Source organism: Sprattus sprattus (assembly GCF_963457725.1).
Source record: "Sprattus sprattus genome assembly, chromosome: 1".
Lineage (NCBI taxonomy): Eukaryota > Metazoa > Chordata > Actinopteri > Clupeiformes > Clupeidae > Sprattus > Sprattus sprattus.
In genome coordinates, this window is record NC_137920.1 from 33,445,133 (window position 1) to 33,501,450 (window position 56,318).

The window sequence follows — 56,318 nt, forward strand, 5'->3', positions numbered from 1 at the left end:
CATTAAAAATGCCCAAATTGAAAATGCCAAAGTTTAGCCCTCCAGGACTGAAGGGCCCAGATGTTGACATAGATGGAGATTGTGATCTATCAGGAGATCTGAATCTGTCACCACCTAAAATAGGAGGTTTGGATGGTCCAGATGTTGGTGGTGGAATTACCATACCTGACATGGATCTTTCTATTCCCAGTATTAAAGGAGACCAAAACCCAAATGCCTACAATGGCAACATCACTGAACCAAACTTAAAACTTTCTCCAAAAGTAAATGGGAAGATGCCAGAGGGCCAAGTACAGGTTTCAGGTACTTTAAAAGAACCCAGAATTCCAGATCTTGACATTGATGCCACCTTGGGTAAATATAAGAGTCACAAGAAGTTGAGAAATGATGCCCTTGATTTAGATGCCGATGTGAAATTCTCAAATAATGTTCGCCCCTCCAGGAAGACTAAAGGCAGAGCAAGCTATCCAGTCAGTAAGGAGAATGTCATGGCCAGTGCACTAGACACGAAGGTTCCACTCCCTGAATTTCCACCTCCGCGAGATAGAGTAATGACCCTGCCAGAATCTAGTATACATGTTAGCAAGACTGACATGGCAGGCTTTGCCAAAGCACAGAAGCCTGGAGATGGTGATGTACAGAAAAAGAAGCGCCCCAAATCAATGGAGTTTTTAGACTCAGTTGGCGTGGATATAGAAGAAAGATCAAAAACTAAAAGAGAACTCTATAATGGAAAATTAAACTCTCTCAAAAGTCTGGATGTAAGTACGTCAAATGTTGACCTTGATGTCCCAGACGCAACATTGAAAGGGTCTCGATTTAATCTTCTTGGACTGATATGAAGAATATCAATCTGCATATTATTGTATAGAGAGTCACTGTGACAGAAATGGATTGACAGAACAACCAAAACCACTCACTTGAAAAATGAAAGGCCATACACTGTGAAACATCATCCATGAAGGAAATTATATTCTCTACAAAATTGTTTAAAAGTCTGCACTTACAGATTTATGTGTTAAATTGCCATTGTATGGGTGTCTAACTTAGCTTTTGAACAGTTTCATATAGAACTTTTCATCACAATAATTTTGCTATTCCATGTACATGTTGTAAAAAAACATTATGTATAAAGTCATGTATAAAGACTCAAATATTATATTTTTGTTTTAATTGTGTATTTTTTTATTTCAATATGTTGTGAGGTTTTAAGAAGTCTAACAATGATGGAATGTATTAAAATTCTATATTTCACCAGCGGCCAAGAAAATGTTTTGTCAGTTGTGATTTGAGCATAAACTGTAGGTCTGTGAGATGGCTCTGCTTACAATATTCACAATTAATTGAATTTAAATATTGCCATGTTGTCTAAAAGTAACAGACCCCTCAGATAGATACTAGGCTCATTGGGGAGAAACTCTCAATGAAGAAGCGCTTGTCTGGACTAAATGTATCTGACTGCCACTCTGAGAAACTATAGGGAGGTTTAGTGGTGTGAGTGTTTCTTTGTCATGTAGGACAATGACAGAATTTGCACTACAAATCAGAACTGTTCAAAAGACAATACTGTCCTTACATCATCTTGCAGCAAGCTGGGCCCACCAACAGTCTGTGAGCAATGAGGCCTTCAAAGATATGCATTAACGTCTAGCCTATGCTCCAGTTTACCTAAGGCCAAACCAGGCCAACTCATGCACAGAAGAAAAAAAGTGCCTCTCCCATTGTAACCAATCTGTGTAGCCTATCATAAAACACACACCATGCACACTGACTATAACCATTGAAACAGAATTTTACTTTTTCTTCATGCCAAAGTGCTTATGTAAACTTTCAAGTGTGGTAATGTGGCAGGCTCCTGCTATTCGTTGGTTTTGGACACAACATTATGAGATACATTTGAGTTTGACAAGATCCATAGAGCAAACATACTGAATAGACGTAACCTGTGGTATAGGTGAGCGTGGGCAAAGGATGTCGCTGTTTTTCTCATTATTTTTCCCCCGGCGACTCTCGGGATTATTCGGCAGTCTGCCTCCATTTTGAACAGACTTCCAATTTCCGGGTTTCTGGGAACCGACGTCGGAGGAGCCACGAAGTGCGCGAGACGTAGTGGCAAGTAGCCCTAAACTTTACACTGCCACAGATTTGGAACTCACTTCGGCCTGAAACTGAACGCCGATTCCATACATCCATTGCTGTTCATCACCATGACGGTCAGTAACACTTACAGTCTTCGCATACACGCGGCAATGTGATGAGGAACATTATCGGTGGGTGACAATAACAATTGTTGCCAGCTAGCTTGTTATTTTGTCTCGAGTTTGGGAACTTGCTCGTCTGACTGACAGCCATATGTTTCTTGAATAGTTGTTACATGCTATCTTTTCGCCTTAGTTGTTTTGCCTTGTGTTGTTATGACAAGACTCGAAAAAAGCCATGCTAGCTAATGTAACACTGGGTGCGTCGTTGACAGCATGTTGGTATCGATATAGCAGATGGTTAATAACAGACTATTAGGTAGGCTATTGTGTATGTTTGTTCGCAGGTAACGGCTAGAGATAGTGCACCTTTTTGCGCACCTTTCAATACCTTTGACAATCTGAAACGGTATTTCAGATGGTTTGAACAAACTCTACGTAACCCACTTGCCATGATTGCATAGCAGCCGTCGGTAGAATCTTAAAAGCTTCAAGTGAGAAGATTTTGTAGACCATGGAATGAACGTTAGAAGTCTACCTCAAACGCTGTCTTTCCATTATCAGTAGGCTACTTTATTTTAGTTTTTACAAGGGCGTACATTGACATTTAGCCTAATGGTTGTTTTGATGTGTGGCCTTATTTGTCAGACGTGTCTTATTATGTCAGGAAAATATCTTATCAGTTTGACCTGCTTTCTGTTTAATAATTACGATTTCAGATTGCGCAACATATATTTCTTCACAAATTGTATGATAGTCGGGTTTTCCATAAATTGCCAATAATGTCATACCTGGACCTGAATGCTAAGCTCGTCGTTTTCCTTGTTCGCAATATTTTGTGTTTGTAGTTTATGCAAAGCATAGGGTGCCAAGTAACCTAGCCTAGAGTAAAAGTTAAAATCCTGACATTTCAACTGTCTACGATATATTTGAGACACCGCTGTTTTAGGATTGTGGAAAGAACTAATACCACTGTTAGAACAGTTGGGATCTATCTTGTTGCGCTCTGTAGAAAACCTGGACCTTGCACCGTGCGTGTACATACTTGCGCTGAGACTGAATGAAGAATCTCTCCCCCCGACATGACTAAACCGGTTTTCTGAACACTGTGTAGGCCGACTCAACTGTGTTTATGTCATTTAAAAAAGACTGCAATGGTAATTTATCATCCCCCCAAAATCTGGAAAATTCTGTTCATATGCTGAAAAGACAATAATTAGACTTTTTTCAGTTGGCCAATCACAGTCACGTTTGCAGTATTTAAGTAATGCCACACACCTGCTGAAAAGCAAGCTGGCCTGGTGACATTCCACCAGGTATTGATGGTTGTGGGCAGGTATCATTTCTTCTGAGAAACCTGCTCTGACAGTCGGCCCAATGAGCAGCCCTGGAGTCTTTTGTTCCGCTTGGAAGGGGCAGGAGGATAATGGGTGTGAAAAGCAGAAGTTTGACTCATTGAAAGAACAGACAAGGCCAACAGACAGAACTGGTTTGGGCACCGTTGAGAAGGATTCAGGTGAAGAGGGTGGGAGTCACAACCGCTCTTGTGAGCGGACTTTCTCACTTTGTGTTGTGAGAAAAATTAAGTTTCTCCTCTACGTAAGGACTAAGGCCTAAAACCTGTTGACAATTGTGCTCCGGGAGATGTATGTTGTGTATGTAGGTCAAATATGTTGTGTTGGTGTGTGAGTGAGTAAATGGGTGTGTTGAGTTTTTTTGTTCCAAATTGCTGCTTGTTTGTGGTTCATATTTTAGTTTTTGACTGTGCTTGCTGGTTGTATGTACTCCTGTTGTTGTTGGGTGTGTTGCCCACGCACAGCCCTTTTTAAGATGCTCAACCCTGTCTCTTCTCTTTCTGCAGTTGTGGCCCAAGTGTATGTGAGTGGCGAGAACGCAAGCGCAGAAGTTTGGAGTCTCCGGCCTGAGCGCTGCCTAGTGAGGGCACTGGGACGGCAGGATGCCCCCTCCACCACCCCCTCCCCCTCCGGGACCCCCACCACCCCCCACGTTCAACCAGGTCAGTGCATGCCAATCAACGAGGTCATGACCCTCCCATGTGTTAACATGGCGATTTTTTTTGCTGAGGTTTTTCAACAAAGTTTAGGGTTATACCTAGAACCTTTTTTCATGCTTACTTAGGGTGTAGACTTTGTTTACAGCTGCTGAAGAATGATATTTTTTGAGTGTAATCATAAGAAGTAAATACTTGTCATAATTACGTATGATGTAGGTATGTTGTGGAGACAAAATTAAATATGTGTAGTTCTCAGTTACAGTTACAATGAGCAGTTTTCTTGGTTTCATAGTCAGGCTCTCATGCCAATTTGAAGGCCTTTGTTACACTATGCAGACATTTTATTTCATTCGTAACAAAATATCAGAACTGGGGTGTATATGAAGAAGGTACAGAAATGTTGGGAAATGGGATAATATTATATGAGTGTCTTTTGACCACAGAGTTTCTTGTAAGATCTGTCTATGACTTAATTGCCAACTGCCAAACTACTTTGCACGTTTATGATCTCCCAGTATAAACCTTTTAAACAAACAAACAGACGTACATTTTCCAATGATGGTGTTGGAATGCACAATCCAAACTTGACGCATAATGCTTAATGCATATCGCAATAACTGCAATAAAAAATGTTGTGATCTCCTATTTTTGTACCTTCTGAGCTTCCCAGCTGCAGAGGTGTGTAAATGTTTCTCATCTGTGTCTCGTAGGCAAACATTGTTCCGCCCAAACTCAACAGGGACGAAGCCAAAGGCAGAGGGGCGCTGCTTAACGACATATGCAATGGGGCCAGACTCAAGAAGGTGGCCGCAGTCAATGACAGGAGTGCACCCATCATAGAGAGTAAGTCACACTGGAATACAAATACAGTTTTAATATACACACTCTCAAACAGCTGTAAAACAAGAAATATTGAAAACAATATTTCAAACTTTGATTGTTTATTCTTTTACTAGACATGCTCATCCAAGAAAAAAGCTCTGAGGGTAACATGAGCTCTGGTGGCTCAGTGGTATAATGGTTGATGCTATTGCACAAGGTTGCAGGTTCTGTGCTTTTAGAGTAGGACGCTCTGGTAGTGTCACAGCACTCCTCTGCACAACCCCTCAGCTGCTTTACATCTAAAGCATTAAGCACAGCTGGTAGCACTTGCCCTCTCTCTGGTTGACTTGCGCTACTGTACCATGTCACCAACCAGTGGTTGACACCCAGCGTTTCTCTGGCTAATGATTGACCAACCCGCAGGGCACAAGCTGCCCGGACTGCATTACAAGTACATGGGTTTTCCCTTTCCTCGCCCTTGCATTGCCTCTAAATGTATGATCCGAATGACCTACGAACTGTGAACTCTCCGTTTCCTCTTGATAACACCCTGTTTGCTTTACATCTGTCTGTTAGTGTTCACGCTACCATTCCTATTTTCAACTGAAACACTGTAAATGGTGAACAATAATGGACATTAAGGGGATGTTCAGCATGTCTGTGTCTAATGTTTCTTCAGAATCTGGAGGGGGTGGAGGTGGATCGTCAGGAGGAGGAGGAGGAGGAGGAGGAGGTGGTGGTGGACCCATGCCAATGGGAGGCCTCTTTGCAGGAGGCGTGCCCAAGCTTCGGCCAGTCGGAGGCAAGTATTTCCCAGTTGGGGTTTCCCCCTTGTAATCTACCTGTGCAGTCACATTGTCAATTTGACAAATGATTAGCCTTTATTGTAGGCTTATGAGCCAACTACCTTCTTAAAGGCAGAGTCCTCTAGTTGTCTGTTCAGTGTGTGTGCTAAAAAAAACTCCAGTGTTTTGTACACATTCCTGGCTCTGTAAATAAAATGGGAAACAAACATGGTGGCCTGCACTGAACCATAAACAATTCCAGCCAATCAACACTTTGGTCAAGAGAATGGAAGGGAGGGGGTAATTCTTTTGGCTGTTGAGCTGAAGTATCAAGAACCTTTTGGCTGAAATGTGGACAGCAAAAGAGTGTCAAAAAAATTACAAATGTAGAAAACTCTTCTCTTCTGTGTTCTTGTGCCATATAGTGTTTCTTATTGTCGTAGTGTAATGTGCTGGTGTGCTGAGTGATGTTCATCCGTTGTGTTATTTTCCTGTGTTCCCATGCAGATGGCACAGTGGGCAGATCTGCTCTCCGCCCCCCCGGCTCTCGCCCCTCTGCTCCTCGCCCACCTGGTCGGGCCGCGTCCCCCGCAGGTCGTCACGGCGACAGTGACCGCTCCTCACCCCCACCCCAGCCTCGCTCCCAGCGCCCCTCTCTCCCCGACATCTCCCGGCCCTCAAACGGAGGCAGCTACCTCTCATCTTCCTCTTCCTCTTCCTCTGTTGGAGGCGTGAAGCCCAGCTCCTCCGCCCCTCCTCCTCCGCCTCCCTTCAATCGCCGTGGAAACCCTTCACCCAATCCGACGCCCGGGCCCAAGCCTCCTCCTAGTAGTTCGTCCCATAGCCGGGACAAACCCCTCCCACGCACTCCGCACCATTCCTCCAACAACTCGAGGAACCCTCCCATGACGCGCTCGTCTTCCTCATCATCGTCCTCCATCTCTTCTTCCGCTCCTCCGCCGCCTCCGCCTTACCGGCAGTCCCCCTCGGCCGCCAACGGCGACCCGGCCCCCATGCTACCACAGAGGAGGAACTCGCTGCACAAGGGCAGCCACGCCCGGACCCAGGCACCACCCCCTCCGCCAGCGTTTAACCCATCAGGCCAGGGAGGACGGCCGCCACCTCCTGCTCGCGATCCACCAGGACGGAGATCAGGTACAGTCACGAGTTTGTGTGAAACACCCTTACGTAGCACAGCAGACCAGCTCTCCATCTCGGAGTCTAAAACGGCTAAACTCGCTGACATTTGAAAAGTGTATGTGTGCATATTAGACATACCAGCTTACTGTTCAAGCATCATGTAGGTGTCATCACCAGTTGTCTTCATTTTAGCATAAAAATCATAAGTCATTCAGTCATTACTTTTATCATCACTTATCCTTTTGATAGGAATTGAACAGAATGGCAAAGTAGAATAACTGTCCAAAAGGTGCTAACTTGTGATTGTACTTGTAACTCAGTTACCCTCATCACTGACAGTACTGTCTGTGTATACTATGAGTGAAGGAATGAAGCTTTTGACCTCAAACAGCAGGGCACTTGTTTATCAGGGAAGAGAAAAGGATTGGTTTAGTGGATGGATGTATTTGACGGCAAGGCCGCCTGGTTCCTCTGCATTCCGCAGGCCTCTGGAATATTCCGACATACCTTTGTTCTGTCATGGCGGGCAATGCCAGCTGTCACTTGCCCTTATTCTTTTCTCCCTCTGCCTTTTCTGTCACACTCTGACATCCTTCATGTGTGCGGTTGAGCTGTACCTTCTCTGTTGAGAATGGCTGAAGTATTTCTGCATATCATGAAATTGCATGTACAGTATGTGTACTTGGCAAGTGGTTCACTTTTGGAACAGTTCCTCTGAAATAGTACCAGTTTAGTCTGACCTTCCAATCATCTTCGCAGACTAGCTACCAAGGCTCAAGTAGAATTTAGCACCTGGACCCTCTTGCAATAGCAGTTGGTCTAGATTGGGTGCAGTCTGCAGCAGATATTGCAGTTAATATCAAAAAGGTTTAATTTTAGTCTACAGGGTGTTTTTGTTGAGGATGCTCTGTCCTGTCAGGACAGGAAGGAGCAGAATTGTGCTGAGTGATTTTTATTGCCATTTACCTTTCCAAACAAAATACAGAGTTTGCCTGTATTGTACTCAAACCAGATGAAAACAATTCAAGGCATTTCAATTATTTTGATTGCCAGTATGCCCAGTTTGTGCAACTCGGGGTGTGAAAAAATGTGATGTGAAATGTGTTGCTGGTATAATGTGACTGCGTCAGTGGTAGGAAGGAGGAGAAGGCTTAAGCGTAGGAGCATCCAAGCCTCCAGGAAATGCCAGGATGCCAGCTGGAGTCGGGTACTGGAAAAGAGGGTTTCCATTGAGGACTTGCCCTACATAAATGTCACTGAGCCGTGATTAAGATGAAGTATGCGTCACCATACTGTGTGTGGTTGTGATGATGTACAAACTGCTTAGAATTCTAATCTGGTGGAGTCTATACTTTATTTATTTAATACTTCATTCATGGGTGAGATTTATGATTAGGATTATTTATGATTAGGATTGACCCTTCCCATTTTTTATGTGGCCTAGTATGGTGACTGTGTCATGGTAATATATTTATTTGGATGTGTTTTTTTTTTTTTTTTATCCCCCCACCTCCAAATGTAGCTCCTCAGCTTCCACCATCCAGCTCTCGAAATGGCAGCCGTGACGCACCTCCTCTCCCGCCCCCTTACCGGGTGCACGGCTCCACCGCCGAGCCTCCAGCCCGTGCCGAGCTTCCTGTCCGCGCCGAGCCTCCTGCCCGCAACGAGCCACCTGCCCGCGCCAAGCCTGCACCACCCCTCTCCTCTCGGACCCCAGCCCAACCCCCGCCTCCCCCTCCACCCCTCCGGAATGGCCACTCCACCCCTGTGAACCACTCCAGGGGCTCTGCGGGTGAGTCCCTTCTCCGGTCACTTGGTGTGATTTAGGCCTACTGGGCTTCACTTAATGGATCGTTTTTACCTAGAAGAGCTTCTCTGTGTGTTCACTCATGATTCTCATGTTTGGATGCATATTTATATAAAAATGCTTGTGTGAGGATTTTGTGGGGGTGTTGGAAAATACTTTCTTCAAGGGCATGGGTCAGCATATTGGTCCCCATGAATATGTATTGCAGTGTAATAGTCTTTTTAAATAATAATTTCTATTTTCTATACATATGGTCAAATATAAACTATCCTGTTCATTTCAATAGCCCCAGATATATGAACCTCTTCAGAACTTCGCCATCCCTGAACACCTGAACACTGTGTGTGTGTGTGTGTGTGTGTGTGTGTGTGTGTGTGTGTGTGTGTGTGTGGAACAATAGAGGTTCCACTCCAGTGTGTTTTACCCCTTCACGGTCGCAAGGCACTCCGAGGTTACAAAAATAACACTAGGCAAAATAACTCCTCAGGAATTCAAATGTCATGCCTGTTCACTTCCTCATCATTCTGAGAGCTAAGAGATGGTGAGCTCAGATAATTGTTTCTAGGCAGCACAGGACTCCATACTATATTGTCCCGCACAGTAGTCCGTCACTAGTTTGACTTTGGGTTTTCCGAGACATCTGCTGAGCTGGTACTTGTAGACTTGAACAGCCACCCAGTTGTAGCATAAAGCTCCCTTTATTTGAGGAGGCTGTGGCCAGTAGCAATGGGTGACCAGATGCCCATGGCAGAGGATGAGATGCTCTCACACAGCAAATGACAAATGGAGGATCACACTTCGTATTCAGCACAAGAAAAAGCAATGGAGCATTAATCCTTGTTGTTAAAGAAGCAAAGGAAACATGAAGCAAAACAATATCGGCATAGACGACGGCAGAAAGCAAGGCTAAATTCGGGCGGGGCTTTTCCCAGATGGAAATTGGGGGAATATGAGGGACGTCAGAGTGACGCAGAAGTTACCTGTTTTCTGCTGGATACGTAATTAAGCTTTAGCTAGAACATGGCCGTGGGCATAGTTCACAACACAAGTAACCTTTTGCCCCATGTGAATGTTGAAATCTAATTGCTACCAGGATTGTAATTTTACATTTATGTGCCAAAACTAGAATTTATCTTAGTTATTTGGACCCGATCGTGGACGTTACTGAGCTCCTCCCACAGCTGCTGAAAATGATTGCCAATAAAAGTGTAACGTCAAACAAAAAGGCTTTGGGGCTCATATCAGCCAACTCGTAACATAGTCAGATTTCACAATTTACAGTCCATTAAAGCCATGACCCGTAGTTTTACAGACTAAAACAACTAAATAGAACACATGTGAACGACCTCACACTCATGACTTCACTCTTGTTTGCTAAATTGTTTTGAACCCAATGTATCAGTTTAGACCATCAGGGAAATTATACCCTCTGCATATCCTGTGATCTTTTTTCTTCCCCCCCCCATTCACCCTCTGTCTCTTACCCACATGCAAAACACCCCACCCCCATCCACAGTCAAACAGTCAACCACTTCCTTCTGATAAGCACCCACTGCACGCTACCTAGGAATACTCCACCTGGCCTGCAGTTTTTTTCTCATTGCCTTTTCTCTCCTAACAGATGACTTTGAGTCCAAGTTCAATTTCCATTCCATTGAAGACCTCCCACCTCCAGAAGAGTATGTGCACTTCAGCAAGAGCTACCCAAGCAAACTGAACAGAGGTAAAGACTCTTGTCCCGCACCGTCAGAGTTCACAAGGATACGTATGGTTTTGAAAAACGAGCTAGTCGTTTAGCCAGGCATTGTTACTAACCAAGAGGGCGGCGAGTAATGTAATAGCAATTTACAGGACGTTGGGCCTTGTGCCCGTAAGAATGAACAGAATTGGTGGTTGTGTATAAATGAGACGATGTTTGATATGTTGCTGGCAAAAAAAATGAGAGGATGTTCTAAAACAAAGCTTTGTTTCGTCACTTCCTGTAGGAATTTCCAGGGGCGCGCCTCCAGCCCCTCCCATTTTCAGGTGAACAACTTAAGACTCGGGACGAGGACTCCACCAGATAAACCAATGCACCGCTCCCTCTGTCTTTAAAGGAAGAACAGTCTCTCCGAGTCAATCTGACTTGCATGCTTTCTCTCTCTCTCTCTCCCTCTCTCTCTCTCTCTCTCTCTCTTCCTCTCTTCCTATTCCTACCTCTGTGTCACTTGTTTTCTCTCACTACACAGACTGTTTAACCAGAGAAAACACTCATGACCACCAGCCAGAGCCCAAGACAATCATTTTCTGACCCTCTTTTTTTTTCCGACTCGTCTTTGAAAAAACGGTGCTCTTGAACTGCGCCAACTGCACACTACACTTGAAGATTACAAAGCAAAAACAGACTTTGCCCTGTGACGTTAAATAATCATGTCTGGCCCCCCCTGTAGTTGTATGGACTGGTACAGTCAACTACTTGGCCATGAAAATATACTTATTTATGATTGGAAGCACTTATTAACTAAATCTTCATGTGCTTCCCAAGAAAATAGAAAGGGGCTGATCCTAGGGAACTTGGAGATGGAAAATGTGGAACTTATCTTGATCTGATTTAGTTTGTTGGTTGGTTGGGTTTACTGGACCATCATCCTCAGGGTGGTTCTCGCTGTGGGACAATCATTCCTTTTCAAAGATCACACGTTGCCTTTCAAATTCTTTGTCAATATTTAATGATCTCGTAATTTTCTCTTCCCTGTCACTGTTGACACACATGTGCACACACACACACACACACGCACACTCACGCACACGACACCACGGTTATAGCTTTGACACAGCAGTGCTGTAGGTCCTGTTGTTTACCTCTGTTCTTCCTCCACAGCACAGCTAGGGTTGTATAATGGAGTGGCACGTACACCAAAACTCATGCCAGTGATGGACGTTTGTTGTTGTTGATATAGAGGGCGGATTTATGTCATGTCTGTTGAGTGGCTGGGTTGCATCTCAGGCATGGTTCCTTGAGTTGTTTGTCAAGATAATATATTTGCACAATGTTAAAATGTGTACACTTTGGAAAGTATGTTTCGTAATACCCCATTTTTTTCCCCCACCTGTGTTCGGTTGACTTTTATATCTATGATCCACTCAAGTAAATAAACACTTTATAATCATTATAAACTGACAATGTAATCTAGGATTGAACCCATGGTGTCGGTGTTCACACTGTGAGTGCCAGTGCTCAAATATAGGGTTATTTAGTGTCAATATTTGCATTGCTACTATGACACAATTGCTAAGCCTTGAATGGCTGTGTTGTTCAGTGATGCAAATCTGGGGATTTGCAGACTTCATGGAGATGCAAAACACTAAGCAGGTCACCAATCAAAACACTATTTCCTGCGATAACTCAAAGAATTTCTGTGCGAGACACAGGACCCGAAGGGGTGGACTAATTCTGTTTACCATTATGTGGCGAAACACTATAGGGCCAAAGCCGTATGTTCACCTACCTTAGCCTGAACACTATGCTGCTGCTTTTATGACATTCACATTCCCAAGATGCGGTGATTTGATTTCGCATTCCAGGCCCAACTTGCCAAAAAGATGCCCTAATCCAATGTGAATTAGCAAAGGACGTGCATGGCAGTCCATGCGTCTTATGCACTCTATACCCAGTAGGGGGCAGTGATGTCCTTTGCTCCCAGTCTCTCCTAGTGAGTACGAAGGATGTGACTGCAAATTCAGAACATGACTACTCTCTGGTTGTTACAGTCACTGGCACGGTTTCAGATTCCAGCAATCATTCCTCTTTGCTTTAAGTCAGCAAGCAGGCATGTAAAGAATTGTAACATTTTTCAGGCTTTTCAGATACCCCTCTTTAAATTCTAATTTGTGTTTAGATTTACACTGATCAGCGTCAGTCTCATTATAAGGGGCATTGTCATTGTGTTTTACCTCTGATGTGGAGGAAAATAAGGGATGATTTATAAGTTTGATAAGGTTTTTTTCTTATATATAATATATAAATATTATTTCCTTCCCGTTGCCAATGAAACTATTTACCAATTTGCCTGGTGACTGTTGACCAGTTGTATCCTTTAGATGTGCCGGGGGTCCAGGTTCTGTCCCCATCGGTCTCTACAAGAAACCCCACAAAAATGCTTGCCATTGTGAACCTACCGTTGTGTTGTACATGTCATTTCTGTGATATACTCAGACCCATTTGATGTTTTTTTTTTCTTTCTGTATCATTATGTTGTGACAGCGGCCCACTGTGGCTGGGTGTTGCCTTAAATTTATCTGAGATTATATCGGTACATGCACGTTTTGCTAAATATATATTCAGCAACAATAATAGTAGTAATAATGCAATTTTCACAGCAGGAAAATAAACAATAATATGTACAATGCATATCTTAGTCATTGTTCTGTTTTTAAATAATGTAAAGTCTTGTAATATAGCTTATGAAAAATAATGAAAGAGATCTTTTAGAGGAGTTTTGGGTAATGTGAGAAACCTGTCGGCACTCATGATGTGATGCCTATAGAAACATATCAGCGCTAAATGTCTTGTCACAGGTCAGAGGTCAGATCAGAGTTCTTGCTGTCCTCTGAAGTGTTCACCTGTTTTTGTTTGGTGTTGGTTAGCCAAGTCTATCCTAGCTTTAAACTCATAATATCTATCAATGTTTTATCATTTGAAATAAAAAAAATGGGGAATTGTTTAATGTCATTGACTTGAGTGTCATCATTTCAGCAAGTAGAACAATGGGTATTCAACACTTTAACAACGGTGGTTCTTGTTTTAGTAACAAGTGATAAGCTTAGCAATGGGGACTATTGTGTACGTTGTAATGTGGGTCACGTGTCTGCGTCCATAGGCGTTATTCGTTGTGTCGGGTATTGTTCTCTAGGGTCCCACTACTGGTCTTTACAATTTTCATAACAAGTAGTGTGATAACCTAGGCAGTTGTATCATTTTGTCTGTTTTGATACAGAAACCAGGAAAATACACTTCACTACTACTAGTCACACTGAGTTTTCGTATAACAGAAAGTGGTGCAGTCCAGGGTTACGCATTTAACAATGATCATAATTCTACCTAATGCGCGAATAGAATCATTTTGACCGGTTTGATATAGAAAAAACGGGAAAAAGAACTACACCGCCCACGGGAAAAAGCACTGCCAGTCGCTTTGACTTTACATTTAAACATAAGGGGTGCATTTCAAAAATTGAGTAGCCTATATTCCACTTCTGGCTACTGACTCATTGCTCGTGGATAAGCTAAAGCTTAGGTTCTGACAATGTGACCAAACTTTATATACACCATGGTTACACGTGTAACTGTTGTAACCCGATAAAATGTAACAAAAGTATAATAGAGCCAGGTTTCTTTCACAGCATATGTCGAACAAGAGTACAGTTCCCGGGAAAAAAAATCCGCGAAAATATTTGTTGACAATAGCTGAATATCCCGCCACGACAGCTGTGAGGTTGCAGTACATCCCATTCGCTGCCTTTCTGGAGCATAAAATGCTTTCGGCCAATAAAACGGTAGAAACAGATGACGGCACCCTTGAGTGACGAATAGACGCCAGGAGGCGGTAACATCAGCTGAGGCATACTTACTAAATTGGCGGCAGTTCGACAGTCCGACTTGTTTCACTGAAGACCTACTATTTCGTCTCGGGAAGAGAAGTACATTGTGAATTAAAGGTAAGAATTTCATTGATTTTTTTTATTGATTCGAGAAAATATGTGCTTTTTCAATGAAGGCGTGAAGCAACAATGCTTTTGTGATTTCCGCCTAATGTTAACCTATTGCCAACTCGTTTTAGAATTATCGATAGCCAACTTTGGCGCCGATTTGGGGGTTATCAGCTTCCAAGCCCAAAGCCCAAAACTTATTTTATTCAACTAAGTTACTGAATGGTCATATTAAAACGACAGCGTGATGTTGCATATATTTAAAGTTTGAATAGCCTGTTTATTTTCTTGGGATTCTTTGCTTGTGAATGGTTTATTTACCTGGCATTCGAGTTAGCATACCTGTAGATGGTCTTCAATGCTGACTAACTGACTTGATCTCTGTGGACATTCTCAAGAATGCTCCAATAACGAAACATTACGGCCAACCTTCTATTGAAGGTGAATTTAAAGAATACATATATTGAATAGTTGGCGCCACATTTCAGACGTCGCATTGTCCTTCCGCCATTTAACTGTCCCGCTACTGTAGCCTTTCATGGTAACACTTTCACACATCACTGTGAAGTAACTCCGGATACCAAGAGAGAAGGACCTTGGAGTTGCAGCTATCTACTAATTCTAGGCATGCTAAAGACCATGCTAGTGTTGGGAGACTTTCATTGATCTGATCATCACATTCATTCTGTGTTGATGCTAACTTGATGCACGTAGCTTAGCCATCAAGTACCTGTCGTAATGTTGAATGTCACCCGATGCAATTCCTGCAATATTCTTTAACCTGTTAAGATGACTAATCTCAGATAATTTCCCACCTATAATTTATCTTTTTCGCGTTTGCCTCTGATGACCAAGGTATAATGCCATTATGCAACTCCCTCCTTTCTTCTGCAGATCACCCTTCCTGTCGTCTCCTTGAAGTCTGTGGTGCGACACAGTGTGAAAATGCCCAGCACACGGTCCCGGAGTCAGCCCACCCTGCAGTTCCCCCGACGGAAGTCCTCCAGGACCATCTCCTGCTCAAAGAGCTCCACGCAGCTGGATCCGGAGGTCCCCCCTCCAGCAGTTGCCACAGTCCCGGCCCATAGTGCCCCAGTCTCCCCCAGACATGCTGCTCTCAAGAGTGCCCCGCTGTCTCCCAGACTGCCCCTGAGCCCAAGGAAACGCATGGGTGGGTACTCAGCTCTACTCGGGCTCGAAATGTTTTAAGTTGAATGTTGATTGATCAACAGGAGATGGGGCGACTCTGTTAAAAACAAATATTTAGTCAAAACTGTAACTGTTTATATTCTGTATACGAAGCTGAACATTACCCTGGTAGTGCAGACCCAGCTTGTATTCTGTGGCTCGTTGTCTGAAGAGTCCTTGGTGTATAAGTGGCTGTAAATTCACTGAGGCCACCTTTTCATTTCAGGCGATGAAAACGGGTGCAACACCTCTCCATGTCTGCTGGGTTCTCCCCCAAAGCAGAGCCGAGTTGCCCTGACGTCTCCCCACAAACTGGTGGCGTCCCCCAACAAGCTGACGCTCTCTCCCTACAAGACGAAGACAGGCTCCCCCCGCAAGCTCTCCTTTGACGAGAACACCCCCGTTTTCTCCTCTCCCACTCGCCCAAAACGTGTAGATTTCCCCCTCTCTCCCCTGTCTCGTCAGTCTCCCAAGAGGCAGGAGACCCCCTGCAAGAGCCCCCGTGTTCGGCCGGAGGGGAAAGCTGTGAGCACCCGTCTCTTCTCCGAACAGAGTAAGTTCCACTTTTGACATGGTTATGAATCCATACTCTCACTTATATGGTCAATATGTAGTCTATGTGATATCTAGACCCCACGTTGCAAGTGCATTAGTCTAGAAATGGTCAGTGTTTTACTGTATACCATCCTGACCTGGGCCAGCCTTTATCAGCATGAACACACTAGTTACAGTACTTAATGTGTAGTAATATAATGTATTCGTATGACTGTGTCTCATTTATTGCATACACCGATGTCTGAATGAACCGTTGCTAACCCTAGTCTGTAATTTCCCTGTCATAGAGTCTCAGTACCAGAGTGTGAAGCAGGCTCTCCACACGGCCGTGCCCGAGCGGCTGCACTCACGCCAGGCTGAGCGCGCCGCCATCGTGTCCTTCCTGGAGTCCCACGTCGTGCCGGGTGTCCCCTCCAGCCTCTACGTCTCCGGTGCCCCCGGCACAGGCAAGACCGCATGCCTCAACTGTGTGCTCCAGGAGAGAGAGGTGAGTGGGGCACACCTCCTGCCAGGACTGGACAGTCTCTCTTAGAACTGTAGAATTGCCCTCTCAATTGTTAAAGATAATGGGCTTGTTCTTGTAGACAAACCTAAATATTTAGTTTTTGGGGCTACCCTATTTATCCTCTTGAGATTGTATGTGGCTTGCTGTGAGCATAAGAATATCCTGTGAATCTTTTATAAAAGGGGCTCATTATTTAAAAAGCTTTGTCGAGTTTGGTTACATTTCTAGTTGAATTGACCCTTCCCTCCGTTGTTGCCCACAGGATCTGCTGAAGGGTGTGCAGAAGGTGGTGATTAACTGCATGACGCTGCGCAGCTCTCACGGCATCTTCCCCCTGCTGGCCGAGAAACTGGGGGGCACGAAGGGCCACAGCGAGGGCCGACTGGAGAAGCTCCTCACCAGCAGTGGACCCACTGTGTAAGAGCTGCCAGCATTCATTTATGTAGCCGTGGCGACCAAGCTAAGCCTTGAGGGCCCACAAAGTCCTTGTATGGGTATTTGTTCGAGATTGTATTATAATGGTCTTCTGCCTCCCTGTGTTGCTTACCCATAGCCTGCTGGTTTTGGACGAGATGGATCAGTTGGACAGCAAATGCCAGGATGTTCTCTACACAATCTTTGAGTGGCCCTACCTCCCTCGATCCCGCCTGTGTCTTATCGGTGAGTGTTCGGTGCTCTCTGTGTGAGTGAATGTTTGCTGGTGTGTTGGGAGGAGCGACTGTGTAGAACCTGGGGGGGGGGTTTGGACAGATCTGAGATCTGTTTGTCGAGACGCTCTGCTAATGCTACTTCTCATCTGCAGGCATTGCCAACGCTCTGGACCTGACGGACCGCATCCTGCCTCGGCTCCAGGCGAACCCCCACTGCCGACCCCAGCTGCTGCACTTCCCTCCCTACAGCAGGCAGGAGCTCACCGCCATTGTCCAGGACCGCCTCACACAGGTACGGCAAGCCTGAGGGCTCAACAAGGCTCTGCGTTTTGGATGCCTTGAAAACAATCTTGATGCATGTGTGCATAGTACAGTGTATAGCAGATATTTGAGTTGTGTTTTTACTCATTATTTACTTTGACTTATTATTATCCTTCTATCTGTATTGGTCCATTAGTTATTCATTCAGTCCTTTTAATCACATTCATGAAGTCTTGGATGGTAGATTGGTACTGCGTGTGATTGTAGTTCACATCCCTGATGGCCTTTAAAACCTCCTCCCTCTTCCAGGCGGGTGGGGATGGAGTGCTGGATGCAGCAGCCGTTCAGTTCTGTGCCAGAAAGGTGTCTGCCGTGTCGGGAGATGCGCGGAAAGTCCTGGACATCTGCAGGTGAGTCAGCTAGCCAGATGTGGCCAAATTCTCACTGCTGAAGTCTGTCCTCTTTTAAAAATACCTTAGATTAATGATCTAATGTTGAAGTCGGTAGTTGGTTTTAATTCAGCATAGGGCATTAATATTAACATAGGGCCTAAACAGAAGTGCTAATGGTCTCTTGTTTCTCTTTCAGGCGAGCAGTTGAAATGGTCGAGTCTGATGAAAGGTCAAAGAAGTCGTCTGATTCTACAGCCAACACCAAAGGTAAAGCTTTGGCTTTTTGCCTTCCTAAACTGGCACTACGAGTTGGCCACAGATTTCTGTTTCGCTCTGGGAAAACTCATGAACCTATGAAACAATCAGCAGTGAAAATGTAGATTGCCACTGAACTATGTCATTATTGATTCCTCTTTTAAACAACCTGCAGAGCCACGTCTCACTCCTGTCCTGTTCTTCCCTCCCCTCTCCAGCTGTCCGTGTGAGCGTGCCCCAGGTTGCGCGGGTGCTGTCGGAGGTGTACGGCGACCGCATGGTCAGCAGCAGCAGCAACGGGTCCGAGGGCGAGAGCTTCCCCCTGCAGCAGAAGCTCCTGGTCTGCTGTTTGCTGCTGCTCACGCGCAGCGGGAAGAACCGGGAGATTCCCCTGGGCAAGGTGAGGAGACTAGATGTGGTGGAGCCATGATCGCTTTTGTGTACCATAGTATGAGGACTGATTGCAGTGACTGGCTTTACCAGACTTGATATTCTTCTTGATTTGTATGGGGGGGGGCAAATAAGGATGCTAGATTTAAGTATATGGAAGGACTGATCGCATGAGGAATGGTGTGCATAGCGAGAACATTAAAGTACGCAAGATGGAACAGTGTGGATTACTGCCTTAAGAGACCATAACTAGTGACTTTCGTCCATCTTTCTTTGATGCATAGATCAGAAGTCTTGGGTTAAACATTTTGAGTTGAGCTGCAGCTAACGGTGGGTTTCTTTATCTCCAGCTGTCAGAGGCCTACGCCAAACTGTGTGCCCAGAGGCAGGTGGGGGGCGCGGGGCAGGGCGAGTGCCTCTCCCTCTGCAGCCTGCTGGAGAGCCAGGGCATCTTCTCCCTCAAGAAGGCCAAGGAGGCCCGTCTCACTAAGGTATTTACACATATAGCATACCTTTCCTGCCTCACATCATAAGCCTTAAGGATTGTGTCCAACGTCCACACACACACACACACACACACACACACACACACACATACACACACACACAGCCCTTCACTCACCGAGACATGCATCGGTCCTTCATTTGATTGAATCGTACTGGTACTCGGGTAACTCTTGTGTACATTAGAGTTTCCATTGTCTGCTGGTCTGCATCTTAGTTTGTCCCTGTCTTGTTCCTCAGGTGTCTCTGAAGATCGAAGAGAAGGATGTGGAGAACGCCCTGAAAGACCGCGCTCTACTGGGCAGCATCCTAGCAGCTGGGCTTCCCTGAGCACGTGTAGACACAGTCCTCACTCACCCCGCACCCAATAACGTTCAAATACCCTGCAGATATTTATTTTTCTATTCTGTATATTTTTGTAAATTACTTTACTTGGACATTTTTTGTATTTGTCCACTGGACAGCTGATGCATAGGATGCTGTTATAGGCCCATGGTACGAGTACCTACTGGCCAGATATTTCAAGATGGAGTCAGTGTCTCTTTAAGTGGATCATATGAGTTTTTTTTTTTTTTTTTTTTTTTTTTTTTTACTTTTGAATTGTATACCTATTTTTATTCTAGAGCATTTCTATGAAATTTGAATCTCAAAAGGTTTTGCTTTTGTTTTTTGACGACCTCTTTACATATGAGTGTCACAATTTTTTTCTCCTTTTAATTTTTTTATTTTAATAAGTGGTTTTATGGTGTTACCCCATTTTGTGACGTGCAGTAAATGTGCATTTTGACTCATTTAAATAAATCTCACAACCTTGAGGCGTCCAACTGCTGTAATTGTTTATTTGTAGTAGCAGGCAAGTGTGTTGAACTGAAATCTGAAAACACTAAATGGCACAGTGTGTAGCACAGAATGGGTACATTGCACTTTTGAGTCATAAAACCCTCAACCAACTTTGTATTCAGATGGTCGATCGCTAACAATGACTTGGTCATTTCTGTGCCACTGAAAGGAAGGGAGTTTACTACCTAACAGGCATGCACAAACCTTGCAAACACCACCAACAGCCCAGCTGACACTGATAGAAGCTTGCCAAAACATAAGTAGTGTCTTGGCAGTATAGCTGGCAATGTCATGCATGTGAAAGCTTTTCTTCCATTTTGCATGGTGTTCCAGCCCAGTACACAGAACTACATAGGGCGTATTCTGAATGGCTAGTGGGGAAGACGGAGGTGTTTATATCCTTCACATGACCATATGCTATCAAAACGAATTTGAAGATCGTACCAAAACTAGTGGCCTATAAAACCATACCTCAAGAAGTTTCAAATGTTATTGTACTGTTACTTTTAAAATACAAGGGTGGGGTCATCAAATATCCCAGTGTTTTTGAAAGCACACAATGGGACCTTTAATTCAATGTCGAGGACTAGCAGCAGTGTTGTATAAAGTACTCAAAAGCCATACTTGAGTAAAAGTACAGATACGTTACTGGAAAATTACTCAAGTAAAAGTCACCTTTTAGAATATTACTTAAGTAAAAGTATTAAAGTATCTGATCTTTACTGTACTTAAGTATCAAAAGTAATTTTCTGATATTAAATGTACTTAAGTATTGAAAGTAAAAGTACAAAGTAAAAAAAAAAGTAAATGCTGTTAATAAAAAAACAAAGGGTCAGAATTTTGAGAATAATGAAGTTTATTCAGACTAAAATGAGCAAACTTATAAACATGGGCTGATTTGAACCCAACTCTCTACTCAATAGGCCTACATCCAGTGGTCAAGTTGTAAAAAAAAGCCAGGGGGGATGGTGGATCTGTGATCCTGCGAGGGGGTTCCGGGGGGCATGCCCCTCCCCCCCCCCCCCCCCCCCCCGAGCTTAAAAACACTTTTATTTGATTATTGTTTAAGCACAAAGATAATTATTATTTTCTATTACTGTAAAACAACATGAATGCTATGGATATACGTGTCAGATACTCCTGTCATTGATCTTGACCAGGGGTGACTAACCAGTCCAGCTCAAAGAGCCACAACAAAACCCAACATCATTTTGAAGAGCTACACGAATCTATGGTACCACTTTTGGGGGGGGGATAAGGCCCTACATAAAACTTATTATTTTTCCTGTGACCCAGCAAAACTAGGGGGGTTTGGGGGCATGCTCCCCCATAAGAATTTTTTGAAAATAACCTAATAATAATAGTGTCCTCTAGTGGGTTTTAGGAAGAGAAATTAACACATTTAGATTTAAAATATGGCACAAATATAAACATATTGAAGACATCTACTGAGATTTTGTTTTGGATGTGTGTGAAGCAGGAGCACCCTGATCTGGGAGAGAAAGTTTAGGAGCAGCTACTACCCTTTGCCTCCACATATTTATGTGAGGCCTCCTTCTCTGCAATGACTGTGATCAAAACAAAGCAGAGAAACAGACTGTGCCTGGAGAAGACCTTAATCACAGCAGTTGCCTCCCTTTTTTTTTGAAAATAACCTTTTAAATAGTGTCCTCTAGTAGGTTTTAGGAAGACAAATTAACAAATGTAGATTTATAATATGGCACAAAAATAAACATATTGAAGACATCTGCTGAGATAGGTGCTAATTATAGTTAATGTCAGATATCCTCTGTTCAATTTTAAAACTCTCCCTCACTATATGACTTTTTTTGATCGAGCAATATTCCATGACACCTGATACGATGCCAATGTGACCGTTTCAGAGTAGGCTACTTCGTAAATGTCCAAAAAAGCAGAGTCTGTTTCTCTGACTGACGTATCAAAGTATACCTTGTGCTTGCCTTGTGCCTTTAGGATCTCCTGGGCTATGTTAGCATCGTGTGTGGAGAGACGCAAGTTCAAGGCTTTAAAATGCGACAGTGAAGTCTGGCATATTAAGCAGAGGGGTTTTCCATTATGCATTTTAGATGTTTATTTTATAATATTAAAATTCTGTACACCAAGAGAAAAGTCAGTGAGCACTTGAGCTGGAGCCAGGCCGCGGTTACAGGGGATGGGAAGGGGGGATGGCCGTTTCATAAGGGGGATGGTTTTGACCATTTTAATACCTAAGGGGGATGCCATCCCCCCCCATCCCCCCTCAACTTGACTACTGCCTACATCGACAAAGACAAACACATAGGCTGCTACGTCTGCAAATGAAGCTGCTTATGTCTAGATAGCGATCTACACTTTTGCTAGGTGGTAACTAACTATCTAGTTAAGATAACATCCACAAACAGTTATGGTTAATGTCAACTGGTATTATTACCACTCTCTTCAACAAATGTGTTAATGTTAAAATCAAAATGTTGACGTCAAAATGTTAATGTTACCGTCTGAAATTGCACGCTGAGCTATTCCCTGATTGACACCTGTATGCTATTGCTTTGATTATTGTTGTGTCCCCTTCGTTGTTGATCTTAATGTTTTTGATATGTTCTTCCACTGCATATTGCAGTCCATTTTGCCTTGATCTGGAGGATATCGCGGATATATTACTCCAAAAAGAATCACTGACACACTGACAGATATAGCGCGGCTTGTCCTCGTCGTAGCCATGCTTTTGGGAACAGTCCTCGGAGTTTTAGCTGACGTAGCAACGGTAACTAAGGGGGCTTTTATGAACGGAAAAATCGCATTAACGTGTGCTAGGACAGCTGATTCGCCAAACCTGCTTGGAGTCTGTTCTACCACAGTCCCCGACTTTGGTCTCATCACTCTCATGATTAATATTTTTTCTAAAGATGATTCGATTTTGTAACGAGTAACGAAGGTTTCAGGGGAAATGTATCGGAGTAAAAGTATCAGTTTTCTTTGCAAAATGTAGCGAAGTAAAAGTAAAAGTCATCAGAAATATAAGTAGTAGGCTAAAGTAAAGTACAGATATCCCAAAAAACTACTTAAGTACAGTAACGAAGTATTTCTACTTCGTTACTATACAACACTGACTAGCAGACACTTTTATCTAAAGTGACGTAATTAACAAAGAACTAGACCAACAACTTTGATAGTTATATTTTACAATATTAATGAAACATGGGCATTATATTAATATGGTGCATAAACATAAACTATGTATGGAATAGAAATATTAAAAAAAAGAGTATGCAACATATACTTCAAAGACACTGAAAATTATAACCAAGATTAGATATATTTGGCATCTTGTCTAATTTAATTTTATGTACAGTACCTTGCATAAGTATTCACCCCCCTAGGATGTTTTACCCTTATATTGCTTTTGTAAATCAGTCATATATAGTCTATATAAGTTGGCTTTTTGGACAAATCACAAAATAGCCCTCTTTAATGTCCAAGTGAAAACTGATTTCTACACAGTTATGTTAATTAAATAAAAATATACATTAAAGAGGGCATTTTTGTGATTTTTTTTGTCCAAAAAGCAAACTTATATTGACCATGACTGATTTATAAAAGCAATAAAAGGGTAAAACATCCAAGGGGGTAAATACTTATGCAAGGTACTGTATGGCTGGAAAACCTGAGCTAATGTGCTAATGAACCATACTGAGTATAGTGTCACATGCATATTTAACATGCTATTAACTATTCCAATTTAAACGGTATGATGACACTTCGATTTATTCAACAGCAAAAAGCAGTACCGCAGCAGTGTTCTTCCTCATGGTCGGTCAAGGAGGATGGCGCACAGTCTCCTGTTTCTCAGAGCTGTGAGAGGTTTCTCACGTTACTGTACACGATGCAGTCCTCTTCAGGCCTAGAGAGGGTCAACAACACAGTCCTTACCAGTACATCTCAAACAATACAAGCAGCACATTTCCTGTTACAGCAGATACCGTACAAGCAATGCCACAACAAAATGGCTGATTTGGCTGTGTTGAGCCTTTTAGATGTACCTTTAAGTCCACACTCAGGAAGTTTCAAAGAGTTTACTCGTGGCTTAAGGTGAAGGTGCAGGACCACCTCGTAAATACCTTGGAAGTGCATCCTTGCTTTGTTCACACAGGCTGTACCAGTTTTCTAACCTGCTGCATTACTGCATTACTGCATACCTTGCACAGAATGTGGGTATGTGAAACTGGCCCACGCCCACGCGGTGAGATTTGCAGTTTAAGAATGCCCATTGCTTACCCTGTGGAAGATGCTTCAGGCTTCTGGACTTCCTGTCGGTACGCGCAACGGAAATGAACGCTGGCGTACTGGACGTCACCCTGATCATGAGACACCACTCTCTGTGTATGGCCAGAGGTCGTAGGCCTCGCCAAGATGCTGCTGTACACAGCACTGGAGTCTCTCTAAACAAGAGAGGGAATAAATCAAGGAGGGGAGTTAAAATAGACTCTGCCAACAACAAGCATCTTCTGTGCAACAACAAGTGTATTCTGTTCTGTTTTTAAGAAAGGTTTGCATTAGTGGCAGAACTTCTAATAGGGACTTTTACTTTCTGTTTGTATCTGTGACTAAGGCCTAACAAAATGTTAGTTCATTTTTCCTTACGAGGTATTTTGGATAAACTGGATACGTTGTAGCTGTTTTGTTACAGGAAGGAGGGATTGGGTCTCCTTTCTTATATAACTGCTGGTAAGGCTTTTGAGAGTGTAACAGGAAGTGTATCCTGTCTGGTCTCCAAGGTTACCTGGGTCGTTTGGGCTTGGACAGCACTGGGTAGGCACCCCATCAAAGGAGGTGTAGCTTTGGGACACAAATTTACAGCAAAAGCTTGGAAAGCCAGTTTGCTCACCTGTGTGTTATCCACTGCATCCTGTGCACCTGCAGTTAGTTTAGCTTTCCACGTCCTGTTTTAATGGTAAGTACACAGACATTGGTAATGAAACTCGTGCATTTTATGGTTACGGTTAATGATACAGACAAAGCTTAACTTGTATACACTGTACCAAGGAAAAAGGATTTTAATATTAAATGCCCAAAATAATGTCTATCCAAAACATAATTTTAATCTCAATCAATCACCTTGCACACACAATCCCGAGAGCCAACATGGCAAGAATCATGAAGATAATTATTCCAGCTTTCACAGTCAAGGAAACCGCTTGTTCCACTTTGAAATCGTTGAGGATGTAAATAGAAAATATTACAAAACAAAACAATGATCACAACATAATAAAGAAAGCAATTATACAGCAGGCTCACTACACAGGAAACACAAACTAAATCACAGAGCTGATCACACCATACTGACCTTCAAATAAAACTGGAACTTGATTGGAGTTCTGGGAGCCTATTTCATTTCTTGCCTCACAGTGGTAAAGTCCACTGTAAGCAGGGTTCATGTTGAAGCTGAGACTCTCCCCTGTGCCTTTGACCATAGATAGTGTTGAAGTACTGAAATGCCAGGTGTAGTTGTGCACTGGTGGGTTGGCATCACTGCTGCAGGTCAGAGTCACAGAACTGCCCTCCACTATTTCACCATGAGGACTTAATGACGCTGACACATTCTTTGGTAAATCTGTTGAAATATGGGTACAGTGTTTTAACTTTAAAAAAGAATTGCAGGCAGGCATATGAAGTTAGGGATATACTTCTTAATGTGTAAAAGTAGCTGCACTGCCCTGAAGTAAAATGGACTGTCTTCTTACTATGACCACCAGTGCTCCGCAGGGCAAAGTGCTTGTCATTTTTTTTCTTCTGTTTTTGATTAGATTTCTACAGATTACATTTTTGTTTGTAAATATTTAAGTAGTTCGCTATTTGAGGCAGTTGACCATTGTGCTTGGAGCAAGATGGTTGATGCTTGCGGCCATTTTGTTATTTATATCCTGTGCATGCACAGGTGGTCATATGGTGTTAGCATCATAACCGCCTCTACCGCCGTACTACAAACACCTTGCTCTGGACTGTAATTTCACTCACCAACACATTTCATTAACCTACATATAACAATAAACACATTCCCCATAAGACATTACACTAGTCCGCTCTACTTCACATCCTGTCGGTTCACAGTTTATTTTTTTATCAAAACAAAATACACACAAAAGTTCTCTATTCTTTCCAAAAAACAAACTCATTCATCATAACACTCTTCTCTTGGTACGCAAAACATCTTGTTATTTCACTTTATTCGTGCTCATTCTCTCACTTCACGTGGCAGTCATATGATGCCCCCCGCAATGTGGTACGTCTAGTTGTAACCATATGGTTCTAAAATGTTCTATATCGTAATAGCTAATCACATCAGTACGTCACCTATGTGAATGTTTAGTGGATAATTTGTATAATTAGTCAATAATAACTAACTTACACCTGACGTTGAGAAACACAGCAGTGGAGGAGAGACTCTCGTGTCCTTTAACAGCGCAGGAGTAATTGCTTGAGTCATGGCCTCGGACTGGGTTGAAGTAAAGGTTCTTGCCAGATGTGTTTGTGTGTTTGTAGATCGCAGAGTTCTTGTACCAGATGATGGTGGGTTTGTCACTTAGAGTGCAGGAGGTACTGCAGGTCAGTGTCACTCTCTCTCCCTCTGTGATTACGGCTGGGGTCACTACCACCTGCAGAGCTGGTAGACAAGTGATGTGAAAATGTGTGATGACACAGCAATGTGTGTACTTGAAGCTTCTGTTTTCAAAGAGGGCTTACAAAGAGGCTTACCTGTAACAGAGATCTTGACTCCAGGTAATCCAGAGCAACTGCCACCGTGTTGTGTTGTAAACCTGAATTCATATTCTCCAGAGTGACTCTCTCTCATGTCTTTCAGTCTCAGGGAACAACTATTCTCTTTATTCCCAAAATACTGATAGTCTTTATCCAAACTTAGATCTACTGGGAGACGTCTTGATTTCTGCTTGTTAAACCAGAAGGTTGTGCTGATGCGGTGATCCCTGGGATATTTGTAAGTGCAGGAAATATCCACCGATGCCCACATTAATGCACAGATGCTGTTAGATGAGTAGGTCACACCCCAACACTGTTTTCTTGGAGCACCTATAACAACGTTCAAAATATGAATTAATGAGTATAAGAGGCCTCTGTGGGGTTGACCAGCAATATGCCTCTTGTAATGAGTTAAATGATCTACTGATTTATGGCAATACTGTGGTTCAGAGGCACAGGATTTGAGTACTGTGTTTGCGAGCTGAATTAGATTTGTAAAGTGTATGTATTTTTCCTCACACACAACAGGGGAACACCGAGCCTCATAACCTCTCACGGCACAGGAGTAGTTTCCCTCTTCTGATGGTCTGGTTGAGTCCAGTAACATGTAGGCTGTGGTTTTGTTTTGTAAAGTCTGTCCATTCTTGTACCAGACAAACTGAGTGTTAGAGCTCAGGCTGCAGGAGGTGCTGCAGGTCAGTTCAGTCTGATTCTGTTTCCCTACAACAGCACCCTCCTTCACCTGCAGATCTAAGAGGAGAGGTTGGAGGTCAGTAAGATTTTACCTTCTTTTAAAAAGAAAATAAAAAATCTTTACTTAGTTTTACTTGAATTTTACCTAGTTGTTCATTACCTGTGATTGAAAGTGCAACACCAGTCTTGTTTGTTATCCAACTCACGTGAAGAGATGTGTAAAACTGAAAGTGATAAACACCGGAGTGCTTATCTGAAAGTTTGTCTATTTTCAGGCCGCAGTCAGGATAATCAGAGTTACTGTGTTCTCTGACTATCCCACTCTTCTCTTTAAACCACTTTCCTCCCCTATATGTGTCTCCACGACCTTTCCAAGGGTAGTCATATGTGCAGGGCAGGAGCAATGATGCCCCTTTAAGACCACATGCCCTCATAGAGGAGTACGTCACACTCCATTGACAATGCACAGCTGAAACACAGTCATACAGACAAAATACTGTGGAGATGAAAAAAATCTGGGGAAAAACACGCTCACAAATAATTAAAAGTGTTTCAACATGAGGCAACATCTAACAGCCAGTACTATATAAAATGTATACCTTGTCAGTGCTTACTGTATGTATCACGCACATCTTACATTGATACATTAGTTGGTACATGACTGTGTGTTACTCTGCACCATACCTGTTAGGAGAAATTGGGCCAAAAATACGTCCATGCCTTTAAAAACCATGACTTGTTCGGCCTGCAATCATAAGACCAGACAACAACCATTCAATAATAGCATGAGTTGAGGGCACATGTCACACCGCTACTCATTGAGCTCCACTGGCTGCCGGTAGCTGCTCGCATTAAGTTCAAGTCACTTGTGCTTGCCTGCAGAGTGTTTGCTGGTTCTGCTCCCACTTACCTAAATGATCTTGTAAGGGCAAATGTTACACCCAGGACGCTGCGCTCATCTAGTGAGCGGCGTCTGGCACTGCCGCCTGTGCAAGCACGGCAATCTAGACTATTCTCAGTTTAATTTCCACGTTGGTGAAACAAACTGCCTAGCACTACCAGAGCAGGGGCATCCCTCTCTACCTTCAAGAAGCTCTTGAAGACCCAACTCTTCAGAGAGCATCTCCCTTCCTAACTGGCACCTTGGCTTAACTTGCACTTAAGCAGTGACAGTCCCGCACTTCTTTTTCTTTCTATGTGGTTTTCTATTTCTTGAAAAAAAAAAAAGCAGTATTAATTGTTACACCAGGTTTTATTACTCTTAGCTTGACTGTTCTCTCCCTTGTACGTCGCTTTGGACAAAAGCGTCTGCTAAATGACTAAATGTAAATATAAATGTTCCTTGATCAGCTTCAGCTGGCTTAGTTGCTAGCAACCTCTCGTCCAGACCTGACTGGCATGGGTCTGACCTGGCTTTGACCTGGGTCTGACCGCCCTATGATCTGGCTCTGATCTCACTATGATCTGGCTATAATCTGGCTATGACCTGGCAGAACAGATTTCTATATGTTATTATTATGCTCAACACTAAACCAACACTCAACCTGCAGCAAACTACATAGATGGCAGCAGTTATAGTTTTGTGTCCATGTGACTTGCACACTTTCCTGACTGAAAGTTTTTGAGGCGGATGCGATGCTGATGCTTCCTTTATCATGATAAAGACAGAATCAGCGAGAGCACAGGATGTTGCAAACAGTAGGCCTTGAATGTCAGAAATCACATACACAGTACAGGACTGCATACACACAGGGATAAGTTTATAGCTGTGTGTCCAATCAAAAGGCTTAAATCAATGCAAGTATAATAAGAGTTTCTTTCAGTGTTAACATCAAAGAGTTGATTTTTTTTAACTCCAGAACAAGTAACTTCAGCACTTCAGATAACTGTAAGCCAGTTTTAAGCCAGTGTTACACTGCATATCCCAAGAAGGTTAGAGCCTGCACTGACCACTTCAGACTTGACAGTAATGTGTGATGATAAAATGATTGTATGCCTATAAGCTTAAACGGCCTTTTGTCATACGGGTACAAATATGTTTGGAAAACAGGTATTATCACTAATGAATCATCTTTGGTAAGCCATATTTTTGGTTGCCAGGATGCACTTACAACTCTCAAAAAAACCCACCCATGAAGGATGAAGCACCGTAGACAGGGGACTTTCCCCAATCTTAAACTTTCTATTTAATAAACTAGTAATGGCCCAGCGGAGATCAAAGATTTGCATGAAAATGAGAACTGAAACATGCATCGCCCATCCCAAGAGCTTTGTACTGTAAACCACAGCGGCTGGGGATATGCTCTGATGGATATTACAGGGCTTGCCAGCATAGGTTGCATGCAGACTTCAAGTTGTGCTCAATTTGATGCTCTTGTGTAAAGACAATGTTTAAAAATCTAAAACCAGTTTAATTTGACTTGCAAGTTGCTTGCATCTGAGCAATCATCAGCTCACAAATGATTTATGAACAGATGAGGTTGCAAGCGTGGTACACGAATAGAAAAACTGAGAAATTAAGCAAACATGGCTAAACAATCTCATCATCCATCACCTGTCTCATTTACATGGCATCATTCGTTAAATCCAAAAGGACTTTAAAGTGCTGGTGAGCATTACTCAGTCTCATATTACTGCAGTCTATACATTACTCAGTCTATACATTACTGAGTCTATACATGCCTAAAAACATGGGATGGAATCACTAACTATGTAATTACAGTCCCAACTTAGAATTCAAGTACTCGACAGTTAACCATTTCAACTGAGACATTGCCCTTACAGTGATATTTATTAGGCATAAAAAACATGTAGTGGAATCACTAACTGTGTAATTACAGAACCATAAAATAATATCACAATCAAACCATGAAAACCTTTAATTTTACATTTAAACTTACAGAGCTGCCTCTGTTACTTAATCTTGTAAAAACTGCTGGGTCAGATCTTGCTGGATAAATTCCAAAAAGTGGATGCTTCAATAAATAAATAAATATACAAAGCGTGAAGTCAATTTTCATAACGACGCAAATCACAGGATACTCACAGGTTATATTCAGGTCTCAACAGACAGGGGTTTTGAGCACATGCTGTAAGTCTACTCCTGTCAGTGCACTGGTTGGGTGAAGTATATAGATGGAGGAAATAGTGATAATCTTTTACCTCTTAAGCCTGGCACCCCCATGTTCCTTTCTCGTCTTCCTGTTGAGAGCTGTAGTAGTGGAAGATGCTGTTGCTCACGTTGAGCTTGAGACACGCTAAACTGACATCAAAGAACGAGAGGCGACGAAAGTGTTGCATTGCCTCACGTCGCCTGTCTCTCAGCAGTTAGTAAACTGTGGACATCTTTCACACTCTCAGGTCTGTGGTAGCTGTATCTGTTTGTTAGTTACGGATGATGACTCAGGCAATGGAACAAAAATTGTTCATGCAAAAACTTGCAGTGTAGACCAAGCATTGCTTTATCCATACAGTTGGAACAGCTCCACAGGACAGTGGAAACACTCAGCTGTAATGCTGGAAAGCAAAAGTTGCCATTCAACAAAAACATTTAATTTCAATTTTAATATTTTTGTTATCCCGGGAATTGTAAACAACTATTTGGTAATTCACACATACACGCAAAAAAACAACTTACATATCTCTAAAAGGGCCAGATATCTGTGTATCCTTCTTGTTATTATATATAAATTATTTGCAGACAGCTCAATTATTAATATATTATCTTGTGAGAAAATTTTATATTTTCTACTCCTACAGCCACCTAACTACAATATCACGAAGACTACATGGCCTTCCTATCTTTCCAACCTAGGTTTATAAAAATGAATATTAAAATGATACATATATTGTTTTAAATAACTTGAAGTCAATGACTCCCACAACAAATGATCAGTTCCAATGCCGTTAGTGAAAAGATTGGGGATTGCACTTCAAACATTACCTGAATAGTTTTAGTGAAAAGATTAGTGATTGCACTTCAAACACTACCTGAAAAGTTTTGACATGTGTATTAGTTTGTCGGATGTCAACAGTGACAAGCAGTGTCCCCTGAACCGGTGTGTGTGGATGACTATGTTTCATCATCAGTGTCCCTTACATCAGTGTGAGCCAATGTGTGTGGATGACTATGTTTCATCATCAGTGTCCCTTACATCAGTGTGTGTGGATGACTATTTCATCATCAGTGTGTGTGGATGACAATGTTTCATCATTATCATGCACCAGCTAAATAACTAAATGTTATATTTCACACAGTCCTACCTAACAGAAGAAGGTACCACAGGAAGACATCAAATATGACTACGGGTGCTCCGCATCGCCTCCTTTTGGGGCAGTGTCAGAGCTACCCTGTGCTTCTGCATCTCTTCTGATGAGAAGACTGCTGTAGGCCTACGGTTTCCTTCTTGAGAGGTGCGCGAGGAAACCTTAAATTATGTGTGTTTACATTTGCCAATTAACATTACTCAGTGATTTCATCTACAACCTCCAACGTCAATGCCTGCATACGGTAGCATGTGACATTAAATGTTAATTTAATATTTATAGACGTACTAGATGGTGAAAGTTGCTAATATTTTTTACTTATATTTAATATTTTAAGTACAATATATTATAAGTACACATTTGTACTTATAATACAAATACTATTATAGTACAAAGAACTATACACCACTGGGTATTAGACGGTTGCAGTTTGAAAAAACTTGCCCCAATAGAGGGTAAGTTCTGAATAACTGCTGTAATGAACAAAAATGCCCACTGGGTGACAGCACTGGTTTAGAGAGTGGAATATTGGAAAGCAGGGTATATTTTTCTTGTGTGAACAAGTGTTTTCCGTAAATATTATGACTGTTTGGGTTTAATCCAAAATGGAAATATTCTCTTAATATTAAATTACATAGTGCACATTTTACCCTTGATTTTTGGTCTGCATGGTGACTTGTAATAATAAAGTGATGTTACTGTAAAATACACTGATAGAGCTCATCGCACTTTTGTTTAAAAATAAAAGCTACACAATGTCCTAAAATGGCAATAATGCACACAACAATTGGCAGGTGGTTTATAAATTTAACTTTGTTAATCCTACAAAAGGTGAACATATATATTTTTGATTAAAAAAAAACAAAGAAAAAAAAACCTATCGAAATTCTCAGAATTGGGTTGTAGATTCCGCTTTGAAAAGAAATTAACACACTTGGTCCTACAAGAAAGCCAGGGAACTATTGAGGCCTTGACCAACAGTTTAATTCAAAATGGGAACACACACATCTTCTGAAGTAAAGTATGCCTTGCAGTGTGGAGATTCCCTTTATAGTGCTGAGGGAGATCAGCTATGAACAAAAGTCATGGCAAGAAAGAGAACAAAAGAATACAAATCAGATGACAGGAAGAACACAAAAAACAATGGGAGTTCTCTCAAGCATGTCCGGTCACATCAGTAGAAGTCCTTACAGTTTGGGGTTCAGTCCATCAAAGCACATTACCCTACACTGTTCTTTTTGGGTTCATCCACTCGTGTCTGAATTGTTGTTACGCCTCGCTCAGCTTCCCTGTGCTTATTGTGGGTTTCCTGGTAAGGAGGACTCAACAGTAGTACCATCCGCAGTGGCAGTAGCAGCAGCAGCAGCAGCAGCAGCAGCAGCATCGAGACTCATGACCTCTGGATGTTTTGCTGGTGGGGTCATGGTCATCTCGCTCTTTGTTGATGTTTCACTATTTGATGACAAAGGTGCTACCTCTAGGACCTTGAGGAAACATTCTCTCCTGTTCTTTGATGACCCCTGCATCCGTGACACCCTGAAGTACGTCCCTGATGTCACCTGTTGTGGTGGGAACGATTGGAGAAGCGGGTAAGGTGAATGTGGAAAGGGAGGGTTTAGGAATGATGGATGCGGGGGTGGCTGGAAGTGGTGCGGTGGGGGAAGACAAGGTGGGGGTTGTGGTGGTGGTGGTCGTAGAGGCAGATGAGGTGGAGGTAGTAGAGTTGGAGGCGGATGAGATGGGGGTAGTAGAGTTGGAGGCGGATGAGATGGGGGTATGAGTGGTGGACACGGGGGTGGCTGGAAGTGGGGCGGTGGAGGCAGATGAGGAGGGGGTTGTGGTGGTGTTGGTGGAGGCAGATGAGATGGGGGTAGATGTGGTGGAGGCAGTTGACATGAGGATTGTGGTGGTGGAAGTAGATGAGGTGGAAGTTGTGATGGTGGTAGTAGCGGTGGAGGTCCCAAGTGCGGAGGATAGTGAGGTGGTGGAAGCCGGTATGGTGCATTGTGGGAGCCTGTAACCATCAAAGGCGGAGGGGGGAACTGAGGGGTCCCTGGTAAGATGTTGCCAAGAGGTGGGCCATACGGACAGGGAGGGCCAGGAGGCGGTACTCCACTCCACCCAACAGCAGTCCAGCTCTGGACAGAGGCCTTGCAGTCCTGGCCTTCATAGGCTGTATAGCTTGAATAGTATGTTGGTGGAGGCTGTGACAGTGTGGACACAGGCATGTTCTGGGGAGCAGGGCCGACTGGGTAGCTTCCAGTAGAACACGGTACTGATTGAACTGACTCAGGGGGGTCTGTTTCGGAAACCCTCAGTGGGTGCTCTGTGTCATGGTAACCTTTGGTCTCTTTAGAACTACATCGCCTGTGGTGAGAATCTGGGGATTGATCATATGTGCTTTCTGACCGTGAGGAGTCCCTGTGTTGTCGTCGCTGCCTGCCATCCCCCCCGCCTCTTGGAGTCTTCGTCCCATAGAGCTTCTCTTGGGTCCTACTCCTCAGTCGGTCCAGCTCCTCAATCCCAAAGTCCAGCCCCACTGTCTGGAGGAGGGTCTGGACCGTCGTGAGGTGTTGCTCTTTCTCCATCTTCCTCTCGTTCTCTGAGGTTGATGACCTGCTCCTGCTCCTGGTCCTCTTGCTCCTGCTGCTGCTGCTACGGTCTTTTGAGTAACTTCTCTTTGGGCGTGGGGAATATTGTCTGTGGTCCCTTGAGTCCCGGCCCTTGTCTCTTTCTCCTGGGTCCCTTCTGGTTTTCCTTTCATCAGAGTGGCTGCGTCTAGAGTCGTTGCTCTTGCCTCTCCAACCCCTGTTCTTATCTTCTTCTGAGTCTCTGAGTTTGTCTCTGGAGTGTCTGTCCTTGTCTTTTGAGTGACTGTTCCCATCTCTGGAGTCCAAATTCATTGCAGATCTCTTCCTTGCAGCCGGTGGACTTCCGCTACTATATCTTTTGCTGCTACTGTTGGAGGTGAAATAGTCAGAAAAGGCATGTTTAGACTCATGCTCCTCTGATGACCTCAACTGATATGACTGTGCCAGAGCCTCTGTTGGCACACTGCTGGGGGCAGCTGCGTTCACCAGAGCCTTCGTGGGCACACTGCTGGGGGCAGCTGCGTTCACCAGAGCGTCCATGGGCACACTGCTGGGGGCAGCTGCGTTCACGATGTCAGAGAGCCTCCCAACATCTACCCCTTGGTTAAGAACGCTGAGGAAACGATCAAAGCCCTTTGATGTTGATGGTGGACCACTGGCGTGGGTTCCCTGTGTGTTGAAGAGATCGGGCTGTTCCGATGCACTCTGCTGAGGAAGAAAAGTGAAGGGATTACACTTGGTTTGAGTGAAAAGAAAAATCTTTACAAATAATATTGTATAATTAAAACACTGGCATGTTGGCGGAGTCTGTTCCAAAGACAAAAAAGTTTGCAAAACCGACCTTGGTAACCAGAGATGACGGTAGCTCTGAGTTGTGGGGGTGTCTAAGTGCCTCCCTCAGTTCTTGGGAGAGGGTTGTGTTGGCGTCTGATTCAGGGTTCTGATTTTGCTCTAAATCTCTCTGGAAAATGTTGGTATTTCTCCTCTCCACAAAACTTTGCATAGATGAAGGCGGGGCAGGATTAGAGGGCTAAAGCCAGACATAAAAATTGCAGGTGATAAATACTTTCAGCACTAAAGGAGTTTGATCACACAGTCTGCGGTATTACATGACTGCAATGAAGCTCATTGCCATTCACTTAAAGCACTTATAAGGCATAATGAGTGTATTCAGTCACAGGAATTTTAAGATATTAGACACTGGACAAACAGCTCACTGGCACAGTCATTCATTTGTATCAAAGGGAAAGTTTAGGATTTTTTTTTAACCTAAGCCCTATTTTCCTATCTTTTAGAGCGATCGAAATCAGTACAGGGAATTGAGGTAGGGAGCTATAACTGGCAACCACAGACAACACAATGTGATCACGTGGAGTGTGCATTCATTTACAGATTCTAAGATTTTAGGATGCATTATAATGCTTGTCACAAGCCTTCATAACGGCAACTGTATAGAACCAGCATTTTAGAGAACATTACCGGTGCAGGCGGACATATAATTGACTGTAAAATGTGAACCACGTGGATGACAGATTCGGAGACACTTGGTGTAATGCCAAGATACATACACTTGAATGAGAGCTTCGGCATTACACCACAATATCTATGAGATGTTAATTAAAAAGGAAAAGGGGATCAAATAGAAAAGACAATGAGTTAAAGATATTTAATGAGTGCGAGTTTGTGTGGACTTAATGTTGTGATGGAGGAGCTACTCACTTCCAAGGAGGACCCTAACAGCGGTGCCAACTCATTCAGAATACTGATTTGTCTCTCTGTGAAATGTACAGCCTCCTGATGGGGTTGCCACTGTGGACAATTATTGCTTGAGAATGTTTCGTGCTTTTCTTTAGCCTCGATGTCATTGTAAGATTCTTTGTCTACATCCTTTTCGCTGTACATAGATGTTCGTTGCAGTTCATTCTTCAAAGCAATTGCAGCCCTCTTGCAAGCTATCTTTTCCTCAATAAACTGCAACTCTTTCTTTTTTCGAGCAAGTTCGTCATCCTCCAGCTTGTCATTGTACGAAGCGTCACAAGCTATAATAGCGGACCCGGAGCTGCTGGATTGTCTTTCGTTATCCCTGCAAATCTGCTCTTGAGCACGAGTCCAAAGATATTCCTCCATCGGGCAATTTAATGTCACAATTCACCTGAATGTTGGCTGCTGACGCCAACAAGCGTTGCTCTGCGTTGGTGGAGTTTACAGATATTATGCAGCCGGAACATCGGACATGCCAATTTACCATTACACCACATTATTCTATCGACTTAATTTGCAGCGCGTGCTCCGTCGTTGACAAGGGTGCTTAATTGAGGTACATTACGAGTATTCCAAACGGCTAAAGTTAGCCAATATATGTTGTGGTCCTTTCTCTGTGGTGGCGATCAGGTTGCTGAGATGTTGTTTGTAAAGCGTCACTGCCATCTAGTTGACGGAGGAAGAAATGTCCGCAAAGGAAGTTGTGGTGAGGCTTTGCGAATACCTATCGTGTAATGAGCGTTGCCATAATTCAGATGCAACTTCTGAGTGTGTCCTGTCCCCTATCCTGCAGTGAGAAAGCAGTGAATAACAGTGAGAAATCTGCTTTGATCATACAGTTATATCAACATATTGTTACTGGTCACTGCCCATCCCCCCCCCCCCCCCCCCCCCGTTTCATTAGCCCCCAACCAATTTTTTTATTTTGAGATCATCAAATTCACACCTTACAACCGATTTAGTGAATTTATTTTGTTTAATTTTTAGAGCTAGAAACAAAATAGTCTCGAGTAGCACAGGACTCCCGCCTGTTTGAGACTGTTGTGACAAGTGCGGCTCTGTTTGGGAGTGAGCCTAGACTATCAGAGCGACTATCAGACCCTGGTGAAAGCTGCTATAATCAGCTGCTGGATATAAAGGTAAAGTATGACGTTTAACATAGTAAATGAAACGAAATGGTTTAATCATCACGAGTTAATGGTAGATGTCGTGGCTCTATTTTATCATGCCGGTTCAGTGATAGGTATTGTAATACTCCAGACAGTCTTGGTCAAACTCGTGGGAAACTTCCCGTGCTTTATTGTTCAAACAAGCATATAACAACCGAGTTGCTGTTTCAGCCACAACTCACGCTTTTAACTAGAAATCGATAGTACCAACTTACTAACTATCATCTTCACTCTCACACCTGCACACCCACACACTCACGCGCACACACTAAACTCCACCCCCTAAATCCCCCTAAAAGGCACACAACATTTCAGGAAACCTAACAGGCACAGAACACAATATCACAGGATATTACACTGCAGAGGGCCCGGGGTTGCCTGTGAACTAGGCGTTCCCTCTGTATGGCACTAATCTGACCCGGTGGAGAACTACTCTCCTACCCCTAGGGGGAACCTGTACCCTATAGACCATCTCACCCACCCGCTCGATGACCCTACAAGGCCCGTCCCAGTGGCAGTCTAGCTTGGGGCACCGCCCTTTCTTACATTTAAGAGTATAAACCCAGACCAACTCCCCGGCCTGGAAGTCTCTGCCCTTACTCCTAACATCATAGTTCCGTTTCTGCCTCATGCCGGCCTTCTCCAGCTGGTCCCTGGCAAAGGCATGGGCATTTTCTAGGCGATCCTGAAGCTTTCGAGCGTACTCCGGGCCCGGTGGATGTTCAGAGTCCGGTGGCCTACCAAATGCCAGCTCTGCAGGTGTCCGAATCTCTCTGGCTAACATTAGTAGAGCAGGGGTGCAGTTGGTGGAGCTTTGGACAGCAGAATGATATGCCATCAAAACAAAAGGGATGTGTCTGTCCCAGTCATGCTGGTGGGCTGCTGTGAGAATGGCTAGCTGCTGCTGCATAGTTAAATTAAACCGCTCCACTAGGCCATCACTTTGTGGATGTAAAGGTGTTGTGCGTGTTTTCTGCATGCCTAAACGCTCACACATGGCAGCAAAAAGCTTGGATTCAAAGCAAAGTCAAGTCAAAATTACGACCCTGGTCGCTGTGGATGACCTCTGCTGCTCCAAACCGGCTGAACATGCCCTCTATCAATGCCTCTGCCACCGTTTCAGCTTCTTGGTCCGGTAGAGCATAGGCCTCCGGCCATTTCGTAAAGTAGTCCATCGCACACAGCACATATTTGTTTCCTCTGTCTGTTATGGGAAATGGGCCCATTATGTCCACTCCTACCCTCTCCATCGGTGCCCCTGATGTTTGTTGTTGCAGGGGGGCATGGGATCGGTTCAGGGGTCCATTGTGTGCTGCACACGCATCACAGCGTCGACAAAAATCTTCAACATCCCGGCGGTGCTGACCCCAATAGAACCCCTGGCGTAGCCGATGGAGAGTTTTAGTGCTCCCGAAGTGACTAGAGCCGGCACCCCCATGGCAGGACCCCAGCACGGCCTCTCTGAGGTCTTTTGGCACCACAACTTGCCACCTCTCTTCGCCTGTGGCTGGCTTCTTCCATGCACGTTGTAGTACCCCATCAGACAGGCGCAGCACATTGAATTTACTCCACAGACTTTTTGTGGCCACCGACAGTCCTGACACAGCTTCCCAGGGTGGTCTGTGCCCGTTGAGGACCCACTGACGCACTGGCCTCAGGTCTCCATCCTCCTCCTGACGGGCAGCCCACTCAGCAGCATCCACCACCTGCAATGCACAGCATGTTGGTTCAGCAGCAGTCTCCTCGCCCCGTAGCTCTCTCTCTCTGGCATCCTTTCTGTCGCAGTAGCTACACCCATCCACAGCACATGGGTTCCTGGACAAGGCATCCGCATTGCCATGCTGAGCCCCAGGTCTGTGCACTATCGTGAAGTGGAAAGACTGCAGCTCTTCAAGCCAGCGCGCTACCTGGCCCTCTGGCTCACGAAAGGACATCAGCCACTGGAGCGCAGCGTGATCCGTCCTGATGGTGAAAGGCACACCACACAAGTAGTACTTGAAGTGCCGAGCAGCCGTCACAATGGCTAGCAGCTCACGCCTTGTCACGCAGTAACGCCGCTCACTCTTACCGAGGATGCGGCTGAAGTACGCCACCACTCGTTCCCCTTCAGGCCCTGTTTGTGACAGTACTGCGCCTATGCAAATGTTGCTGGCGTCTGTATCCAAGAGGAAAGGTAAGGCTGGGTCTGGGGGGGTGAGGACTGGTGCATGTGTGAGGGCCTGTTGAAGAGTGTTAAATGCCTCCTGGCAGTCTGTGGACCATGTGAACGGCTGATTTTTCTGAAGCAGGCGGAAAAGCGGTGCACCAATGCAAGAAAACCCCCTAACAAACCTGGGATAGTAAGAGGCTAATCCTAAGAAACTTTTGAGCTGTCTCTGGTTATTAGGGATTGGCCAGTCTCTAATAGCACAGCCTTTCTCCTCAAGTGTGCTAATGCCCTCCCCGCTCACTCTATGGCCTAGAAACTCCGCTTCCCTTCTCATGAAATGGCACTTATCAGGATGTAATTTAAGGCCTGCCCCAGCTATTCTCTCCAGCACCTGCCTCAGGGAACCTAACGCAGCCTCAAAGGACTTCCCATGAGCCAGGACAACATCTAAGTACACTAGGCACTCTTGGCGGGGAACACCAGCTAGCACATTGTCCATAAGTCTCTCAAATGTCCCTGGGGCATTGCATAGTCCAAAGCTAAGAACCTTAAACTGCCAGTACCCCCTGCTAGTGCTGAACGCTGTCGTAGGTCTCGACTCAGGAGTGAGGGGGACCTGCCAGTACCCACTCTGCAGGTCAAGCGATGAGAACCACGATGACCCAGACACTAGGTCCAATGTCTCATCCACCCGCGGGATGGGGTAGCAGTCCTTTCTCGTCACTTTATTCAGCGGTCTATAGTCCACACAAAATCTCCATCTTGAAGGGACCATGACTATGGCTGACGACCATGGACTATCAGAGGGTTCGATGATGCCTGACTTGAGCATGGCATGGACCTCCTGATCAGCAGCCTCCTGTTGCACCATGGGTAGGCGGCGGGGGCGCACTTTGATGGGCCGTGCCTCGCCAGTGTCAATGTGGTGCTGTACTAGATGTGTGAGACCCACCTCATCATCGCTGAGAGCGAAAGTGTCTTTGAATTCCCACAGCAGTTGCCACAGAATAATTTGCTGTTGGTCATCTAGACCAGCACAGTTTTTTCTCCAAATGTCTCTGATTGCCTCTGTTCGATCCCCTAGGTCCCTTATCTGTTCAGACGGAGGCAAGACTGCATGGCCCCTGGGTGACACGGGTGGGCTAGACTGCATCATTTGCACCTGGGGACCAGTTGCTTCAGAATGCGCTGTTAAGCTGTAGGTAGGCACAATTTGTGTTACCTGTTGAGAGGGGGATGTCAGCTGAACATATTGTCCACCGGGTAGAACTAGCACCCCCAGAGCCCAGGTTTACTGCACACCCCATGAATCTTAGAAAATCGAGGCCAAGTATGCATGGGTCACGCACCTCTGCCACCCATGCCGTAAAAGTCACTGCTAAATTCCCCAAGGTCTGTTCTAAGACGGTCCCTTTTGGAACAACGTCTGGTCTTACTAATGTGGCAGTGGACCCTGTATCCACCAGGGCTGAGCACAACACATTTCCTACCAGCACCGGAACATGGCACAAGTTACCCACCTCTGTCCAGCCCTCTGTTACAACAGGGTCAGTCTGTATAAGTCTGTCCATGCACTGTTCCCCTTCATGCGGAAACTGCACTCCCCGGGGAGTGGCTGAAGGGGTCCGTAGTGTCGGGGCTACCCGGACCCATTGCCGTTTCCCTGCTGGCCCCTCTCTGCAGGACAGCGGCGGAGCAGGTGCCCGTGCTGGCCACACCCTCAGCAGACAACAGGGCGGCGCTTGGTGTCATCCTCAGGACGGGCAGCCGAAGTCCGCACAGCACGCACTAGCTCGTCCACCCACGCTGGCCTCTGGTCTAGCACTTCCGACGCAGCAGCGACCGTGACAGCAGGAGGTGTTGATTGCTTTGTAGCACAAACTGCAGTCTCCCTCTCTATGGCAAGATCAAGCGCCATACCCAGGTTGGCTGGGTGGGCGAATTGTACATGCAAGCGTAGTTTGTCCGGTGTAAGGGCTTGGATAAACTGGTCGCGGGCTAGCTCACCCTGGATGGCAGCTGGCATATCAGTGTACGCGCGCCTGCTGCGGCTCTCAATCTCATAAGCCAGGACGCGGAGAAACTCACCCGGCCTCCTAACGCGATGTTTGAACTCACAACATAGAGAGTCTTTCAGGTTAGATTCGCCAAAACGCCTCTGCAACGCTCCAACTAGAGTTGTATAGTCACCTCTCTCCTCCGGGCAAACAGGCTGAAGCATGCTCCGTCAGCGAACGGGCGAGCTGAAGGGCCTTTGTTGCATCTGACCAGTATGCAGCAGAAGCTAAAAGTTCAAACTGAGCTCGGTATGCTTCCCAGCTTCCCTTACCAGAGAATTTCGGCGTCTTCGGGCTTGCTGGAGCAAAGTGCAGGGCGCCGCCATCTTTGTGTACATCTGAAGCAACCTTGCGGTCGTGACGTAGCTCATCCGAAGGTCGTGACGTAGCTCATCGTGCCGCAAAGTTCCAAAGTTTTCGTCAGCCCAGGTCGACAGGCCATGGAGCTCCGGCAAATCCTCACACTCACTTTTCACCTTGGAACGGGCACCCATGAAGCTATCCATAATGCCCTCTGAGTGGTAGCCAGGAACAGCCAAACAAAGCGAGGTCCAATCTCGATCTTCTGACACCAATGTAATACTCCAGACAGTCTTGGTCAAACTCGTGGGAAACTTCCCGTGCTTTATTGTTCAAACAAGCATATAACAACCGAGTTGCTGTTTCAGCCACAACTCACCCTTTTAACTAGAAATAGACAGCACCAACTTACTTACTATCATCTTCACTCTCACACCTGCACACCCACACACTCACGCGCACACACTTAACTCCACCCCCTAAATCCCCCTAAAAGGCACACAACATTTCAGGAAACCTAACAGGCACAGAACACAATAATACAGGATATTACAGTATGCTACCCTATCATGCCGGTTCATTGACCCTGTAGGTATGCTACCCTATTCAGTAGCTCCGCCAGCTATACCTAGCTAATGAACTCGAGCCTACAACGTTAACCTACTCTGCAAATCCCTATCATGCAACAGTATAATTAGCATATCTTAGCAGATGTTTTCAATATTGTTATAAATGTGTTAATTTATCTTTCTTAAACCCACTAGAGGACACTATTTAAAAGGATATTTTCAAAAAATGTCTTATGGGGAAGCATGCTCCCAGAGCCCTCTAGTTTTGCTGGGTAACAGGACAAATAATAGGTTTTATCTAGGGCAGGCAGGCCTGGGCAAAGTGCGTCCCGAGGGCCATTTGTGGCCCCTTAGCTGTCCCTGACCGGCCCGCGGAGGTCAATGTTAAATAGGGAATCAAACGTTAAAAGATAAAAATTACTATACATTTTTATACTTATACTATTGGATTGCAAGCTTGCTCCCGCGTGTGCGTGTGCCATGTGTATTGGTTGTCTTGGAACACCTTTAATAATGCACTTTTCATGATAAATTGAGTTCAGCCTATTGGTCCGGCCCTCCGCAACAGTCCCACTATCTCATGTGGCCCCTTGGGGAAATGAATTGCCCACCCCTGATCTAGGGCTTAGCCCCCCCCTAGATACGCCCCTGTTCACACATACTTAACAACACCTCTATAATAATATAAAATGAGATAATGATATAAAAGATTTCCCTCAGAGTGGGTCCCCAGGATGTGTGTATGCTAAAGGGGGTTATGAGCATGGTAACTGTGGGAGTGACAGTGGGTATGGCTGGGATCACTATTAGAAAAGCATAGCGCCCAAAAGCTATGATAGCTGAATGGGACAATATATATGACATTGCCCAACTAGCATTGATTTAACAGTGAACAGCTGATAAAACAAGTTAAGTACTATTTCTGTATGACAGGTGAATGAAATCACAATTATGCCCCCTTCTATTCTAAGTGCCAAGTACTAAGGCTGTTAGTTGGTTGTTTGGTTGAATAAATAATAAGGTAAGGCACCAGAGTGACATGAACAGGGCATTCAATAGTAGCCTACCACTCTGTCTACTTGCCAAAATAAATCTTCAATTTGCAGACTGAAGAAACACCCAGAGCATGACTTATAATGACGATAATTATGGAAAGTATCTGGGAAAAACAACACTGAATTCTTTAATTAATGACAATTTTATGAATGTACATGGTGTCAGCACTTGTTCACAGGATCTTAAATGAAGCAAATAAATGTCAGAGTTGTTATACTATGTGGAGGCAAGAGGCAACTGGGCAGTGGAATATAAAGGCCCTTCCTCTGTGTCAAAGTGACTGAGCTGAACAATGGCGTACAGGGCATCGCTCTCTGAAATGTTACCATGTAATTGTCCCCCCCTACAATGAAATGGGATCTCCGCCCCTGGTCATGATTCCGAGACCGAGCCATCGTGGTTTGTCATAACATAAATAAAAGCACTATACAAACACTGCAAATGGCAGTGAATAAACTCAATTGTGTGGAAATAGCCATAGTGGAATTGAATGGACACATATACATTCTGCAACAGTACCTCCACCTCTGCCCTGGTGAAATTAGGTCTGCGTTTACCGGGGCTTTCTTTTAAAATGATTTCGAACAGTCTCTGAAGTTGCTTTCGCATTCCCTGTGGAGTGTGCACACGTTGCAGTAGCATGCCCTTATAAGAATATGGCAGGGCATTTCTGTATGCAAGTTCAGGTGCATGAGAAAGCGCGTTCAATTAAGAACATATTTCCAGGCGTTCAGATCCAGTGGAGATCTTTTCTGAGGTTGGTATGAAGATATTTAATAAGACACTTAGATAGAAAATGTTCGAGAATGAGGTCCATTGTTTCCTCACAACTCAGTGTTTGCAATTATTGAACTGCATCGAATCGCATCGCATCGCATCACATCGAATCGCCTCGCATCGCATCGTATCGTACTGAATCGTTATTATCAACAATAATCGTTATTATCAACAAGAGGCCCCAGAGGTCCCCAGCCTCCCGGGGCCTACCTTGAGTCACCCCTCTTCGGCTACCCCTTCACTCTGGACTCCATCTTCACCAACACCATCTTCAGCGAGTCCAGCCTGGTCAGCAGTGAGGGCATAAGCCAGACCTTCCTCTGCCTCAACCCGGCTCTTGTCCACAACATCAGCAGCCCCCCGCTGTCAGGGAAATAAACCCTTAACCTAGGACTGTATTCTTTACCTCAGAATTAAGACTCACACAACCAAGAATATAGTGTAATACAGACGTTTACTCTGGGCCCCAGAGGAATGACCTGCTTGAATCTCTTCAAACAAGACACTGGCCTCTTCTACAAAAGTCTGCTGTTTTATTAAAAGTAAGATTCACATAGGTTTAAACATGAAGACACTCCCATCCCTTTGTTCATACATTTAGCTAGAAACAGTCTCCTCAGCTCCTCTCCTCAGCTCTCTCCATACCAGTTGCCATAAATCAAGCTAACCTAAACATTCTGTGACATGTAAGTTAACCAGATCTCTCGTACCAGGCACAGACTTCTCATCTCAACAGGAACACAGACAAAGCATATGTAATGCATACAATTATGAGAATACTAAAATTAAAACATCTCATGATAATTCCAATATAGAATAATTATTTCACACCCGCTCACCGGCCCTCTACCCTTTGAGGAGGCACCAGAGCTGGGCGACCTCCACAGGGTGCAGGACGGGCCCAGGAGGGACTACTGTTAGGATTTATGCTACAGCTACTGTAGTCTTTATTTGATTTGATTTGTACACAAGTTTAATCCCCCCTTTAAAGGACCCATAAAATAAAGGCTACTCGCCCCTCAACAAAGGACATTTACAACATTATGTACACAACGGTTTTATTAACATACAGAATTATTATTTTTTTTTTTCAAATACACAAACGGAATAACAGATTTCTGAAGGATATAACTCCATTATGGACATCAACATAGGTCACAATCATTCAAAACTTTGAATTGTGACATAAACTGAATAACTCAAATAAGAATCCAGAGACCATGACGCCACAGCTCCTGACAAATAATACAGTTAAGCCACATTTTAACCTAAGCCACACGGGTAAACTTGTGTGTAAGTTTAAAGAAAATAACTTTCAAAATGCATCCATTACCCAAAGCAAAAGAAAGTTGATTAGATTAGAGGTTGACTGGTCCTAAATGATGATGAGAGTCATAGAAACCTACACCAATGGAGAAACCTTAAATGTCCCAAGCATGGGAAACAAGGGCAAAGTTAAAACTGATAATAAGATCCCTTAACAACGTAAGAATGTGGCAGCAGTAAGTATGAGATGGAGAGTCCCGAAGTCATGGTTGGTGTTGGCATCTCATCCCGAGATCCTTCAGCTCCATCTCTGACTAGGGCATCTCTCTTCTCTGCAGATTCTCATACACTGAGACCTAAATATGTTACCACACAGAAGACATTGACAGTGTCATGACTGAACACTTTGATAGATGGTGGTTAAGATTTTATATGGGGTAGTGCTATCAATGATTTAACTTAGATACATGATAAGGCTGATAACATCATTCTAGGATGACTTACCTGCAGAGTGTCATACTCAGAGGATGTGCTCCTGGGGTTGAGAGCTGTGTATGTCTCATCATGGGCATCAGAATGGACAAACTATGAAAATATTGGTAGAATGAGATGATTCTTAAACTTGACAAAGCCCAATTCACTGACCCAATTCACCAAGTATGCAGCATTTTAACTGATTTTTGGGGGGATTTTAAAAGTTTCTTATTACCTTTAGGTTTCCTCTGCATTTTCTCACAGCTCGTTCACGTTTACTGAATAAAGAAACAGAGTAAGCCTCATAAAGTTGGTGTCAGTGCTCCTATGATAAACCTTTAGGTTTATAGTTTAGGGACGAACATTCTGCATTGCCCTGCCAGAGTAGGCTAAAAAGAGGGAAAATTATGTATAATCATACATAGAAATAATATGCAGTTAGCAATATACATGGCATGCCTATTTTTGCACAAACTTATTTCAGAGGAAGCAAATTTCACTGAATCACCTCATGTACACAATTCCAAGTAACAGCAGGCCAGCAAGAATGATGATTATGGTGATACTAGCTGGGAGGATGATGCCAGCCACTTCTAAGGGAAAATTAAAGTCTTGACAATTAAACAGTAAATACATACATTATAAACAGTGCTGTAGGCACTGATGTGCCCGTGCGCGTGTGCTTGTGCGTGTGGTGAGCTTGTGTCAATGCTTGTGTGTGTGTGGAGAGAGGGGATACCTGTCAGTGTAATATCTGGGCTAGGTGAAGTACACACAGACTGTCTATTTGTGGCGAAATGGTAGACAGTGACAGTTTCATATCATTCTCTGGTTTAAGCCTTGCCCTGTACATATTCCTCAAGTATGCCAGTGTAAACGCTCTTTCTTATTTTAGATATTTTTCACGATATTCAAGAGTAATCTGGAAATGTGTTGAAATATCAAATCAAATTGTTAAAAAATAAAAAAGATAAATGGTAACAACAAAGGGTCATGTTGCGGACCACCTGCAATGCCGCTGTGGACCACCAGGGGGCCGCGGAACCCCGGTTGAAAACCCCTCGTAAGTGATCATTTGAAGGAAAAGTTAACTAGCCAGACATTCTGAATGCCATCATGTGGCAAGATGATGACAGCAGTCACAGCTGTATCAAACTTCCTTCTGATCATCAACACAAGCATTATATTACATGTTCACCAGAATTTTGTAACCAAAAAGCAGAATTTTAAAGGCACCAATACATTTTAGTATTGTCAATTTAATACATGACACTGACCTTTTGCAGCAACGGCAACTCCAGTAGAGTTCTGAGAGCCAACTTCATTCTCTGCCACACAGTAGTAAAGTCCACTGGAATCAGAGGTCACATTGAAGCTGATGCTGTCACCTGTGCCCCTAATAAGAGATTCAGCTCCAGTCCTCATATACCAGGTGTAGTTGTGCACTGGTGGGTTGGCATCACTGCTGCAGGTCAGAGTCATAGAACTGCCCTCCACTATTTCCCCAGGGCCGATAGATACTGAGACATTCTTTGGCTTGTCTGTTAAAATGTGTGCAAGCTTTATCTTAATGAATAACAAAAGCAAGCATGTGGCAAATGAAGACATTTCATTGCTGTATCTGGGTTCGATAACAGTTAGAACTTAATATAAAGACCTACAAATAACAACACAACACAATATATTTTACATGCAATATGTTTTGTACCACATTTGTACACATCTGTACACATTAACAGTCATTTGTTATAACTTACATCGGACTTTGAGAAACACATCAGTGGAGAAGAGACTCTCGTGTCTTCTAACAGCACAGGAGTAACTGCCCTCATCCTCACTGCTGACTGGGTTCAGATGCAGCCTGTTGTCTCTGGTTGTGTGGTTCAAGGTCACAGGCTGTCTGTTCTTGTACCAGATGAAGGTGGGGTTGTTACTCAGAATACAGGTTGTATTACAGGTGAGTGTCACTCTCTCTCCCTCTTTCACTGCTTCAGGAGTTATAAGCACCTGCAGACCTGGAGGATATATTATGTGTAGGGGGACACAGTGCTACGTGTACACACATTTCATTATCAAAATAGTTAAAGGGCCTACCTGTAACAGAGATGTTGACTCCAGGTAATCCAAAGTAATTCTCCCCCTGTTCTGTTGTAAACCTGAAGGCATATTCTCCAGAGTGACTCTCTCTTGTGTCTTTCAGTCTCAGGGTACAACTATTCTCCTTTTCCCCAACATACTCTGTGTGGTTTTTATTGTCTTTATCCAAACTTAGATCTACTGGGAGATGGCTTGATTTCTGCTTGTGAAACCAGAAGGTAGTGTTGATGCGGTGATTTCTGGGACATTTGTAAGTGCAGGAAATATCCACCGATGAACCATTCAATACACAGATGCTGTTAGATGAGCAGGTCACACCACAACACTGTTTAGATGGAGCACCTACGGCCAGGTATAAAATCAGAGTATTAAAAACCATATCTATCAGTGTACACACGCACATCATGATTGTGAGAAAGACATCTAGGTGTGTAGTGACGATCACATCGCCACAAGGTGGTTTTCTGTATATATAAAGGAAGTTGCTAAACGAGTAGAAAATATGCTTTTTGTTGAATCTGAAGAAAGGTGAAACATCAGATCTAAAGGGGCCAGCATGCTTCTAAAGGGAGCATGAATTGCAAGGTGCTTACGCGTTGCGTTGGAGGTGTTGCCAAGCAATTCACACCCAGAACAATAGGCTTGCGTAAAATGGCGCAAGTCTAGAAAAAGGGGCCGATGCACGCAAGACGTGAAAAGTCGCGCAAGGGGCTTGCGCGGCCTCTTGCGCTTACGCTTACGTAACTGACCATAAATCGGCCTTAAGTAGGCCTATCCTTTGTAATTGACATGAAATAGTCATGTAATGTTCTTGAGTTGCATCCCTACTCACACACTGTAGGGGAACGATGAGCCTCATAACCTCTCACAGCACAGGAGTAACTGTTCACTTCAAAGGGTCTTCTTGAGTCTAGTAGTATAGTGGTTGTGTTGTTGTCTTGTAGAGGCAGTCCATCCTTGTACCAGACAAACTGAGTGTTAGAGCTCAAGCTGCAGGAGGTGCTGCAGGTCAGTCCAGTCTGATTCTGTTTCCCTCCAACATCACCCTCCTTCACCTGCAGGTCTGAGAGGACATGAGACATTCATGAAAGCTTCATCCTGAAATGTTATCCATGTAATAGATTTTATATATTTACGAGTACCTGTGACTGAGAGAGTGACACCAGAACTGCCTGTTATCCAACTCATGTGAAGGGTTGTATAAAAGCGAAAGTAATAAACACCAGACTGATCTTCTGAAAGCTTGTCTATTTTCAGACTGCAGTCAGGATAATCAGAGTAGTCTCTGACTCTCCCTCTTTTCTCTTCATTCCACTCTCCTCCTATATATGTATGACCCCAAGGATAGTAATAAGTGCAGGGCAGAACCACTGATGCCCCTTTAAGGCCACAGACTCGTGTGGAGGAGTAGGTCACACTCACTCCACACTGAACACCTGAAACACAGTCACAATGAAGAGTCAATTTGGATAAAAGATTTAAATGCAGAAAGCTTTTAGAAGTGTATTCTCCTGGCACTGATCAGGTATTGTAATTATAGATTCTGATGGCGGTGTGTGGGGAGTTTGGAGGGTCAAATAAATATGTTAATATGGAACTGTTAGTAAACCTTATGACATGATTTCGAATAATAGTACAGTTTTATTACATTCTCACATTTGTACTTTTACTGTATATTGTATAGGCAATATCATCCTAGCATATCTTGGAAGTATTACATTATGTCAACTGTACCTGGCAGCCTCAGGAGAAATACTGCAGTCAACATGAGCATGCTTTTAAAACACATTTCTCACTTTCCCTGCAATAATAAAAAAATATCACACACTCACACTGTTCAATTTATATTAGCAGAGTTAAGGAATTCTATGGGTTTTTGATTAATGAGGACACATTAAGAACAGAGAGGATCTGAGGTTGCTGACTGGATATCCTTACTCTACTATTACTCTATTTCTAGTCTCAGTAGTGTTCCGTGTAACTTTCACACTCAGAAAAGCTGGAAGCAAATACTACACACTGGACTTCAGTAAGAATGGAGAAAGGTCTAGCATACATGTTTACAGGAGAGTAAAGGACACTCTGATGCCATAGATACAACAGAGCAAAATGTATGAAGAGAATGAAAAAAACTCTTAACTCTTGAGAAGTAAATTATTGTTAATAAAGTGAATTGACATTTTCCTTTACAATTTGAGTGACATGAAACACCTGCACCCTCAGACAAGAGTCAGACAATGTTCATAACATGCTTTTATATTTCCTTCCAAAGTTGCATTTACAGAGAGGGCACAGAGTTCAGAGTAGAAAGTAATCTACAAAATTACGTGGGTTTCTATCCATTCAGAAACAAACATGCTAACATATGAATCCAAGGTTAACTTTGTGAAATCTCAGAATAGAAAAAAGAACTGTCTCTGAAATGAATTTTCACTGTCATGGTTATGACTATAAATTAATATAGAAGCACCTACCTTGTAAAGAAGTCTGCCAAACTCTCATTAACGACAACTTCAACATTAAAAAAGGAAGTGTGACTGTTGAATCAAAATGCTGTTGAAATGCTGTACTTTTCGCGCTTTGGGTTTTTACAGAAAAATGAAATAGAGTGTTGCGTCACGTACTCCAACTTCATCTTCTGTGTACGTATTTCCATCAGGGCAGAGGCTGGTGCAATCGCAGCTGGGAGGATGATTTCTTCACCGACATGACTCTTTACCCCTGTGAGGTGATGTGTGGTGAGGCTGACTAGTGATGCAGGGGACACGACCACAGCAACATGATAATAAACTGAAACGTAACAAGGACAAAACCATGGGTTCACTTCATGAGAGGGAGAGAGAGAACAAATACAGGCTATGTGTCACATAATAGTGCACTTAAGTATTAAAAGTTGTTATTCAAAACAACAATCTGACAATTTGGAATGAACTGATTTTGGATTAAGACAAGGCCAAACTCTCATGAATTAGTCTAATTCACTTTAACTCATGCCTCCCGATGGCCTTAACCTAATGATATGAACTTTGGTCTCCTGGAGCAGTTCACTTAACCAACCTCTTTCCCCCTTTATTGGTGGATGTTAAACACTCACTCTAATATAAGCAACAGGTAAAGGCAACTTCACACTTGACCTTTTGAAATGTTTGTCCACAAAGCTACATTTAAGTGAAATAAAAACAAGCCAAGCACAAAATCGAAATATCTGTTTCATAACGTAAATGTTACTTTTATTGTCTGTTGAGCAGTTACATGTAATGAACAATAACGTCCTCCAACTGATCATGCAGTATGATTCAACAATCAAATGCAAGGTTGTTAAACAAAATACCAATAATGCAAATATTCTAACACTTTGTGTAAATCCTCCTATTCCATGTAAATTTCATTCAATTTCTAAGTTAACAGCTTTAAGGTATTATATTGTTTTTATATGCCATTGTTCAGATTTTGAACATATTTTAGAAAATAAAGTTGCTTCCGTCCATGACATTTTCTTTTCCTCTCTTCTATGTGAGATAAGATGGTTTTCGACGTTTTTTAGTGTAACACGTAATTTAACACCATAACAAAACATAGGGGGTTCAGTGAGGAATTGTATATCTAATATCTGAATATATTTGTATATAAAATAAAACATTCAATTACAAAATATGATTAACTAAATGGAACATTTAAAGCGATTCTGAATGAATATTATAACCAAAACTAAATGCAATGCTATATAGCCATAGCCATACCACTCTTGGCAGTAACAAATTCAACATAGAAAGTTACACTAACAAATTTCACACCATAACGGTAATACTATAATGGGGTAATACTTTAAAAGGATTTCTTGTAAAGACTGAGCATGGCTTGTTCTGATGGACAGCGTTGATAACCTGAGGGTAATTCTGGTCTGCTGTTTCACAGGCCTGTCAGGGTTTGATAACTGCAGAGTAGATCACGTCATTCTCAGCCCTGTGAACACACAAAAACATGTAGTACTTACTGTTCCACCTCTTGTCTGAGGAATAAGGGTTAGATTGTGACCAAAAGCAGCAACATCTTCAGTGTGATATGTGAGAGATGACTGCACTGCTGCAACTTGGCCACTGAGCATTAAGACAGCTAGCACGTCAACATGACCAGCAACATTGCATTCGTCTGTGAGCAACTGGTGCACAGCATCGACTGAGGTTAAATGCTGGATTCTAGGCAATATAAGGGATGCCTGGGAATTAATACTTTTGAGAAACACAACACTATTATCTTCTCCTAACCTGAGCACATTAGGTGCAATGCAGAGGCTGTAGATGGATTAGAAGCTGATGATTTGTTGAAATGAGTAGAAATGCCCACCTGGTGGCAGCACGTCCTCTGAGAAACTGGACTGATGAGTAGGTAACATCGTTGTCTTGCATGGAGGTTTGAGGCTTGTGGACGGTGGAGTGAAGAAGTACTTCCTGTGTTTTGGAGTGATTGATCCGAACGCTGGCATACTGAACATCATTTTGATCAGGTGTGGGCACTCTCCGTGCGGGGTCAGAGGTTGTAGCCCTTGCTGTGACAGTGCTGTACACGAGACCTGAGTCGTTCTGATCGGGAGGGAGAACAGATTACATCATGAATTCTGATTTCAGGTGCAAGAGTTCCTGAGGTTATTTAGGCTTGGCTGGTATCAGATATTTCACATGGGGGGATATGTATATGTGTACATTGCACAACAGACTCAGCTCAAGACTTTGAGCACCAAGTCCCTTACCTGTATGTAAGTAATTGTGTCCCTATCTGCAGTCATTTCAGCATTCTTCCTTCTGTTTTGCAGATGGGACATATGTATATTTAGTTGATATTAGAGAGGTAAACTCATATGTATGCATATAAAGACATAATGTGCAGTTAGCAATATACTGCCTGTTTTTGCACAAAGTTAATTCAGAGAAGGCAAACTTCAGTGAATCACCTCAAGCAGACAATTCCAAGTAACAGCAGGACAGCAAGAATGATCATCATGGTGATAATAGCTGGCAGGATGATGCCAGCCACTTCTGAGGGAAACTGAAAGTCTTGACAATTAAACAGTAAATACATTATCAACAGTGCTGTAATTGATTTGCAAAAAAAGTTAAGTGAATTTACATTCTGAATCTCATAGTGCGGCTGATGAGAAAGATGATGAGAACAGCTTTTTCAAACTTCCTCCCTCTAATCCTCAACACAAGCATTACATCACAACAGTTTTGAAAAGAAACAGGTGAATTTTAACAGGCAGCGATACATTTTAGTATTCCCATAAAACTACACAATACTGACCTTCTGTAGAAACTGCAACTCCAGTAGAGTTCTGAGAGCCAACTTCATTCTCAGCCTCACAGAAGTAAAGTCCACTGGAATCAGAGGTCACATTGAAGCTGATGATGTCACCTGTGCCCCTAATAAGAGATTCAGCTCCAGTCTTCATATACCAGGTGTAGTTGTGCACTGGTGGGTTGGCATCACTGCTGCAGGTCAGAGTCACAGAACTGTCCTCCACTGTTTCCCCAGGACTGATAGACACTGAGACATTCTTTGGATTATCTGTTAAAATGTGTACAAGTTTACCAATACCAATAGCAATCATGTGACAAATGAAGACATTTCATTGATGTGACTGATTTCAGTAGCAGTTAAAACTTATAGACCTACAAATAAACAAAAATGCAGTAAGTATTGAACCACATTTGTACACATCAGTACACATTTACAGTCAGTTGTAGAAACTTACATTGGACTTTGAGAAACACATCAGTGGAGAAGAGACTCTTGTGTCTTCTAATAGCACAGGAGTAACTGCCCACATCCTCACTGCTGACTGGATTTAGATGCAGCCTGTTGTCTCTGGTTGTGTGTTTGAATGTCACAGGCTGTCTGTTCTTGTACCAGATGAAGGTGGGGTTGTTACTCAGAATACAGGTAGTATGACAGGTGAGTGTCACATTCTCTCCCTCTTTCACTGCTTCAGGAGTTATCAACACCTGCAGGTCTGAAAAGAAAGTTTAGAAGTGATTGTGGCTTCAACTTGAATATCATATAAATTATGATCAGGATAAAGAAAACAAATTGTAAGTTGAGTATGTTCATCATTTACGTGTAACGGAGACTGTTACACCAGGTTTGCCTGTTATCCAATCTCCAACTCCACTTTGGGTTTTGCTTTTGTGAATATAAAAATGATAAACACCAGAGTGATCATCTGAAAGTTTGTCTATGTTCAGACTGCAGTTAGGATATTTAGAGTGACTGTGTTCTCTGACTGTCCCTCCTGTCTCATTATTCCACATTCCTTCTAAATATTTATCACCCGGAGAACCGTCATATTTGCAGGGCAGGACCAGTGATGCCCCTTCAAGACCACAGACTCGTGTTGAGGAGTAGATCACACTCCATTCACACTGAATACCTGAAACACAGTCACAGTGAAGAGATTTGGATAAAAGATGTAAATGCAGACAGCTTTGAGAAGAGTTTTCTCCTGGCACTGATCAGGCTATTGGAATTATAAATTCTATTACCCGTGTGTTGGGAGTTTGGGAGTGTCAAAATAATATGTTAAAATAATACTCTAAGTAAACCTTACGATGTGATTTCAAATAATAGTATAGAATACGTATAGTGTATAGGCAATATCATCCTAGCATACCTTGGAAGTATTACATTATGTCTACTGTACCTGGCAGCCACAGGGAAAATATTGCAGTCAACATGAGCATGCTGTTAAAACACATTTCTCACTTGCCCTGCAATAATAAAACACCACATACTACATTATTCAATTTCAAGGCAGAGTTTAGGAAAAGTTATGATTTTTGATTAATGAAGATTCATTATTATCAGAGAGTTTAGGTTGCTTATTCTGTCTTAACTAGTTTCAATAGTGTTCAGTGTCAATTTCACACTCATATCAGAAGAGGTGGAAGCATCAACACTGCCACTGGACTTCAGTAAGAATAGAGAAAAGTCTAGCAAGCATATTTAAGGACAGGAAAGGACACATTAACTATTATCAACACAACAAAATGCAAAATGTATAAAAAAGAAAAAAACACTTTTTCTTCAACAGGAAAATAAATGTTAATAAAGTTAATTGATATTTTACTCTGAAATGTGAGTGGTATGAAACATGGCACTTGTACCCTTCGCTGCAACATCGTCTGATAATGTAAATGACTATTACATGACTATTATTTGTCCCTCCAAAGTTGAATAAACAGAGAGGGCAAAGAGTTTAGAGTAGAAAGCTAACAAAAATAACATGGGTTTCTATCTGTGCATAAACAAACATGCTAATATCTTAATTTCAAGGTTGAGTTCTTTGAAACATTAGAACAAAACTAAGAAAAAAATAAAGGCATCACTATCATAGTTGTGTCATAATTAAGTTGTGTCATGTAAAAGTTGCTGAGAGAGACCCAGTGTTAAGTCTGTGAAGATGAGCTCTCTTCCCAAAACCACATTAATTTTACACATGTAACAAGGTTTGTACCAAGCCCCCCTCAGACCTTTGACTGTTATGAACATTTGAAAGGCCAAGCCATCAACTAACGACTGTGGTCAGGCAGGTTCCTGAAAAATGTAAATACGTCCGCTAAACAGCAGGGTATGACAGGCATTTACTTTGTCCTAAAACTACAGGATACACCTCTTTTCATGCAGTGTGCTTTACACAGGACTTGAGTAAGAATAGAGAAAAGTGTAGCTTGCATACTTACAGGAGAGAAAATGACATATTTACTATGATGCCATAAATACAACAGAACAAAAAACTACAATAAATGAGAAAAAAACTATTTGTTTCTTTAAACGGAAAATGTATATTAACATAATTATACCCTAGTCTGACAATCTACATGACATGCTTTTATTTGTCCTTCCAAAGTTGACTATACAGAGAGGGCACAGAGTTGAGGGTAGGAAGTTCTCTACAAAAATTACATGGGTTTCTATCTGTGCAGAAACAAACATGCTAACATAGGAATGCATGGTAAAATTAGTGAAACATCAAAATAAAACAAAGAACTGTCTCTCAAGTAAAGGCATTACTGTCATAGTTATGACTATACATGAACTGATAGGCACCTACCTTCTAACGGAGAGGCGTCTGCCAAATTTTCACTAACAGCAACTTCGAAGAAAAGAATGAAAAGGACGTGTCACTTGAAACTAAATGCTGATAAAATGCTTCCCCTTTTGCGCTGTGGTTCTTACACACTGTGAAGTCAAGACAGTCTTTGCGTCACATTCTCCAATTTATCGTCAGTGTATTTTTATCAGGGGAGAGTCTGGTGTGATTGACGTCTGGGAGGAGGAACTCTTCACCCA

At 43.3% G+C, this 56,318-nt stretch overlaps 2 protein-coding genes across 2 annotated transcripts; both read left to right on the forward strand.

Moving 5' to 3' along the window:
- Window positions 1-2,074: 2,074 nt before the first annotated feature.
- wipf2a (WAS/WASL interacting protein family, member 2a) lies at window positions 2,075-13,452 on the forward strand. Its single transcript, XM_080832677.1, has 8 exons — window positions 2,075-2,213; window positions 4,060-4,215; window positions 4,923-5,055; window positions 5,714-5,836; window positions 6,327-6,974; window positions 8,482-8,751; window positions 10,388-10,489; window positions 10,752-13,452. The coding sequence occupies exons 2-8, from the start codon at window positions 4,156-4,158 to the stop codon at window positions 10,793-10,795; spliced, it is 1,380 nt and encodes a 459-aa protein (XP_080688803.1). The 5' UTR covers window positions 2,075-2,213; window positions 4,060-4,155; the 3' UTR covers window positions 10,796-13,452.
- Window positions 13,453-14,439: 987 nt separating this feature from the next.
- cdc6 (cell division cycle 6 homolog) lies at window positions 14,440-19,484 on the forward strand (the record flags this gene model as incomplete). Its single annotated transcript, XM_080835115.1, has 12 exons — window positions 14,440-14,463; window positions 15,349-15,625; window positions 15,869-16,195; window positions 16,485-16,684; window positions 16,965-17,119; window positions 17,256-17,362; window positions 17,505-17,644; window positions 17,923-18,023; window positions 18,202-18,272; window positions 18,479-18,660; window positions 19,001-19,141; window positions 19,395-19,484. The coding sequence occupies exons 2-12, from the start codon at window positions 15,400-15,402 to the stop codon at window positions 19,482-19,484; spliced, it is 1,740 nt and encodes a 579-aa protein (XP_080691241.1). The 5' UTR covers window positions 14,440-14,463; window positions 15,349-15,399.
- Between the last annotated feature and the right edge of the window lie 36,834 nt (window positions 19,485-56,318).

What these genes read in the sequence shown, in the direction of transcription:
- wipf2a (XM_080832677.1), top strand. Translation starts at nt 4,156, where the DNA reads ATGCCCCCTCCACCACCCCCTCCCCCTCCGGGACCCCCACCACCCCCC. An exon ending in TCCACCAGGACGGAGATCAG is followed by an intron (nt 6,975 to 8,481) that starts GTACAGTCACGA and finishes CTCCAAATGTAG; the next exon opens with CTCCTCAGCTTCCACCATCC. An exon ending in CCACTCCAGGGGCTCTGCGG is followed by an intron (nt 8,752 to 10,387) that starts GTGAGTCCCTTC and finishes CTCTCCTAACAG; the next exon opens with ATGACTTTGAGTCCAAGTTC.